Below are 72,089 nucleotides of genomic sequence, written 5' to 3' on the forward strand. Positions count from 1 at the left end.
GCACAGTATTGGGAAAGGAGATGTGAGGTAGTGACATTTGGTATATAGAGATTCAGAGGAAGAGAATAAAATAAAAACAAATAAATCAAAAAATAAAGTGGTTTATATCATTATAACCACATTTGGCATCTTTAAGAAATGGCTTATTGTTCATGGAGGTGTCATTAAAGGGAATAAACAAAATTGGAAAAAATCAGCAATAACATTAGCTGATAGTTTTTGTAGTTTTCCACTTTGCATAAAAATAATTTAGTCACATCAATGGTCTTTCATTTTAATGGTCACTGCAAAATAATGTTAATTACTAACAATAGAGCTCTTAACACATTCTGTTTTGCACTTGTGCAATAAATTCTCCACTGACACCCATTGTTTCAGACTTATTTGAATTTGTTGTATCTTCAGAATAAACAAACGTTGGTGAGCATTGCAGCTGCAATTAGTGCTGGACTGCATAACAATTGGAGTCAGAAGGCAGAATGAGATCTAATGGAGTCACAGTATGGGCAAATTCAGAGCATGTCCAGGAAGATATTTATCATTCAGTCCCACTGACTGAACAGAAATCTGCAGAGCCAATCATGAATCAGCTCTTCCTCCCTTATGATGATCAAGGTAGTGACAGCTTTCAGCCTCCATACCATCAAAAATTCCCAAACAACAGTAAAGCATATCACAAGGCTGAGTTACATGTCCATTTACAGAGGCATAAAACTGGCAACTGATGTACCGTGTTTGTCAACCACCAGAACATCAATTTTCGCATGGAGCTAACCCAAGGGCTGCTTCGATCAACTTTTGACATTTTTCAGGGATCGAGGAGTTTCAGTTGTCATGCATACAAAATGCAAGGATGCCTTGATGTAAGTCCATTCAAAAACATTTTACTCTTTTAATATACAGATTATGTGACCAATAAATTTGAATAATGCAAGATAATGGCAATTAAACACCCTTTGCCAAGTTTGAGCAAACTTTACCAAGGCTTATCAAGAGTTGGGTTCAGCTGTCTGCTGGAGATATGGGCTATTTACTGCAGCTGCAGCAAAGGATGCCTCAGCAACATCTGTGTTGCAAAGCTGAGCTGTAGCATAATGAGGTGTATTCATAGACTGGGGAGGTAATGATGCAGGCCCACCAGTCATTCAGAGTTTTAGGTACCTGGCAGCTGCCTTATTTATGATACAGAGTAGGTCACTGCATGCTGTAAAATATTGTTGTTGGCATTAGCAATTATTCACTGATAATCAGCAGGCTGCAGTCCTAAAAAGAAGGAATTTGCATTTATATGCACACTCAGGCCAGCTTCACAGGCAGTGAAGTGCTTTTGAAGTTCATTACTGCGTTTCAGTTGTAGCAGCCAATCTGCACAGCAAGGTCACCTAAACAGCAATGAGATCAATATCAAGATGATCTGTTTTATTGACTTTGGTTGATGGATAAGTGTTGGCCAGAACATCTCAAGAACTCTTCTGCCCATCTTTGAATCAGATTTGTTTATGGCCTATAGGTGTGTGAATGGTTATTTAATAGTGATGATAATGTGAACAAGTCCAACATAATGCTTGAAAGGGAGAATGTAAAATAACTTCTAAGGTGCAGATTGTTGCTCTGGGGTTGAGTGTACAGGGATTGGAGAATTCCCAGCTCTGTGAACTTGATCTTTAAAAATGGTGATCCACAGTTCAGATTTTCATTCTGGTGTGGTGGGTGAGATTAGAGGTTGGGCCCACCACCTGCAGACTGAGTGCAAAGGCTGCTGTGTTTGAAGGTTAACTTAGTGCCAAGACGTACCAACTCATTCCCTCACTCCTTGCCAATCCACATAATATTCATTGGCAATTCTTTGACAGTTTTGACAGTTCCATAGCAACTATGGCAGTTCTAATAATTTTACACTTTTTACACAATTATGTTTACTTTTGACAATCCTAAAGGATATCTTACCTCTTGAAAAGGTGTCCCAGGACCATATCCAAAGGGGTAGTTTACCCCTCCAAAGGGGTACACTGGCTATACAAATAAATCCACCAAGTTCAGATGTCAACTAGTCTAATCCACACCTTCCAGGTTTTACCCTCCTGGCTTAGGAAAACCCCACTCCATTGAGGCAGCTGGTGATTTAAATAGCCAACTGCCTCCATAAACCACTCATGCATGAACCTTGACCCAACTCCAGCATGAAAATAAGAAATGATGTGTTCAGGTCATGGATTTAGAATTTCCAGCCATTTCAGCTATATTTGCCATGGCAGAGTGTTAAATATCTTGTCCTAAAATTCTAGACTTAAGAAGGGCTGATTTCAGTGGATTTAGACAGAGACTGTTAACTACTTTGATTCTTAAGATGTAGGAGCTGTTTTATGAGAAAAGGTTGAGCAGTTTACAAATTCAAAGACCATTAGAGTGACTAAACAAAGCATCATGAAGCACTAAGTGCAGTTGGACACTCAAAGTACCAAGGTCATTCACCACATCCAGAATTATTTCCAGCCATCTCGGCCTTGTGCTGCCATAGGGTTGAGGGGTGTGTACATGAGAGTGAGGCTGGTACAGCACAATTCTTCCTCACCAGAATCTATTTCATGTAGTAATTCATGACCTCACCCACTAATTCATTCATCATATAGCCTTCAAGTCCTTTGATGCTGGGGAAATGCTGAAGCAGCAGATGAGGATGCATTGGAAGCTTTAATCTTGCTCACAGGTGACTCAGGCCATGGAATCACCTTTCACCAGATTGAAGCAGTCATAGGCTTCAGCATGTCGAAGTGACTGAGCAGCCTTTTTCAGCTCTGCAGTGTTTACCCCCATTGCATTAGGAGGTGTAAGAAAATGTGTCCTAAACATTGTCTGCTTCGCCTTTCCTGACCACTGTATTGTAACAGATGGAGATCTCATTAAAGCGGTCAAACAACAAGTGTAAGGAAGGCAACTTACTATCAGCAAATGGTACATGTAAATACTCATGGGCTATACCAGAGCAGACAGAGCAGAGTAATAAATAACCCTGGTTAGGAGAGAACTTGTCAGATACAACATCCGCATGGCAGCATTGAGTGAGACTTACCTAGCTGATAGAGTTAAATACATAAGATGGAGCCGGATACACCTTCTTTTGGAGTTGTCACAGTAATGATGAGCACCATGAAGCAGGAGAAAGATTTGCTATCAAGTCCAACCTAATCCACAAATTTGACAATCTCCCAACAAACGTAAGTGACTAAGTTGTAACATTATGACTTTTCCCCCAGAGACAAAAATCATATCAGCATTGACACTGCTTATGCATCCATGATGGCAAATCCTGAAGAGGTGAAAGTTAGAGGCCAGCGTTCTCCTGGCCCACTGCACTGCTCGAGCAGACCAGGAGACACCGGCCTTTAGAAAAGCTCCCAAGCCCTTTTTTATCACAATCAACTCCACACCAGAAGTTAGTGCAGAACTGATTACCATTTGGAAATCGAGAGGCCGGTATTCTCCAAGCCTACTAGAGTCTCCCCCTCTCTGCCGGGAGTCGTTCCCTATGCAGGATTTAACAACTGCTCCCTACTAATGGAAACAGGTATCCTGACCCCAATGGTGGGGTCAGAGGCCTTTGAGGCCCCCCCAGGTGGTCAGAGGCATGTGCCAGCTCGCTACCCTGGCATTGGCCAAGGGACAACATGCAACTGCCTGCTGGACACCAGGCAGTGCCAAGGTGGTGGAGCCAGAGGGGATAGGGCATACAAGGGGACGGAGATTACCGGGGTGGGGGGGTATACGGGGCGGGGCCTACCACTCTGCAAGTGGGATTGGGAGGGGTGAAGGGAGGAGGCGAGCGGGGCCAGTGGAGGCTTATCAGGCTTCAGTCATGGCTGACCAGGGGGAGCTAGGCCAAGGAGAGGGGTGGAAATCAGGGCTGATCCAAGAAGGTCTGGAGGCCAGCAATCAGGGGTGTTGGGGGCCTGGCCAACAATCAGGACAGTAATCGGATGGCCGGTGATTGTGGGGCCAATCTGCATGCGCTGATCTCCTCTCTGACAGATCAGCACATGCACAGTGGTCTGCTCAGCTTTATGCTTCTGGCGTCTTGGACGGGAATAGGCCACACCACCTGCGTGAGGAGGGAATCACGCTCAGGCACTCTATAATGCACAGAGTGTTGAAGATTCGTTCTGGCAAGTACACTCAAAAAACGGGTGGGAAATACTCCTGTTCACCTGTTGGGCACTTAGTTTTGTTTTGGGAGAATGTTTGACTGTTTGATTACTGCAATGTCAAGATTGAACACACACATTGGGCATGTTTTTTGGTCCCCTCCCCTCACAATGTGTTTTGTGGTGATGAAAACAGCCTGCCATTATCTGGCAGTAGAATCTATAGGCCCTGCTGTTGTCAATGGGGTTTTCCTTGTTCACACCCTCCATTGCCACGGAACCTATGGTGGTGGTTCACCATTGGCTGGACTAGATGATCCCACCACAAGAAAGGCAGGAAAATCCTGCCCATCATCTTTGGTGATTTCAATGCCAGAGTTGGCACAAACCCTTAGACTTAGGAGGGTATTATAAGGAGAAATGGATTTGGTAACCATATCAGCAATAGCCTTCTTCAGACAAAGATGCATGCAAAGCATTATGTCGTTATTACCACCACTGTATTCCCTCTGCCAAACTGAAATGCAGCATCCGGGATGCACCCTCATTCTAAACACTGGCAGCTAACTGACTACATTGTCAGAAGGAAGGACTTGATGTTAGAATGAGCAAAACCATGGATGGGGTTCTCCAGCCATGCTCGCCCTAAAACCAGAGAATGCAGCCCGAGGTCAACAAAACTTTACATGGTCTGTTCTCTGCCCACTACAAGTCCCATGGTGGGCAGGACAGGAGAACTCCCCCCATACATGGAGCAAATTGTTGAACTGACCACAGACGCTGTCTCCAAGTTCAACATCCACACCTAACTCAAGACAGTCAAGCTGAGAGTCAACATCTCAAGACTCCAAATGGATATTGTAAAGCACCAGGACTGGTTTGCTGATAACACTGATAAGATCCAGATTCTATTAGATAAAAAACATCATCTGCCCAGAGCCTACCAAAACAAAATGCTCATCCGCTGCTAAAGAAAGCCATTTTCAACAACGTCCATAAAATCATCCAATCTAGGCTTAAAGTGATACAGGCTCACTGGCTAAGCTAGAAGAAATTTAATTGTATGCAGAAAGAAACAGCATTAAATGTTTCTAATGATGCTCTGAAGGCAATCGACCATCCACGGGTTTCCAGAAATTTTCTTCTCTCCCCTCAAGTTTAGCAAAGTGTTAGCAACATTTGCTTTCACTATGCTATCATTGGTTATCAGTGTGGTGTATTTCTCATTATATTGCTTAGTTTGTGATCACATATCAATGCAGTTTCTAATCTGGCTCTCACTCTTCAGTTTCAATATCACTTGTATGGATGAGACCCAATGGGTAGCTCTTCCCTACCTTGCTGAATAATGCCAAGGTCAAATAGATGCTGAAATGCCATCTCTATTTCCTTTCAGATACTCAACGGTATTCATTGTTGTTGATGACTGGGGGACACATTTGAGTCTACATGTAGCTTGCACGTAACACTCAGTTTGCCAATATCAGTGACGCAATCGGCATACAATTCAAGAATGCTGTTGTGTGCAGAATCATGTATGTAACTGCAATCATGTGCAGATCTTTTGTTGTGTCAAAACTGATAAGTGTGTCACGACCTCCAAATGTGGCATAGAGTAGCATTTATTCTGGTGTCTTTGAATGAGCAGTTGTTTCTAAAGTCCCGAGAAATTTCAGTGGTTTATCATAAGAGTATTGGGTAATCATGAAGCTTTTTGCCTCCCATTACACTGATAGCTACTCCTCTATCTAGAAGAGCATCTCCAACCAAGCAACCAGCAGTCACTATCACACATGTCCCATTGCCATGTCTGAAAGATAGCAGTAAAATATATTCAGAGTCATCCATTTCTACCTTGGCTAAATTCTCTTGCCGTTTTGTTGTGATACATGTAAGTGGAAACCTACTGGTGGCATTGGCCAGAGTGACTGTTTTTCTGATGATTGAAAACCATGAACAAAGTGGTTGAGATTTTACCACGAGCTTTTCATTGTAGCAGGGCACTCTGTCCAGTGTGGCTAAGTACCACCTCAGTGGAAACATTATTTAGACAATTCACAACTCTGTTTGTGAAACTGCTATTATTGCTTTTCAGATGGTTTCCTGGCATGTGTGTGATCAACAATGTTCGCAGGAGTTAAAATTGGAGTGTGGTAGCTACTGTTAGCAGCCTCAGCTAAATTAGCCTTGGACTCTGTAAGTGATAGTGATCTTTCTAACTCCAGCAGCTCTGACAGGTTTCTGTCTTTCTCGAGTGCTTTTCAGTCTAGTTGACTGGAGAGACGACCTTCGATTAACTACTTGCGTTTTGATTTCCTGCAAAACATATTCATCATCACCAAAGCCACATTTGGTTGCAAGTTGGCTCTGTCGCGTGCTATATTATTAAATAGCCTCCTTTTTTCCTTGTTTATTGCAATTGAAAATTACTGTCTTGCATACCATATTTTACTTGGGCACGAAACAGCTTGTTAGTACATTTTTTCCTGAGTCATAATCGTTTTGCTCATGCATAAATATCTCAAAAATATCTTCCAGTTTACCACCTCCACAGTGGAGAAGGGAGATCTTTTTCTTTTTGTCATCTGCAAAACCTTCCATTATGTCTTTGAAACTTTTCAGCAGCTTTTCCAATATGAGAGTACAGATGATAGAACCAAGTCCATGTCAAATCATGTAAGTTGAGCATAGATAACATCACATTGAACAGCAATGCAGTGATAGTGTATGATCAAGGATCCAGGATCACAGTCCCTCCAAAGAAAAAAAAATGCTCTGCAATGATCTGAGATTCATTTTCTTTTCTACTCTGAAGGTTCATTTTACACGTGCATACTTTACAGGCCTCTCTATTGTTAATCTTAAACTGGATTGCCTCCTGCAGTCTCTAAAATAGCCTCTATTGGTGGGATTTTCTGCCATACTCGTCCCAAGGTCAGAAATTCCCACCCGAGGTCATCGGACCTTTGCATGGTTGTCTTCCACCTGCTGCCCTAGAGATGGTGTCCTGATTGGTGGGAGCTGGAGGGGAGAAGGCCCCAGCCCCAGTAATAGATGTCTGGTTAGTGGGAACCAAGGGAGTGAAGGCCCTGGTTCTGGAGGTACTTTCCTACCAGTTGGGAGTCAGGAGAGTGAAGGCCCCAGCTTCTAAAGCATTTTCCTTGGTGGTGGGAACCTGGGTAGGGGAGGGCCAGGCTCTGGAATAGTAGTGTTGGTCGCAGATCCTACGGGGTCACTGATCCAGGTCATCTTCAGGTCAGGTGTCTTCAGGGTCCTGAGGATCGCCAAATCTGTAAGAGATTGTAATAAAGCATTGTTAAAGAGTTTAAAAGAGTTAGAATAGAGTTTCAGAAGCATAGAATGAGAGTAAAAGAGAGCATTAGAGGGTATGCTGGGCAGAAGTCGCCATGCTCCAGTGCCATTTTGGCTTTTGAATTTTGTTCCAAGATTCTTTCTCCATGCCATTTCTAATCCTAATATCACAATCTTGCCTTGCCAGGACAAGTAAAATGTTCACATTCAATAAATGAGAGAATATTTCACTCACCCACTTGGCATGTTTGATTATTAACTTGTAAAAATCCCTCTGAAAAATATCTGGCACAGTCTCTGCATTTCAGTCCCACCTCGTTTGGCAGTGTGTTAGATTTTCCAAAATCATACTAAGAACTAGAGTGCACAGGATGACCAGGCCCCACTGGGTTTTCCAGCCAGTAATTTTTTTATGGATTGTAAATCCTGTGGGGCTCACCGACCTCTGTATATGAACTCCCAAAATGAAATCTTGGTGCGTGAATTCCATACTATGTGTCAATGCTGAGAAGTCAGCACACTGGGACACTCTTCAAGCATCATTGCTGCCTTTCTCTTATCTTGTTGCTGTTTTCACTCCACTGACCTTTCAGTCTGTGCCAATGAAGTAACTGACACTATTCTAGGTTGCATGAAAGGTTCCATAACTCATATGTCATACCATCGACCATATCTGCATTCCATTTTCCTTGTCATTCTGCTGCATCTTGAGAAAATTCTGACTTTGCACTTGGTCAGTAGAAAGATCCTTAGCCAGCTTTATCTTTCCTCAGAACTGCTGTTAGAACTAGTAAATAGAATCTTAATGAAAGCAATTGACTGCTATCTTTACACCCAAGAGTTATTCCTTCTGCTTGACTGCCAAAGCTGTTTCTCATAGTTTTTCTCTGAAATTTCCCTCCCACCTCTCTTCCTGGTAGTTCTGTTACTTCTTCTAAAAAATACATGGGTTGGGGGTGCATTGAAGGGGAGCATCAAATTTCTCTCCATCTAGGGCTTCTGGATCTCTGAAGCACTGCAGAAACAGCAAACTTTTATTGTAAGGAGCTTATGATCCCAAAAATGTCTGTCCAGTCTTTATAAAGACAAAAGGAAATAAGAAATACAAGCAACATATGTCCCCTTGAGCCGTGTTCCACCATTCAGTTTGATCATGGGTGATCTTCTGCCTCAACTCCTCAACTCTACATTCCTGTACATTCTTGATCCCCTAATTCCCTGAAAGATCAAAAAACTGTCTACCTCAGTCTTGAATATATTTCAATATTGGGACATCCACAAGCCTCTGGCACAGACAATTCCAAAGAGTGAAGAAATTTGTCCCCATTTTATTTGACCTGTAACTGTGCCCCTGTTCTAGATTTCCCAGTCCGGTGATTGTCCCTGTGCTGTAATGACGTGTATCTGCATGCATTATAATGCATAATGCTCAGCAGAGCAAGAACAATGTGGACCGCCCACAGAGTGACACATGTAGTCACATGGTCAGAGTACAGTCTAGGACTGAACTTGGAAAGCAGTATGCGTGCATGGGACAGCTCCATGCAAGATTATATTTGGAACATAGATAAAGCCTACCAATAAAAGTGTTTATGTTTAAGCCTGAAGATCTCATCAATAAGTCATCACCACTGCAACAAAAAAAAATAAATACATAATGGCAAAATTGTGTAAGGGGTCAAATTAGATCCCTGGAATTATTATCTCTGAAACCAGATTCCTGTCATACCAAGTGGATGTGGAGCAATAGATCATTCATTAACATGTGGACCACTTGAGTGGAGAGATGCTCCAGCAATCGGTTTTACCATCAAGAAATATTTTCGAACCCATAAGTGGTGAAGCACCTGGTTGATCTGTTATAGAGTTAGCTGATGTCTCTGTGGAAGCAAGTAGTAAGAACTGCCTGTACCAGAAGGGGTGTCCGTTATTGCAGTTTCTGTTAATGTTAATTCTAAGGAAGCACCTTAGATTGTAGGATTTCACCACTCAACAAGAAAGACTCGATTTATAATTGCCCAATGCATTTATATGTTTAGTTCAAATTTAGAACTGAGTAAATTAGTTACTGAAGATTGTATAAAGGAATTAAAGGGGGAGGGGTGTGGTGATTGTTCCTTCAATTACAACACAGCAGATTAAGGTTCACCTGCATTGGGGGACTCAGTGGGGACTCAGAGTAGGGAACCACCCAGGGATGGAGTCCTCTTAGAAAGGGAGGCAGGTCGGGAGTTAGCTGCAGCCATGAGGCTGTTGAACAATTCTTATTGGTAAATCCTTTTTGTGTTCATTAATGGAGTCTCTGAAAGTATATCTTTACACCCAGCCAGGGGAAAAAAATTCAAGCAGAAGGAATAACTCTTGGGTGTAAAGATAGCAGCCAATTGCTTTCATTGCAGTTGTAAATGCGCCTAGTTTGGGGGCGTTTAAGAGGTCTGTGGACAGGTTTATGGACGAAAAGGGATTGGTTTAGGTTAGTGGGTCATTGTTGTTGTTTTTTTTTTAACTGGTCGGCGCAACATCGTGGGCCGAAGGGCCTGTTCTGCGCTGTAATGTTCTATGTTCTATGTTCTATGTTCATTAAGATTCTATTTACTAGTTCTAACAGCAGTTCTGAGGAAAGATAAAGCTGGCTAGGGATCTTTCTACTGACCAAGTGCAAAGTCAGAATTTTCACAAGATGCAGCAGAATGACAAGGAAAATGGAATGAAGATATAGTCGATGGTATGACATATGAGTTATGGAACCTTTCATGCAACCTAGAATAGTGTCAGTTACTTCATTGGCACAGACTGAAAGGTCAGTGGAGTGAAGACCCTGTGTCTGGAACCATTACTGGTTATAGAAGATATCTGCCAACCCATCAATTAACCAACAGAATTACATCACAAGATTTCACATTTTTCAGCAAAAACCAACGGAATTATTTCAAACGTAATTTGACACTATGGTCCCTATTTTATCATTTTGATTCTAAGTGCTGGACGGACTTAAAACTGGGAGTGTTTCAGATCCGACCTTTAGACCTGTTCTCAGGTGCCCCCATACGCACTCTGCCTGAAAAAATATTAACAGTTCTGAATCACACTGCACAGGCCTGTGGGTGGGGCTTAATGCACCCAAAATCCTATCGCTCCAATTGGCGTCTCCAACTGCGCATGCGCAGAAAAAAAAATAGAATGCGGCTCCCCTGCCACATCGTTCACAGGCTGGATAATGACCCCCCTTGGCTCCCACAGACATTACCCCACCCCTACAATATTACCGACCACTTTATGCTCCCACCCACCGGCCACCCAGATCAATCGTGGCCCTTGCCCTCTTCCCCCTCACTGACCCACAGGCAGAGTGGCAGCAAACCCTCCCCTTCCCCCTCACTGATCTCAGGCAGAGTGGCAGCAAACCCTCCCCTTCCCCCTCACTGATCTCAGGCAGAGTGGCAGCAAACCCTCCCCTTCCCCCTCACTGATCTCAGGCAGAGTGGCAGCAAACCCTCCCCTTCCCCCTCACTGATCTCAGGCAGAGTGGCAGCAAACCCTCCCCTTCCCCCTCACTGATCTCAGGCAGAGTGGCAGCAGATCCCCCCCTTCCCCCTCACTGATCTCAGGCAGAGTGGCAGCGGACCCCCCCTTCCCCCTCACTGATCTCAGGCAGAGTGGCAGCAGATCCCCCCCCTTCCCCCTCACTGATCTCAGGCAGAGTGGCAGCAAACCCTCCCCTTCCCCCTCACTGATCTCAGGCAGAGTGGCAGCAGATCCCCCCCTTCCCCCTCACTGATCTCAGGCAGAGTGGCAGCGGACCCCCCCTTCCCCCTCACTGATCTCAGGCAGAGTGGCAGCAGATCCCCCCCCTTCCCCCTCACTGATCTCAGGCAGAGTGGCAGCAGATCCCCCCTTCCCCCTCACTGATCTCAGGCAGAGTGGCAGCAGATCCCCCCCTTCCCCCTCACTGATCTCAGGCAGAGTGGCAGCGGACCCCCCCTTCCCCCTCACTGATCTCAGGCAGAGTGGCAGCAGATCCCCCCCCTTCCCCCTCACTGATCTCAGGCAGAGTGGCAGCGGACCCCCCCTTCCCCCTCACTGATCTCAGGCAGAGTGGCAGCAAACCCTCCCCTTCCCCCTCACTGATCGCAGGCAGAGTGGCAGCAGATCCCCCCCTTTCCCCCTCACTGATCGCAGGCAGAGTGGCAGCAGATCCCTTCTTCCCCCTCACTGATCACAGGCAGAGTGGCAGCAGACCCCCCCTTCCCCCTCACTGATCACAGGCAGAGTGGCAGCAGATCCCTCCTTCCCCCTCACTGATCTCAGGCAGAGTGGCAGCAGATCCCTCCTTCCCCCTCACTGATCTCAGGCAGAGTGGCAGCAGATCCCCCCTTCCCCCTCACTGATCTCAGGCAGAGTGGCAGCAGATCCCTCCTTCCCCCTCACTGATCTCAGGCAGAGTGGCAGCAGATCCCTCCTTCCCCCTCACTGATCTCAGGCAGAGTGGCAGCAGATCCCCCCCCTTCCCCCTCACTGATCACAGGCAGAGTGGCAGCAGATCCCTTCTTCCCCCTCACTGATCTCAGGCAGAGTGGCAGCAGATCCCTCCTTCCCCCTCACTGATCTCAGGCAGAGTGGCAGCAGATCCCTCCTTTCCCCTCACTGATCTCAGGCAGAGTGGCAGCAGATCCCTCCTTTCCCCCTCACTGATCACAGGCAGAGTGGCAGCGGACCCCCTTTCCCCCTCACTGATCACAGGCAGAGTGGCAGTGGACCCCTTTTCCCCCTCTCCTACACCGATCTCAAGCAGAGAGCTGTCAGGCCCCAACAACCACCCCCCCCAAATGTTCCTTTATCTTATTTGATTTGATTTATTATTATCACATGTATTAACATGCAGTGAAAAGTATTGTTTCTTGCATGCTTTTTGGACAGACCACACTGATCATGGAGAAGAAAATGAGAGTGCAGAATGTAGTGTTACAGTCATAGCTAGGGTGTAGAGAAAGATCAACTTAGTGCAAGGTAGGTCTATTCAAAAGTCTGATAGCAGCAGGGAATAAGCTGTTCTTGAGTCGATTGGTATATGACCTCAACTTTTTCCCAAGAGGAGAAGATGGAAAAAAAAAATCCAGGGTCGTGGGATCCTTAATTATGCTGGCTGCTTTGCCAAGACAGTGGGAAGTGTAGACAGAGTCAATGGATGGGAGACTGGTTTACGTGATGGATTGGGCTACATTCACAACATTTTGTAGTTTCTTGCAGTCCTGGACAGAGCAAGAGCCATACCAAGCTGTGATACAACCAGAAAGAATGCTTTCTATGGTGCATCTGCAAAAGTTGGTGAGAGTCATAGCTGACATGCCAAATTTCCTTAGTCTTCTGAGAAAGTAGAGGCGTTGGTGGGCTTTCTTAACTATAGTGTCAGCATGGGGGACCAGGACAGGTTGCTGGTGATCTGGACACCTAAAAACTTGAAGCTCCCAACCCTTTCTACTTTGCCCCCATTGATGTAGACAGGGGTATGTTCTCCTCAACACTTCCTGAAGTCAATGACAACCTCCTTCATCTTGTTGACATTGAGGGAGAGATTATTGTCGCCAGTTCAGTTCACCACATTCTCTATCTCATTCCTGTACTCTGTCTCATCATTGTTTGAGATCTGACCCATTACGGTGGTTTCGTCAGCAAACTTGAAAATCGAGTTGAAGGGGAATTTGGCCGCACAGTCATAGGTGTATAAGGAGTAAAGTGGGGAGCTCAGAATACAGCCTTGTGGGGCACTGGTGTTGACAGTGGTCGTGGAGAAGCTGTTGCCTGTCCTGACTGATTGTGGTTTTTGGGTTACGAAGTTCACAATCCAGTCACAGAGGGAGTAGCCAAGGTCCAGACCATGGAGCTTGGAGATGAGTTTCATAGGGATAATGGTGTTGAAGGCTGAGCTGTAGTCAATAAATAGGAGCCTGACATAGGTGTCTTTGTTACCTGGGTGTTCCAGGGTTGAGTGCAGGACCCAGGAGATGGCTGTGAGCCTGTTGTGGCAGTAGGCAAACTGTAATGGATCCAGGCAGGATGAAATCTTTATGGTTCATTCACTTTTCCTCAAATGTATATCCCTGTTCTTTGGAATCCACTCTGGTTTCTCTACATTGTTCCAACAATTTGCCAAGGTACATGATTTCCTCGGGATCTTCCTGTTAGCTATTACTCGGCAAGCCTATTCTTTACAGACCTCATGACGGAATTCCGCAGCTTAAATGTGGGCTTTCAAATGATTCCTGCACGGCGTCTAAAAGCATCAGGAAACACCTTTTGTTTCCAATAGATTGCTGCTCTGGTTTCAAAACGTAATGAAGCTGAATGTAACGGCCTTTTACTGAGGATTACTGTAGATTGCTTCCCTTAGCTTCCAATTAAACAAATCTTCTAGTCGTTTTCCCCATGTCCAACTTTGTAAACTGGACATCAGCTCCCACTTACAAGCTGCATCATGGATCTATCATTTACACTACGTTAGGTGTGAGCCTGATCTTATTTTCAACTTCCAAGGAAATACATAAGACCAAAAGTTAATGTAATCTCTTTGCTGTTTTTCTCAACCAGTTTTGCCTCCTGATGATACTATAATTGCATTCACAGGATAACCTAAATAGAAACCTTACCAAACTCCACATACCTCCATGGTAATGTCACACATACGCCTGTTCTCAGGTGGATGTGCAAATCGTTATCTTTTAACTACAAACCTTTCCTTAATTCTGTGAAACCAGATGAGCAACTTATTGTACTTTTTATTAAAATAACTGCAAACATCATGGGCGGGATTTTACAGCCTCGCTCATCCCGAAACCATAAAATCCCGCCCAAGGTCAATGGCCCTTCCCATTGACCACCCCTCACTCATTCTGATTCCCATGGCAGGCGGGGCAGTAAAATTCTGGTGAATGTTTTCAGTTCTTTACTTCAGCTCATCTGCCATTTTTTAAAAAAATCAATGGTGGGTCATGGGCATCACTGGCTGGCCAGCATTTATTGCCCATCCCTCGCTGCCTGAGGGTATATTAGTCGACCACATTTCTATGGCTTTGGAGTCATGTATAGGTCAAACTAGGTAAGGATGGCAAGTTTCCTTCCCTAAAGCACATTCATGAACCAGATGGGTTTTTCCAACAATTGACAATCATTTCATCAGTAGATTCTTAACTCCAGATTTTTATTGAATTCAAATTCCACCATCTGCTGTGTCGGGATTTGAACCCAGGTCCCCAAATATTAGCTGAGTTTCTGGATTAATAGTCTAGCAGTAATACCACAAGGCCATCGCTTCCCCTAACCATATCTTTCCAAGACTTTATTTTATAACCATACCTTTCTAACACTGTTAAGTCAACATGACATTCCTAATTGATCCAAGTGTGTTTGAATTGCATTCACCCCAGGATTGCTAATCAGTTTACCAACCAGATACCCCCATTTTTCACAGTTAGTTCCTAAAATGATAAGTTATATTCTAAAATATTTGACACATGACTGGGTATGGTGACCTAAGTGTGAAATGTAAAAGTAAGCTGGCCAGAATTGTCAATACTGCAAGTAAAATCATTCATTGACAGCAGGCACAGCTCAATAATCTATTTAACAACATAGTGAAGAGGAAATCTTAGGCTATCTCCAGTGATCCCTCTCACTTTTTATATCCTCAATTTGAAAGGCTTCCTTTAGGTCAACACTTTAGAATGCCTATTGCCAGGAAAAATCTGTTCAAGTGGTCTTTTGTTCCCAGTGCTATATGCTTTCTAACTAACATAATGTTGGCCAAATTTACAGGCTGTTCACGCCAGTGGGATTTCCCAGCTATCTGGCTTGTCGCCAAATATTCCGTCTTCGCTGCAGTGGAAGCGTGGCGTGACTGGTGGTACGATCACATTATACCCACTGTTTTTTTTATTTTATTTATCCAACTGCAGTAAGTGCTTCAATGGCAGACTGCAATGTATTATGTTTGTATGGTATGGAAGTATGTTATATATGCACAGATGAATGAATGTAGGCATACATGCAACTAATGACTGTAGGATTATATGTTATACTGGAGGTGAAGCCAAAGACAAATTCCCATTTTCATGTAGATAATAAAGTTCTGTTCCTCGCTTTCACTTCACAATTTATTCCAAATCAGGGTCACGGGAGTTGGAACCTGTTCAACTGACACTGGACATTAAACAGTGAATGGAACACCAATCCATCACAGAGCACATACATACACTCATCGAGGCCAATCCACTTAACATATACATCATTGGACTGTGGATGGAAACCAGAGTGCCCAACAAAAATCCACACAATCACAGAGAGAATGTGAAAAACTCCACGCACACAGACACCTGAGGCCAGAATCCAACCCAAGTTCCTGGAACTATAAGGCAGCAGCATTCATCACTGCACCACACTGCCAGCCTTCTATTCTATTCTATTCAATTCTATACTATTCTATTCTGTATGTAGCAATGTAGCACCTGTCAAATTCCTTCAGAATCTTGTATGCTTCAATGAGATCACTTCTCATTCATCTACATTTGACAGAATATAGACCAACTCAGCCTTAGTCTCTCATCACAACTCTTTCATCCCAGGCACGTTAGCCCCATGTCATGACAACGCTTCCGTATTTTACGAGTGGCAGGAAAGATGGAGGGAAGAATTCCCAATATGGTGGAGCAGGACATCAATTGTGGTACTTTAGAAAGCAATTAAATTTATGGGCAATTTACTGGAATTTTGTGCTCCATTTTGTATTTTATGAACAGTGCAATGGGATTTATGGGCCTTCAGAGACCCTTGGTTGTTTTACTTTAACTAGGTGTATGATGGAGGGATTAAGCCATTCAGCTGAAACAAAATGCTGTGGGATTGTTTTGAATTATGTTTTATTGGCAGCTTCATTTTAAGTTTATTAAAATCTGTTATAATTTTGATATACATTTCTCAGCCATCTTTACACCAATTGGAAAGTAGTTTAGAAGCCTTTAGCGAAAGATAGTCAAGCCAGGTAGTTTCCATTGATGGTAAGACATAGAAAGAAACCATTATGTATGAATATTGATTATATTATAGTTTAATGCAGTAATGTTAAACTAATTCTGTTTTCTGTTAAGGGAGTTAAGCTCAGTAACTGCTAAAAAAAATGTTGAATTACTGCTTGCTACTATTCACTTGCTGTTTTATTGTTTAATAAATTGATTTACCAGTTAAAGGCTTAGGCAAAGTCTAGCTTAGTGCTCAAATAAAAGCAAAATACTGTGGATGCTGAAAATCTGAAACAAGAACAGAAAATGCTGGATAAACTCAGCAGGTCTGGTAGCATCTGTGGAGAGGAACAGAGTTAACATTTTTGGATCTAAGTAATCATTCTACAGAACTGTCCCAGTTTAGTGCTATTCCATGCCTTAATGAGATGAAGTGCATTTGAGAAAAAAAAACTGACATAAAATTAGGTTTCTGTTTCATTCCTAGAATTTGAACAAATTAAAACAGCATCTGATACATAAGGAGCAATGGCTGCTCTGCAAGACTGATTGAGATGCTTCTAAAGAAATATATATTATGATTCATTGGGCATTTAGTTACTTTGATGTTGCAATTATTAAGACGGCACAGTAGCACAGTGGTTAGCACTTCTGCCTCACAGCTCCAGGGAGCCATGTTCAATTCCGACCTCCAGTCACTGTCTGTGTGGAGTTTGCACATTCCCTCGTGTTCTCATGGGCTTTCCCCAGGTGATTAGGTGTCCTCTCACACTCCAAAGATGTGCAGGTTAGATTGATTGGCCATGCTAAATTTCCCCTTAGTGTCAAGGGATCAGTAGGGTAAATATCTTGGGTTCCAGGGGTGGTATGGCCTGTTGTCGGTGCAGGCTCGATGGGCTGAATGGTTCCCTTCTGCACTGAAGGGATTCTATGATACTATAATCATATCTGCAACCTCAGCTTTCGTTGGGAAGAGGAACCTCACTGGCTAATCGTTTGCTACAACATGGCAGACTGACCTCTGCAAATACGAGTTTGGGCAGTCAGATCTCTCATGCAGTGTAACAGTCTGGCATGCCTCCTGAAATGCTCCTCTGTTTAACACAGCAATTAGAGGATTGCTATTGATAAATGCATTTTTGTTGGCGAGGGCAAAAAATAATTGAGGTGAACAATATTCTCAAAGACTTCAATTAATATAAATATTAGTAGAGAGTATAGAACAACAACAAAAATCAAGAACAACTTTAAAACATTACTGACTCTTTTCAAAACCTTTTGCCAATGGCTCAGGGCATACATGCTGCAGGGAGATGATCAAAGTTTAATATCCTGCACATTAGGGCAGTGAGAAAAGCTACATTGGATAGACATGACCGTGTTATCATTGAAATGAATCACCCACTCTCTTCAGATGCACTCACTGCCTTAAGTTTTGGCCAGTGGAAACTACATAAGATTGGCCGTGTTGTTGTGTAGCAGAGCTTCCATCTAGTTTTCACTTCTGGCTCCCCAATTATTGTACCAAAATCAGGTAGATAATGACAGAAAATCTGTGATCCAGTCTCATGCGTTGTATAAGGGATGTGCTCCATTTGAAGAAAGCTAAATACACTTCATTCTCACAGCTTGGTATGATTTCTGCTCTGCCCAAGACCACAAGGAACTACAAAAGGTCATGAATGTAGCCCAATCCATCACACAAACCAGCCTCCCATCCATTGACTCTGTCCGCACTTGCCGCTGCCTTGACAAAGCAGTCAACATAATTAACGATCCCATGCACCTAGAACACTCTCTCTTCCACCTTCTTCGGTCAGGAAAAAGATACAAAAATGTAAGGTCACGTACTAACCAACTCAAGAACAGATTCTTCCCTACTGCTGTCAGACTTTTGAACGGATCTACCTTGCATTAAGTTGATCTTTCGCTACACCCTAGCTACGACTGTAACACTACATCTGCACTTTGGTATGAACGGCATGCAAGAAACAATACTTTTCATTGTATGTTAATACACGTGACAATAATAAATCAAATCAAAAAGCTGTTAGGGCAAATATGTGGTATCACTAGGATTGTAATCTTCACCTACAGAGTGCCTGTGTCTGGATGTGGATCACATTTCAGGTAATGCCTGTCAGCTTTGAAACATATTGTATCCGAATGAGATTTCTCTCACTCAGCAGCCATGCACAATGAGTCAAATGGGTAATTTCCTGGTTTCTGGCAGCGACTGTGATGCTTTCATTCCCTGATAATCCATTGTACCTTCTGCAATTGAGTGACCAGGTCAAGCTAAAGGGAGGTTCTGGGTGGCAAGTTCTGCTATCTAAACTGTTCCAGAGAAACCCATGCAGGACTGAGCACAACGGGTGTATGGTGGTCTACTGCCTGCTGCACCTCACCAACATGTTGGCATGGTCCTTATGGTGAGTAGCTGAGAAATAGGAGGAGGTGCAGGAGGAGGAGGATGAGGAAGAATGGGGGCAGGCAACATGAAAGCCCCTTTCCGGTCAGGCTATTCTTGGGGGAGTTGAAGCCACAATCAGATCAGCCATGATCTTATTGAATGGTGGAGCAGGCCTGAGGGGCCTAATAACCTACCCCTGCTCCTAATTCATATGTTTGTATGAATAATTTATCTGGCTCAGATACCAATAAATGCAACTCCAATTCTCCGTTCATCCACTGACCGACATTTACCTTCCCACATTTACCACACAGTAATGGACGCAGCCTCGCAAATTGGTGACTGAAATCTGGGATCTCCAGGGCCAGCCAGGCAGGCCTGGTAAGTTGGGGAGGCGGGGATGTTGCGGGGAGTGGGGTGGTGTGTGTGGGGGGTGTGGATGGTCAAGGTAAGGAGGACATTGTTATGGACACTGCCATTAATATTGTTGGGGCTGGGGGGCGGGGCTCTGTGTGGAAAATTTTGTGTGCAATTAGGAGAACCCTCACCAAGCACATAAGAAGACTGCCAAGGTTCACCAGCTGTCTTCCCACCTGGTAAATGCCAACTGTGATGAGAAGAGATCCTTAATTAATCACTTAAATGGTTCAGATGGCCTCTGGATAGAAGGGCCACCTTCTAGCTTTCCTGCTGCTAGTACAGCAATTCTGGAGGGAAGTGAATGGACATTCCACCTTGTCTCACTTTGCCTCGACAATTTATGGAAAACCACTGCACCCATCCCCAGCCCATAAAAAAAAGCCTCTCAACTGTCCGTAGAAGAATGGGGTAATCCAGCCAAGCATTTTGTTGTGCCTATCCATCAGCTTTCTTCTTAAGCCTTATGCAGCAGAATTTGTGTGTGTCTTTGCTCTCCAGCGAGCTGGGCTAACCAACCATGCCCCTATCCCTGGCTGCAGGCTATTTGTAACCAGTGACTAACTGCATGCATATCTGAATTCTAAGCTATCCTCTAAAGAACACAGAGACAGTGGCCAGAACTCTCCAGCCATTCATGCCCTGTCATTGCTACCAGCAAGAATGGAAAATATGGCACTCAGTCAAATCGCTGTTCACAGCAGCAGAACAGGACAATCGCAACTGCAGGCGAAGTTGAGAAATCCCCCCCAGTATCTGAGATGGTGAGAACAAGTGTGTTAGGTATGTTGGAGCATGCCCCTGTAAGAGAATGAGTCAGGTACCTGGGACTCAAGCTCCATCTTGAGTGGACCTTGCCTGGCAGCTGACTGTGTGAGGAGACAGACATGTAATGTTCCTATCACTGACCTCATGAGTCTTTATTTGTCTTCAATATCAGACCTCGATATAATAGAGTCAGGGCATCATAGAATACTACAGTGCTGAAGAGGCCCTTCTGCCCATTGAGTCTGCACCAAAGCATGAAATGCCCTGACCTGCCCACCTAATCCCACTTGCCAGCACTTGGCCCATAGCCTTGAATGTGATGGCATGCCAAGTACTCACCAGGTACTTTTTAAAGGATGTGGGGCATCTCGCCTCCACCACCCTCCCAGAAAGTGCATTCCAGACCATCACCACCTTCTGAGTAAAAAAGTTTTTTCTCTAATCTCTCTAAACCTCCCACCCCACACTTTTCACTTGTGTCCCCTCGTAACTGACCCTTCAACTAAGGGGACAACTGCTCCCTATGCACCCTGTCTGTGCCCCTTATAATCTTGAATACCTCAATCAGGTAACCCTTCAGTCTTCTCTGCTCCAACAAAAACAACCCAAGCCCATCCAACCTCTCTGCATAGCTTAAATGTTTCATCCCAGACAGCATCCTGGTGAATCTCCTCTGCACCCACTCCAGTGCATTCATGTCCTTTGCACACAGTACTCCAGCTGTGGCCTCACCAAAGTTCTATACAACTCCATTGTGACCTCTCTGCTTTTGTAACCTACACCCCAACTGATAAAGGCAAGTGTGCCATATGCCTTTTTCACCACCCTATTTACCTGCTTTTCCTCATTCAGAGGTCTATGGACAAACACACCAATGTCCATTTGTTCTTCTGACCTTCACAATATCAGACCTTTCTTGTCAAATTACTCCTTCCAAAGTGCATCACCTCATATTTTTCAGGGTTAAATTCCATCTGCCACTTACCCATTCATCTATATCTTCTTGTAGCCTCAGCTATTTACCATTTATATAGATGATCTGGCGGAGGGAGCCGAGTGTAAGGTGTCGAAATTTGCTGATGACACAAAGATAAGTGGAAAAGCAAATTGTGCGGAGGGTGTGGAAAGTCTGCAGAGGGATCTAGATAGGCTGAGCAAGTGGGCGAGAACCTGGCAGATGGAATACAATGTTGGCAAGTGTGAGGTTATCCACTTTGGTAGGAATAATGGTAGGAAGGACTATTACTTACGGGGCGAAAAACTGCAGCAGGCGACGGTGCAGAGGGACCTCGGGGTCCTTGTGCATGAGTCGCAAAAACCCAGCTTGCAGGTGCAGCAGGTGGTCAGGAAGGCGAATGGGATGCTGGCCTTCATCGCGAGGGGGATTGAATATAAAAGTAGGGAGGTCTTGCTGCAGCTGTATAGGGCATTGGTGAGGCTGCAGCTGGAGTACTGTGTGCAGTTTTGGGTGCCGCACCTGAGCAAAGATATTTTGGCCTTGGAGGGAGTGCAGAGGAGGTTTACTAGGCTGATACCAGAGTTGAGGGGGTTGAGCTATGAGGAGAGGCTGAATAAGCTAGGCTTGTACTCGTTAGAGTTTAGAAGAATGAGGGGAGATCTCATTGAGATGTATAAGATGATGAATGGGATGGATAGGATAGAGGTGGAGAGACTCTTCCCACTCAAAAAAGACAGTAGGACTAGGGGGCACAGCCTCAAGATAAAAGGGGGGCGGTTTAGAACGGAGTTGAGGAGGAACTTCTTCACTCAAAGGGTGGTGAATCTCTGGAATTCTCTGCCCGTTGAAGTGGTGGAGGCTGCCTCGCTCAATATTTTTAAGACGCGGGTTGATGGGTTTTTGATAAGAAAGGGGATTAAGGGTTATGGGGAGAGGGCGGGAATGTGGAACTGAGCCGCGACAGATCAGCCATGATCTTATTGAATGGCGGGGCAGGCTCGAAGGGCTGGATGGCCTACTCCTGCTCCTATTTCTTATGTTCTTATGTTCTTATGTACTCGTTGGAGTTTAGAAGGATGAGGGGAGATCTCATTGAGACGTATAAGATGATGAAAGGGATGGATAGGGTAGAGGTGGAGAGGCTCTTCCCGCTCAGGAAGGACAGCAGGACTAGAGGGCACAGCCTCAAGATAAGGGGAAGGCAGTTTAGAACAGAGTTGAGGAGGAACTTCTTCATTCAAAGGATGTGAATCTCTGGAATTCTCTGCCCGTTGAAGTGGTGGAGGCTGCCTCGCTAAATATATTTAAGACGCGGGTAGATAGGTTTTTGGTAGGCAAGGGAATTAAGGGTTATGAGGAGAAAGTGGGAATGTGGAACTGAGCCACTTCAGATCAGCCATGATCTTATTGAATGGCGGGGCAGGCTCGAGGGGCTGGATGGCCTACTCCTACTCCTATTTCTTATGTTCTTATGTAATCCAAGACAGTCAACCTCACTGTTAACCACCCAGCCAATTTTTGTGTCATTGGCAAACTTAGCAATCCTAACCCCCCCGCCCCCCTCCCCGCACATAGTCATCAAACTAAAGGTGTTTTTTCATTATCATAACTTCCTGCTCTTCTCTCTGTTGTTCTTCCACCCCAGCCTGACCAGGCAGCAGTTCTCAGATATCTGAAAGGAGAAATGCAGAAGTGTAGGATTGAGGTGAGGGACAAAGGGAAAGCAGGAGGAGTATACTTGTACCATCCATGGCCTGTAGGTGAGAAGAGTATTGGGAATGAGTGGGAGGAGATATGTAAGAGGAGGATTTAGCATGAGGATACTGTCAGCTTCTATCTTTTCACTTCACCACAGGTCACGGCTTCAGCAATAGCTGCTGTAATGATATTAAGTACCATCTACTACGTGGGTATGAAGACACGCACCCTTTCCTAACATTCACTGGTTACCACCTGCTGCCTCCTGTTGTGCATGAACTTGTCCTGCAAGAAAGAGAGGTGAATGTGCTGCAATCTGTGAGTCAGCTGTGGCTGTTATGCTTGCATAGCTGGCATTGTGTGCAACCTATGCAATATGTGTGAGCCAGGACTATGTTTGTGGGGGGTGAGGTGAAGCTATGAGTATTGGTTGCAAGTCCTGATTGATAGAAATTGCTGGTAGGTGATTGACAATGTTGTGGTGATTTGAGGTTTCTGGTTCAGTATTTGATATTACATTTCACTGATCTTGCGCATTTGAGTAGGGTTACTGATTTTTTTGTAGCACTTTATCCAGATCCTTAGGGCTTGACGCCTCGCCTTAATCTTCAAGACCATCTAGTCCCACTAGCAACTGAGAGCTTATCTGGAGGATATCGAGGACTAGGATGTCCTCCAGATAAGAGTTGTGAATAGATCACAACTCTTCTCCTCTGTGCATCTTCTCAATCAAGATGCAATGCAGCATCAAAAAATGTTGGGAGCCTGTATTTCCCATGTTGTGCCATTGTTGCATCCTTTTTCGGATCAGGATCAGTTCTAGAATTATTTCCAGCACTTGGTCCAGCCACAATATACCTCCACTTTAAAAGGTTCAGACTAGCTTTAACCCAGCTTTAACTGGTGCTGGGCTCTCACAAGTTTGAGCCTCTTGTCAAGATATGCAACCATTCAAATGGATAATACTCTATCTGGATCCCTTCATCCACTTTCAGAGATTATCCAAATCAGCCCCTGTAATATTACTGCTCTTTAATTATCAACTTCTGGTACAGTGGCACAATGCTTAACACTGTTGCCTCACGGCACCAGCGACCCAGGTTCAATTTCTGGCTTGGATCACTGTCTGTGCAGAGTTTGCACATTCTCCCCATATCTGTATGGATTTCCTCCAGGTACTCTGGTTTCCTCCCACAATCTGAAAGACATGCAGGTTAGGTGCATTGGCCATGCTAAATTCTCCCTCAATATACCTGAACAAATGCTGGAGTGTGGTGACTAGCGGATTTTTACAGTAACTTCATTGCAGTGTTAATATAAGACCTCTCGTGATACTAATAAATTTTAAACTTGTTTTCATTGAATCCCTACAGTGCAGAAGGAGGCCACTTGGCCCATCGAGTCTACACTGACTAAAATCCCATTCATATTCCCATAACCCCACATATTTACCCTGCTACCCTCCTGTGATGAGGGTCAATTTAGCATGGTCAATCAGCCTAAGCAGCACATCTTTGGACTGTGGGGAGAAACTGGAGCACTTGGAGGAAACCCACGCAGACACGGAGAGAATGTGCAAACTCCACACAGACAGTGACCTGAGGCCGGAATTGAACCTGGGTGCCTGGCACTGAGGTAGCAGTGCTAACCACTGTGCCACCATGCTGCTCAATTTGATCCCTTAGTTGCTTTCACACTATCTTCATTTGCCTTTTGTTGCTCATGTGAACAAACAAAGAATAAGGAAAATTACTGTGCTGAAACAGGCCCTTCGGTCCTCCAAGCATGCACCAATCATGTTACACGATTTAACTAAAACCCATTACTCTTCCAGAGATCATATCCCTCTATTCCCATCCTATTCATGTATTTGTCAAGACTCTTTAAAAGTCACTACTGTATCGGCTTCCACGACTTCCCCCGGCAACGAGTTCCAGGCACCCACCATCCTTTGTATAAAAAATCTGCCTAGTACATCTCCTTTAAGCCTTGCCCTTTGCACTTTAAACCTGTGCCCCCTTAGTAATTGTCTCTTCCACCCTGGGAAAAAGCTTCTGACTATCCACTCTGTCCTTGCCTCTCATAATTTTGTAACCTTCTATCAGGTCGTCCCTCAACCTCCATCATTCCAGTGAGAACAAACCAAGTTTCTCCAACCTCTCCTCATAGCTAATACCTTCCATACCAGGCAACATCCTGGTAAATCTTTACTGTACCCTCTCCAAATCCTCCACACCCTTTTGGTAGTGTGCGACCAGAATTGAACACAACATTCCAAGTGTGGTCTAACTAAAGTTCTATAAAGCTGCAACATGACTTGCTAATTTTTAAACTCAATGCCCCGGCTGATGAAGGCAAGCATCCAAATGCCTTCTCCACCTGCATTGCCACTTTCAGTGACCTGTGTACCTGTACACCCAGGTCCCTTTGCCTATCAATACTCGTAAGGATTCTGCCATTTACTGTACATGCTTATGGATACTTTAACAATTTCTTTATACATTTTTTGACATTTTCATTTTGTGTTTGCTCTTTGCTTTCCTAATTAACTTTTTTTTTCCTAAACTCATCATTTTCCTACCAATTTCTGTTAATTATCTCTGTTACACAACGTTAGCACTCCAATCTGAATGATTCCAATGATTTATCTGCCATTACCTTGCACACTTACAAAGCACTTGGCAGAGTCTGGTGCAATGCATTGCTAAGCAAGTTGCCAACATATGTGGTTTCCCTCCAAAGCTATATTTATGGCTGCCTAGTTTCATCTCAGATTGCTTTTTCATACTGTAATCTTATCCTCTGACATGTAAACCAGACTGGGTAAGGGCAGCGGGCTCCTTTCCCTGAAGAACATAAGTGAAACAGTTGGGTTTTAGAGTAAAATTACAAGCTTTCTTCTTTTTTCCTGATGCCAGCTAGAAATTACTAGATTTAGTGAAATTAGTTTGATATCTTGCCCATAGCAAGATTTGAATTCACTATTGCTTTCGGTCTAGGCCTATGATGACGACTGGACCAGTCCTCTTGCACCACAATTATATCTTGACCTTCACCATAACCTCAAATAAAAATGTTGCTTCTAACGAATCTTCAAAGGCACATATTTTTAATGTCTCTCACAAATCCAACCAACAGCTACCACCATCTTTGATAACAGTATCATAAACCTGGAAAAGGAGCTGCAAATGTTGGAAATTTCCACAGGCTTACATTGTTTAGCTAAAATTCAAGACTTTGACTCTCCAGGAGCCACTTCTGTTTTGTGGAAACTAACCCCAAAAACATTCAGTAAAACCATGTATAAGGGTCATAAACTGAGTAAACAAACTATGCTCACTGGTGGGGATATTTACTGCTTCTCACTGCTGCCCCTGGTGTATCCTTGAAGTCTCTAGTCTCCTTCGGTGCATTTCAAAAACATGCAACTGTTAGACAGAATTTCAAAATAAGTAAAAAAGAAATCTTCGACAGAAGTGGGTGACTCTTCAGAAGGAAAATATCTTCGAATGAGGAGATGACATGCATAATTTTATTGCATTTAAATGTTCTGTGTAGTTTTTAGAGGCATTATAAAAAGGCAGTCTCTTTCAGCATTAATGCAATCTTCTTTGATTTACTGTAATTTATACCATATGATATTTATGTGAAGGTTGGAATATGTAAAGCAGGATCTTGTGTAGGTTTGATTTTTGATAGTCCTTTAAATTCAGCCTATTTATGCCTGCTGAACATTTCTTGAAGCACTTAAATCTGCACAATCAGTGCATTGTTTAAATAGCAGCTGCACAAATTCATTTCACGACGGCCAGGCATTAGCAGTGTTTTGCGATGTAAGAAGTTATAAAACTAGACTATGAATAGAATATTATTAATTATCAAAAGTAGGAAGGATGGCTTGGGTTCTGATAAAAATTGCTTAAGATTTGATTTAATGGAGGCGCATCAGTTGCTCAAAATAGAATGGGCATATTTATTACAAAGCAGAACAATATTATGCAAACAGAGCAATGTTTGGTGAATATGTTCAGGTAATTGTCCAGTTATACATTTATGATTTTCATTTTGATCTTTAGCTGCACGGCACATATTAACATTCAGTTGAATTATGTGTAATGTCCTTCTGAATGTTGAGCAGCTGTACCTTTGAATTCATAGATAAATCAGAATGAAGTAGCAATCACTGACTAAATAAACTGTGTGGTAAAGAAAGCATTGTGACAGGAAACAAAATTAAAATATACAAACACCTAGCTAAACATTCCTTTTTGAATGAATCAGGTTAATTCTTAAGCAAGCACTAAAAATGATTGTAAGAAATATTAACTTGCTGTCCATCTCAGAGGAAATAAGTTTGTCTGAGAATCTTTGTGTACTTTACTGTAAATATTATATTTTTGTCCACTTAAATATGACACCACTTTCGCAGGAGAAATGAAGTGCTGAATGTAATGTGCTTGTGTGTGTGAGAGAGAGCAAGAGAGAAACAGATTGAGGGAGAGTAAAATAGGAAACTTTATTTGTTTAAACAGACATATATCATCCTGCATTCTACTTCACAAATAGCCAAAAGACACTATTTCCTTAATGGTCCACACTTTGGTACATCTTATAAGTATCCCCTCTTAAACACTAATTTTGCATTCTTTAATAATTGCCAGTTCTTTTTGAAACTTATGATTGTTTTACGTTCCACTGCATGAGGGTGACAATAAATTGTATCTCGGAACCGATTTCACCAGGAACTCTCAAACGTAATGGAAAAAAGTAAATGGATTTTTGGGAACAAGAAGTACTTGTGAAGGCAAAGAAGCAACTTTAAAATAAAAAGAAATTCTTGCTTGACAACCAAGTGCCTGAAAGTGCTTTACAGCCAATGAGGTACTTTTGAAGGCAGTTACTTTTCTAATATAGGAATCATAGCACCCAATTTGTGCACAGCAAGCTTCAACAAACAGTAGTGTGATAGCAATCAGAAAAACTGTGGTTGTGTCATTGATTGAGGGATCAATATTGGCTGGGACAGCAGGAATATTTTCTCTACTCTTTTGAGTTGATTTGATTTATTATTGTCACATGTATTGGTATACACTGAAAAGTATTGTTTCTTGCATGTCTTTTATAGAGTACATAGGGGAGAAGGAAAGGAGAGAGTGCATCTACGTTTTAAAGTTCCTGTTGAAATCAGTCCTGAAATACAATTTATTGTCACCTTCATGCAGTGGAACATAAAACAATCATAAGTTTCAAAAAGAACTGGCAATTGTTAAAGAAGGCAATGTAAGTGTTTAAGAGGGGATACTTATAAGATGTACTAAAGTGTAGGTCATCAAGGGAATAGTGTCGTTTGGCTATTTGTGAGGTAGAATGCAGGATGATATATGTCTGCTTAGACAAGTAAATGTTTCCTATATTGCTCTCCCTCCATCTGTCTCTCTCTTGCTCTCTCACACACACACACAAGCACAATACATTCAGCACTTCACTTCTCCTGCGAAAGTGGTGTCATATTTAAGTCGTAGCTAGGCTATAGAAAAAGATCAACATAATATAAGGTAGGTTCATTCAAAAGTCTGATGCAGCAGGAAAGAAGCTGTTTTTGAGTCAGTTGGTACACGGTTTCAGACTTTTGGATCTTTTTGCCGACGGAAGAAGATGAAAGAGAATATGGCTGGTTATGTTGGGTCCTTGATTATGCTGGCTGCTTTTCCGAGGCAGTGGAAAGTGTAGACAGTCAATGGATGGGAGGCTGCTTTGTGTGATGGACTGAGCTATGTTCATGATCATTTGTAGTTTCTTCTGGCCTTGGTCAGAGAAGGAGCCCTTACCAAGTTGCGATATGTCTGGAAAGGATGTTTTCTATGGTTCATCTGTAAGAAATTGATGCCCTTCTTCAAAGTAGTGTTATAAGATCTTTTATATCCACCTGACTGGTCAGGTAAGCCTAGGTTTAGAACATAGAACATTACAGCGCAGTACAGGCCCTTCGGCCCTCGATGTTGCGCCGACCAGTGGAATGAATTTAATGACCCTCTAACCTAAACTATTCCAATATTATCTATATGCCTATCCAATGACCATTTGAATGCCCTTAAAGTTGGCGAGTCCACAACTGCTGCAGGCAGGGCATTCCACGCCCTTACTATCCTCTGAGTAAAGAACCTACCTCTGACATCCATCCTATAATTACCACCCCTTAATTTAAAGCTATGTCCCCTAGTGTTAGCCATCATCATCTGAGAAAAAAAGCTCTCACTGTCCACCCTATCTAATCCCCTGATCATCTTGTATGCCTCAATTAGGTCACCTCTTAACCTTCTTTTCTCTAACGAAAACAACCTCAAGTCCCTCAGCCTTTCCTCATAAGACCTTCCCACCATACCAGGCAACATCCTGGTAAACCTCCTCTGCACCCTTTCCAATGCTTCCACATCTTTCTTATAATGCGGCAACCAGAACTGTACGCAATACTCCAAGTGCGGCCACACCCAAATTTTGTACAGTTGCAACATGATCTCACGGCTCCAAAATTCAATCCCTCACACTGTACACCTTCTTAACAACCTTATCAACCCGGGTGCCAACTTTCAGAGATCTATGCACATGTACACCGAGATGTCTCTGCCCGTCAACACTACTAAGAGTCCTTCCATTAGCCCTATATTCTGTAATCCCGTTACTCTTACCAAAGTGAATCTCCTCACACTTATCCGCATTAAACTCCATTTGCCACCTCTCAGCCCAGCTCTGCAGCTTATCTATGTCCCTCTGCAAACTGTAACATCCATCCTCACTGTCTACAACTCCTCCGACTTTAGTGTCGTCCACAAATTTACTAACCCATCCTTCTACACCCTCATCTATATCATTTATAAAAATGACAAACAGCAGTGGCCCCAAAACAGATCCCTGCGGTACACCACTAGTAACTGAACTCCAGGTTGAATATTTCCCATGAACCACCACCCTCTGTCTTCTATCAGCTAGCCAATTCCTGATCCAAGCTGCTATATCACCCTCAATCCCATGCATCCGTATTTTCTGCAGTAGCTTACCATGGGGAACCTTATCAAATGCTTTGCTGTAATCCATATATACCACATCAACTGCTTTACCCTTATCCACCTCTTTGGTCACCTTCTCAAAGTGTCTGACCCAAAAGATGGTCTCTCCCAGATTGTAGCACTCCCACAATATTACTTCCATTTCTGGTCATTTATAATGGCTTCAGAATATATTTTTAGCAAATGGCATTGAAGTGTTGCTGGGTTAGAAATATACCATGCATATAATCATGATCAAATCCATGTAACAGGCATTTGTTATTCCCAGACTAGTGCAAACAAAACCATGCCCGATCTGACTGGCTGAATGTTGTGTTCAGCTTATTATCTAGCACTGTATGTTTAGCGAATGTTTCAATGTGTAAATGGGGTATGGTGTAGAAGTGCAGCTGTTAACACTTCAGAGCATCATCAAAATAAAGAGAAAAAATACACACTCAAAACATTAAACTCTATTGACTGATTTCACAGGTGAGGTCTAATTGACCTTCACCAATGCTACCCTTTTAATAAATTAACAATAAAGATAATTTGTCTTTCCTAATAGCTCCAGTTATCATTATTTGATGCTCCATTATGTGCACCACAACGTCTACAGAAAATGCTGCTTCATTGTATGAATTATTGACAACTATTATTGGCCACAATTAAGATTAGAAAACCACTTATTTTGTTTTTTTTCTCTTTTTTAACTTTGATTGTGTTATCATCTACAACAAGCTGGGAACCACATCTTGTAGTTTATGACTATATTGGAACTGGTTGATGGGAGTGACGTTTTATGGTAGCCACGTGATTCAATTTATGATGCTGGAAAATAAAACGGTTTTCCTGGAGCATAAAGAATACCTCTAGGTAATCTTTCAGCTAAATACGCAGCCTCACAGGCTATCTGCCCTATTAAATTTAAGTTTAATTATTAGTGTTACAAGTAGACTTACATTAACACTGCAATGAAGTTACTGTGAAAATCCCCTAGCTGCCACACTCTAGCGCCTGTTTGGGTACATTGAGGGTAAATTTAGCATGGCCAACACACCTAAACAATATGTCTTTCAGATTTGTGAGAGGAAGCTAGGGCACCTGGAGGAAACACACACAGACATTGGGAGAATGTGAGATTCCACACAGACAGTGGCCCAAGGCTGGAAGTGAACCTAGGTCCCTGGCGCCGTGAGGCAACAGTGCTAACCACTGTGCCATCATGCCGCCCCAATATTATCCTGGTAATACAAACATTGCAGCCCAGTCTCAAAACTTTCTTCTCCTATCCATCTTACCCAGCCACATTTTTTTTATTCTCAGTTTGTACAGCATTAAGGAAATCAATACATTGTAATAATAAACCTTTTCATAACTTCCCAAAATAATTAAAAGAATGTGTCTTTAAAATTCCACTTTCACTGCTGTATAATACATATTTATATGAAGGCTTAGTGAAGAAAATCACATTGACACATCATGCTTCTGCATTGGTGCTCCATAGTTTTCTGCGTGCAAGGGAATTTGGAGAAAAATAGATTATTCCCTTCAGCATTTTGTTCTTTTTTTGTCCTGTCCTCTTATTGTTGGCACTAACTCATGGTAGTGTGAGCCATAACAGTGTTGCAGGCTATTAGCCTGTAGAGACATCATCACTAAAATCTGAGTTTGTCCTCCCCCAAAGCTCCGTGCACATTTACTTTCTATTGGCGTCCATTGAATAAACTAGGCAAAACCAACTGAACTCAGGGACATTAAGGCTATATTATTGTATTGCCACCGCCACACCACACATGCCAGGCTTGGAATCGCAGACCTACCTGGTATACATGGCACAATACCACAATGGACAGCTAACTTATCAGCTAAGCCACCAAAGAAATCTTTTGTACATTCCAAGGTAAAACATTAATGATTTGTATTTGTTGAAAAAAAAATTCCAACAGTGTGGGTAGTTTTATAGTCAATAGTTGGGTTGTAATGGTTTTTTTCTGTGAAAATGCACAGGAAAACCAGTTATAACAAATGCATCAGTGTTCCAATGGCCTCTGTCCAAGCCAGATGCCTCTTGATCCATTAAGAATGCAAGAACATAGACAGACTTTCACATACAGTAATCATTTACATGGATGTTGGGCTTTAAAAGCCATAGAGTGGAAACACACAGTAATGTGACTTTTACTGTATAATTGCCAGGAGGCTTTATGATCACAAGATAGATATTTACAAAATTTAAGACTCCAAATGTTGGCCAGTTTGGATGGGTGGGTGGGGGAGGAGGGAAGTTAAAATATTGCAAACTAAAGAAGATGCTACACAGACAATATTGTACCTAGATGGGTGTAACGACATACATACACTGCATGCAAATAAGTTTTCTTCTCCAATTAAAGGCAGCAAATCAAGCTCATGGCAACAGCTTGTTTACTTTGAACAAAAGACCCCACTCTTAAAATAACGTATAGAGGGAGGGATGTTTTTTGCTTGTACATTTTTTGTTCAAAGTCATCTGTTTTGGAGCTTGATACTGTGGTTCCCCCAACCCAGTGCTATTTCTGCAGGTAATCCCTGATCACTCAATGCTCCATTCATTTAGTTTCAGTTCTCACCTCTGAATCAGATAGCTAGTTGCAGCTTTAAGCTCCATTCAAACACAAAATCTAGGCTGCCACATTATTGCACATAAGCATACAGAAAAGGAGCAGAAGTAGGCCATTTGGCCCCTCAAGCCTGCTCCACTATTCAGTAAGATAGTGGCTGATTTGCTTGTGTTTTAAGTTCTAAATTCCCATCTACCCCCGATAACCTTTGATTCCCTTGTCTAACAAGAATCTATCTGACCCTGCCTTAAAAATATTCAAAGATCCTGTCTCCAACATCTTCAGAGGTGGAGAGTTCCAAAGTTGCACAGCTCTCTGAGAGAAAAAGAAAAATCCTAATCTCTGCTCTAATTTTGAACCAGTGCTTTCTAATTCTGAACTCAATCACAAGAAGAAACATCCCTTCCATGTCCATCTTGTCAAGATGCTTCAGGATCTCATATACTTCAATCAAGTCACCGGTCACTGTTCTAAACTCCAGTGGAAACAAGTCTTGTCCAGTTCCTCATAAGACAATCAGCACATTCCAGGTATTAATCTAGTAAATCTCCTCTGAACTGCCTCCCATGCGTTTATATCCTTTATTAAATTAGGAGACCAAACTCCCATACAACATTTGAGATCTAGGCCAAAGTTTTCCAGCAGGTCCCACCCTTTCTGTTCCACTGATGGCAAACGTCACCACAGGTTCCCTGGTGGCAGCGGGTGCAAACTACAGAGAAATCCAGTGACCGCATTGGGACTGGAAAATCCTGCCACCGGCCAATGGCAGGCCACCTCCACCACCAGAAAATACCCTGCGGGAGATTGGAAGTTCCCACCCCAAGTCTCATCAATGCCCTGTAAACTGAGGCAGAACATCCTTATTTTTATGACCAATTCCTCTCAGAATAAAGGATGCATTCCATTAGCTTTCCTAATTACTTGCTGTACCTGCATACTAACCTCTTGTGACTCATGCAGTAGAACACCTAGATCCCTCTGCACCTCAGAATTCTGCAGCATTGAAGGCATTGGTGAGATGTAAAAGCAGATGAGAATTTAAGCCAAAGCCTTTTCTGCTTGTTCCAAGGCTTTAGATAAGTGTCAAGGATATCTCAATCACTATTGAAGTAAAGCAGTAAGCACTCCTTATGGCCTGCTCGTTAACCAATTCAACCAAGCGCATCAACTTGCCCTTCACCTCTTTGCTGTTGATGTAACTTAATTAACCAAAAAATGGCTGATATATAGCCAGTTTCAAAATGGAAGCATTTTTAAAGAAAAAATGAACTGTTTCAGCTTTTATAAGTTGATTCATGGTGAATTAAAGGCTGATATCCTATGCACTAAGAGCAAAGCTTTAATTTCTGATCTGCCATGAAGGAGTTGCTAATTTAAAACAAAACATTTTCGCCATTTTGTTGGAGAAAAACTCCTCCCCTAATTTAAACAAAGAAAATCAAAATTGCAATCACATACCTTATTTATCGTTGAGGAATTTTTGATAAATTATAAAATGTGGTGAGATGCTGTATGCTTGTTTCCTGTTTTCCATCCAAGGTAACAACTCATATTCCTGGTGAAAAACAAAGTAAACCGTGGTACATTTTTATTTGTTTATTTCAATCCATTAAAGGAAAAACAGCAATGTAACCTTCAGGGCTTGAATTCAATCTTACTTATTAATATAACAGCCCATTCAGCCAATGTTACTTCATCCATAAAGAAAAATGCTGAAATCTTCCGACAGTATTGTCCAATTGTTTCTTAAATGATACCAAGGTTTTCATCTTCGCTACTCTGCCTGGAAGTTTATTATATCTATTGATTATTCTTTGTATTCTAAGTTTGTCTTTAATTAGTTTGAACCTGTGTTTCATTGTGTACTCTCATATTTTAATTGAAAGTAATATTCTGGATTTACTTTCTCATTTAATTAACTAGTTTAAATACATCTCTGATGTATATTTTCTAGATTAAAAATCCAAATTTCTTTACTCTTTCTTCATTATTTACACATTAGGCAAGAGGGTCTAATATTGTGGTTCTTGTCTTCACTTCCTCAAGTACTTAAAGGTCTCCTTGGCAACATGCAAAAATTCAAGTGCAGTCAATTTCACCAAAGCAGTAAAAAAATTAATCACCACTTTCTCTGACTTTTTTGAATGTTATATTGAATTTGTTGATCGATTCTATCTACCAGTTGGACATATTTAGCAGCAAGCCTAAGAAACTCTTAGACACCAAATTGGATCATGTCTGAATTGGAACCTGCTGCAGCTGATGCAGCACATGCAGCAAACACACCTCCTGACATACCACCATGTCGAATTGGTCCGCCAACATTTTATTATGCCTTTCAAACATATACATAGAACAGTACAGCACAGTACAGGCCCTTCAGCCCTCAATGTTGTGCTGAGCTATGTCCAAACCCAAGATCAAGCTATCCCACTCCCTATAATTCTGGTGTGCTCCATGTGCCTATCCAATAACCGCCGACTCCACTATCACAGCAGGCAGTGTATTCCACACCCCAACCATTCTGTGAGTGAAGAATCTACCTCGGACATCCCTCCTATATCTCCCACCATGAACTTTATAGTTATGCCTCCTAGTAACAGCTACATCCACCCAAGAAAATAGTCTTTGTCAGTATGCAGTATGATCTAAATTCAACCTTATTCAGTTCAATATAATTTAAGTGTGTCATTTATTTTTCCTGCCTACAGGTAGCATTTTCCATTTGTTTGTAATGCATTGCAATTGATATTCTCCAGCTAACTGCTGTCCATTAGCAGCAAGACCTGGACAATATCCAGTGGCAAGTAATACTTGCAGCACACAAGTGGCAGGAAATGACTATGTCCAACAAGATAGAATCTAACCATCTTCCCTTGACATTCAGTGACATTACCATCATTGAATCACCGACTATCAACATCCTGGGAGTTACCATTGACCAGAAACTGAACTGGACTAGCCATATAATTACTGAGCAGGTCACAGGCTGGGAATTCTGCAGATTAATTCACCCTCAGACTTCCCAAAGCCTGACCACCATCTATATAACACGTCAGGAATTTGGTGGAATGCTCTCCACTTTCTTGGATGAGTGTAGCTTCAATAATGCTAAAGAAGCTTGACAGCATTCAAGACAAAATAGCCTGCTTGACTGGCACCCCATCCACCATCTTAAATATTCACTCCTTCCATTACCAATGCACAGTAACAGCAATGTATACCATCTCCAAGATGTACTATGCAACTCACCAAGGCTCCTATGACAGCACCTTCCAGATCAGTGACTTTTACCACCTAGAAGGATAAGGGTGGTAGATATATGGGAACACCACCACCTGCAAGTTCCCCTCCAAGCCTGACTTGGAAAAATATCGCTGTTCCTTCATTGTTGCTGGGTCAATTTCCTGGAATTCCCTCCCAAACAACACTGTACGGTTTTAAAAAGGCAACCCACCACTACCTTTTCAAGAGCAATTTAAGACAGACATATAAAAGACTGGTCGGCCTGTAATGCCAACATCCTATGAATGACTAAATAAAATAAAACATTTTTGTTATATTCCAGTGACCCACGTGTATAGTAAGCTTTGATATTCTCCCGAAGCCATGTAACAATTGCCCAGACTGAGGCAGAGAATGACCATGCTAAATCATCAATATCTTGAACTTTTCTTATGGAAATGACCATTGTTGCTGAGACTGAGAACATATCTATTCTATAAACCCCAAAATATTGACAGCCATTGATATACACATTGTTTATATGCTAGCACACAGGAAAAAAAATCTTCAGTACATACCACCTGTATATTCTTATCAAATGCATTTGACCAATCTATTTGTCAGATCAATCATAGAATCATCGAACCCCTGCAGTACAGAAGAGACCATTCAGCCCATTGAGTCTGCACTGACTCTGACAGAGCACCTTAACCATGATCTCTCCCCCACTCTATCCTTGTAACCCTACGTATTTACCCCTCAAATCCCCCTAACCTACACATCTTGGAACATGAAGGGGCAATTTAGCATGGTCATCCACCCTAACATCTTTGGACTGTGGGGGGAAACAAGAGCACCCGGAGGAAAACCACACAGACCTGCACTTTTGTTTCTTTTTCAACACATTCCAGAATATTTTTGCCACTTGGAAGTGGAAGAATTCTGAATTCCAGTCCTGGTAAATAGGGTAATAAAAGATGCCATTCAGAGGCATCTTCCTTATCTATACTGCGAGCTTTGCAATCATGAGAGTGCATTGTTAAGAGTGCAGTTAAAGATAAGGAGAGAAGAATCAAAAGGAAGGGTTTAGTGCAATTAATTATAAAATAAGAAAAATATCACATTTTTAATTTGAAAAAAATACCTGTCAAGAAATATGTTACAAGTTCATGAGAGTTTGAAAAGTGTTGGAAGATTGAAATGATTGTCAACTTTTCCCCTTACCTACCTCTGGTTTATGGCATGAAAATGTCCTCTCTGCCAGCTGTAAAGATTCACAAGAAATGAATATGGCCCAGCTGACTCCTTTGTCAAAAGCAGCAGCATACAGAACAAAACAAACCATCGGCCAGCACAAATTGGCAATCCTAGCTGAAGGACCATAAAAGAAGATGATGTGCGTGGCAGGTGAAAAGATTTATACTGCTCCAGTAAGGGAGCCTTTCTAAAGCTGAAGTGAAGACATAGCTTGGAAGTAACATAAAGAAATCTTTACTCTGAACCTGCCTTTTTCCTTGCGAGTGTATGAGTAACATCGTTATGATCAAAAGTTTCACAAAAACCTGCAAATGTAAAAATGTTTCCAAACTCACAAAATATTTATATTTTGTAACACAAGGGTGGTGCTTCCAATATAACGCACCCAAACAGAAACTAACTGGATCAGGTCAGATCAGATGTCCATTGAAATCAATGGAAAATAAAATGGGACAGTGTAAAACAGGTCAATTAGCCATTCACACCAATTTTCTGATGGCAGCCAAGGTTAAAATTGCACTTCACAATCCAGAATATCACATTTAGCTGAGCACTGCATGTGCATTGACTTTTGCTTATGTTATCGTACCTTAAAATAGCATCTGTGTTAATACAACATTACAGTACAGAAGGAAGCCATTTGGTCCATTGCGTCTGCACCAAAAACAGTTCCACCTAGGTTCTATCCCCATGTTAATTAGATAATGTTAATTAGAAAAACCTTTAAAATAAATGAATAGAGAGGCCATCTGTTGGTCTTGTTTTGGTTTGTTTGATTTGTCTCATTGATGTTAATATTTGCACATTGTGTTTGCTAACTGCATGGTATGGTGTTCAGGCCTGTGCTAACCATAAGAAAAACAGTAGCCAATCTGTACATGGTGAGGTCCCAAAAACAACAATGAGTTTAATGAACAGTTAATGTATTTTAGTTGTGCTTATTGGGGAATTAATGCTGGCACAGACCACTCTCATGCACTCCATTAAGTGGTGACATGGGATCTTTTACAATTCAGTTAAACATTATATCTGAATCATCTGACTGCCACGTTCCCTCAATAATGTGCTCAAATGTTTGCTTAAAGCACCTACTCAAGTTTCTGGAGTTTGGTTTGACTCCACAATTTTCTGATTTCAAAGTAAGTAATTTCACTAAGCCAAGGCTCACATCTAAATGAAAGATATTACTGTTCCAAAGTATCGGATGATGCATTTAATCGTCTTGTGCTTGTCTACCAGTTTTTGGCTATCTAAGGAAGAAATGCAAGAAGCAATGTGCTTTCTCAAAAGGAGATTGAACCAGAATGCGAAAGATTGAAGGAGGTTTTAACCTTTTCACCTGCCAACATCTGGGGACCCAGTAGCAGCAGAAAAACTGAGATTTGCGGTTTCCCCATATACTGTATCACATTTTAACTCGACAGAATTGTATGGCATCATTGATAGGTTCTTGACCCAGAAGCCAACCTGATTGGCAGGCTTAGCTTCTAGTCAGATGGGGAATGGTGGGGAAGTGAATGCACAATCCAGAGGTAGGTCTGAATCGCGACCCTGGTGCAATTTTTGAGAGGTGTAGGGGTTCATTCCCTCATCCTTGCATTGAAAAGCCAACCTAGGTTGTGTGTTTAAGTGTCTGAAGTGAACCACAAAACCATAATCTGCTAATTCTGAGGCAAGGCTGAAGCCCAAATGATGAGATGAGTCTTTCAATACCCCAGAAGAAGGACAGAAAGGGAATCAATGATCAAAACAATCCCAAAATAAAAGCAAGATGCTGGAAATCTGAAATAAAACAAAAAAATGCAATGACTCTTCTTTGGAAGCTCTGAAGAAGAGTCACACGGACGTATAAACCAATCTTTACTGATTTCATATTCCCTCAATCAATTGAAGGTGCGCATTGGCTGGGCCTCTACCCAACAGGCAGGGAATGCTTCCTAGGTTGGGAAGATACAATTGGATCAGAGAAAATAACGTACAGATTGGTGAGAAATAAATAACATTTAACGCTATAAGACATTTTAATGGAATCAAAAGGAAAACATGAAAGGAATGCCGAGGCAAACTAAATAATCATTAGAACCAAATGTGAAACCAGAGAGAGAAAGCAAGCAGACAAACGGGGGAATTGGAATAAAAAGGTAAAAGGGATAAGAAACAGAAGGTTAAAAAAATGACATGAAGTAAGGAATGTGAAAGCAAAATATTAAAAATCATTGGAATGAATATCACTAAAAGAGAAAGAAAGCAATAGCTGGAGTATTTTTTTAGTTGCAGCTGTTCCCTGATCCTCCCTCTGGAATTCTCTGCAGTTTATCCATTGGAAACCAGTCCAATGTCTCCAGTAGCAGATTGATGTCATATGTCCTTGGTCGGAGACCTGGATGAGTGCCAGAGGCTGATACATAAACAAAGTTCCACTCAAACATTCAAGGCCAATCCAACAAGCTGCGACAGCTGGGCTTAGAACCCTCTCTCACAATACAATGGAGCTTTGCTGTGGAGGACAATATTAGGTCAAAACTTCTGGTGACTTACATTCTTCACCAGCCTATTGAAACAATCTAGAACTTGAATGGTCCATTTGTTCAACGTGTGCCTGCCTGCGCTACCTTGATAAGAATGTCTGTGCAGGAAGTACTTGTTTTTCCTTCTTGATAGAGATGTTTTGGTGCTCTATAATTTCAAATATTTAAAGATTGTAACGTAAGGGCATAAACCACGCAAGCCAAATTCAACACTGATGCTGTTTTCAGGCTCAGCATTTTTACAAAATAGGAGTCGAATATAACCTGGTGCCAGGAAGACATAACTGTACAGTCAAAGCTGGAGCTTTCTTGAGTTACTGTGTGACTGTAGTAATCTATAAGATGAATAATCAAACATTATCCATGTTAGATTATCAGTTTCTGTGGTTCATAATATCTGAAAGATAGAGGCCCGTGTGAATTTTAAGCTTTGTGGGTGCAATAGCTTCACAAAAAACAGAATAAAATATTCAAATTTTCCTATTTTTCACAGAAATCACCCTAAATCACAGAATGTCCAAAACTGCCCAAATGTAGATAGAAATCCATGAAGGTTATTCTTTTTGCCTTACAACCGTTCCTCCTTTAGGTGCCTCAGGTATTGTGTCCCATATTTATGCTTATTTCTTCAGCTACAAGGATAGATCATTCGATCTGGACTGTGGCCCTCTGTGTATCTAACATAAATGTTGCTCCATTATTAGCTGGTAAAAAGTAAGAACTTATCTTGCTTTTTTTCCTTATCTTAGAAGTAAGTTGGACATTTATTGTTTTCCCTAACTGGGGAGCACAGGGAAATGGATTGTGTGAGAGACGAAAACAGCATATTGTGTTCCATATAAATAATCCAGCGAATGGTTTAAAACTACCTGTTTTGACAAAGAACTTTTTTAGTTTCCTTTCAGCAAAGAGCAGAGAATTTACATGGCAGTATGTAATATATTTCTGGAGCAAGTACAAGGGGTAAAACTACCATAGTCACAGATTACCAACAGTGATTTAACCTGAGGATCACTACACCTCAAGCGAGGGACAAGGTTGAGAATGTGGGCCTTCATGAATAACCTCAACCAGTACGGAAATTTAACCCAAGCTATCAGTGTCACTTTTCATCACCAACCAGTTGTCCAACCAACCAAGCTAAACTGGCCCCCGACCATAGCAAGTACACATTACTGTTTGTATCCTTGCATCACACTATTGTTTAGCTACATATTGTGCAAAGGAAGAACCCTGGGGGTGATAATGCATATGCAATCCTCTTATGGGGTGTTCATTAGCATTAAGCCAGTCAGAATATCTAGCAGGAAGTTCAGAAACTGGAGCAGACAGCACAAATGAAATTAGCTGAATTCCATGTTTAACCCTTTCTTTACATATTTCCAATTTTCTGATGTTGTGGTTCTGGCGGGGTCTCTCCCACCAAAATTACACACTAGAAATTCTGCCATACTGTGTGCTCAGAAAACCATGCATGCCAATTATCAAGATTTCTAATATCCATTTTCAACAAACAGGGTTCCACAAAGGGAGTATACTATCCCCCATGTAAGCATTACACAATCATTTGGATCCAAAGGTGGAAAATTAGGTTATCCAGAAATTATGCGATTATCTTCATTGAAAAGCTAATGGTGCAGAAATGAGAAAAGCATAACACAAATCATTTAATTTATCTTTAAATTAATTTATCATCTAAATCATACTTCAGATCCTGATTTGATCTTATTTATCTTATATGTTTACCTTAGACATTAAACAATACTTAAGCACCACCTCAATTTTAAAATTCTCATCCTTGTTTTCAAATCCTGTTTTAGCCTTGTGCCCCCTCCCCCCCACCCCCACCACCACCCCCCACCATCGCTCTGATCTCCTCCATCCCCACAACAATCCAATAATTCTCCAGTGGCCTTGACCTTAGCTGTCCAAGCCCAACCTCTGGAATTCTAGAATTCACGCTAGAATTTTCCATCTCTCTATCTCTCTTTCTTTCTTTAAAATGCACCTTAAAACCTACCTCTCTGGCCAAACTTTCGATCATCTTTTTTGATATATGACTTATGCCAAAATTTTACTAGCATTCCCGCCCCGATTCTGGGAAGGGCAAGGCTCACAGAACAGCATTCCCTGTTGGCCTTGGGTGGGCTCTTACAAGCCTCGGGCAGGTGAGGCGGTAAAATTCCAGTATTAGTGTCAAACTTAGTTTTATAATGCTTCTGTGAAATGGATTAAGGTTTTTTATGATGTCTAAGTTGCCACATAAATACAATTTAAATTTGTAATAAGACTTGCTTTTAATAGACCATTGATGATTTAGAATTTTCATTTTTGTTCTTACCAAATTCGTTGTTATATTAATTTCCCACAAATTAATAGGCTTATTATAGTTCTCATGATTACATTACTGGTCTTTGAATATTTTAGAAAGATGACTATTTTCAAATCAAAGTATATTAACCCTTTGTTACGTAAATATGGACAAGATCAACCATAAGAACATAAGAAATAGGAGCAGGAGTAGGCCATCTAGCCCTTCGAGCCTGCCCCACCATTCAATAAGATCATGGCTGATCTGTCGTGGCTCAGTTCCACATTCCCACCCTCTCCCCATAACCCTTAATCCCCTCGCTTATCAAAAACCCATCAACCCACGTCTTAAAAATATTTAGCGAGGCAGCCTCCACCACTTCAACGGGCAGAGAATTCCAGAGATTCACCACCCTTTGAATGAAGAAGTTCCTCCTCAACTCCATTCTAAACCGCCCCCCCCTTTATCTTGAGGCTATGCCCCCTAGTCCTACTGTCGTTTCTGAGCGGGAAGAGTCTCTCCACCTCTATCCTATCCATCCCATTCATCATCTTATATGTCTCAATGAGATCTCCCCTCATTCTTCTAAACCCTAACAAGTACAAGCCTAGTTTATTCAGCTTCTCCTCATAGCTCAACCCCCTCAACTCCGGTATCAGCCTAGTAAACCTCCTCTGCACTCCCTCCAAGGCCAAAATATCCTTGCGTAAGTGCGGCGACCAAAACTGCACACAGTACTCCAGCTGCGGCCTCACCAGTGCCCTACACACCTGCAGCAAGACTTCCCTACTTTTATAGTCAATCCCCCTCGCTATGAAGGCCAGCATCCCAGTAGCCTTCCTGACCACCTGCTGCACCTGCAGGCTGGGTTTTTGCGACTCATGCACAAGGACCCTGAGGTCCCTCTGCACCGTCGCCTGCTGCAGTTTTTCACCACGTAAGTAATAGTCCTTCCTACCATTATTCCTACCAAAGTGGACCACCTCGCACTTGCCAACATTAAATTCCATTTGCCAGTTCCTGGCCCATTCGCCCAGCCTATCTAGATCCTTCTGCAGACTCTCCACACCCTCCGCGCAATTTGCCGTTCCACCAATCTTGGTGTCATCAGCAAATTTCGACACCATACACTCGGTTCCCTCCTCCAGATCATCTATATAAATGGTAAATAGCTGAGGCCCCAGAACCGACCCCTGGGGCACTCCACTAGTCACCAACCGCCAATCCAAATAGCATCCATTGACCCCCACTCTCTGCCTCCTATTTGACAGACAATCCTCTATCCACACTAACACCCTACCCCCAACTCCATGCCCCCTTACCTTCTGCAATAACCTCTTGTGAGGTACCTTGTCAAACGCCTTCTGAAAATCAAGAAAGACCACATCCACTGGCTCTCCTCTATCCACCGCCCTGGGCACATCCTCATAGAACTCCAATAAATTTGTCAGACACGACTTCCCCTTAACGAAACCGTGCCATCCCTTCTCCCAATTCTATTCTTGTCGATGTATATTTTTTGATCATTGGTCATCATGTCTATTCATATGATCTAGTTTCTAATGACAATTTGTGAATGTTTTTTTTCTCTGACGAATCACCTATTGTACCAACCACGAGAAAAAACATTTTATCATTCTATTGTTTCCTGTTGTGGTATATTGAAAAATATAATTGCTACATCTTTACCTGCTTTTTTATATTTTCTCCCTACATCGTATTGGAAAAGTGCAATTGGTTGATTGCGACTTAGAGTCGCAGAACAGAAAAAAATTGATTCATCATACCTGGACCACCTCTTTGAAGGTGCTGTCCATTTTGGTCTCAGCCTTTTCCTCATAATGCTGCAAATTAGTTCTCTTTAAACTCATGTCCAACTGACTTCAGTTTTTGTATTTGATTCCACCACCCCTTCATGTGCTGTGTTCCAAGTCCCAACAGTCCTCTGTGTGAAATAATTTATCCTCATTTCCCCTTCAGTTATTTTGCCAATTATTTTAAATTTATAAAATCTGGTTGCCCACTGTTAGAGGAAACATATCTCCCTACTTAAAAAATCTTTCATTATTTTTAATATCTCTATTAAATCTCCCCTTAGCCTTTCCTCGGGGGCAACTATTCCAGCTTCTCCAATTTTTCCACTTAACTGAAGTTTCTCATTCTGTTATCACCCAGTTATATATCCTCCATCCCCTCTCTCAGGCCTTGAAATTCTTCCCAAAGTGTGATGTCCTGAATTGGACACAATACTGCAGCCTAATCAGTCATTTGGAAAGACATTGCTTGATTTCTGTACTTTTGTATTCAATGTCCTATTTAGCTGTAAACTGCAGGAAGATATCAACAAACTGGAATAATGGATGGAACAATGACAAATGGTGTTCAGTCGAGAGAAGTGTGAAGTAATGCAAGACCAGAGAATACACTATTAATGGTGGGATTTTGAGAAATATAGAGGAATGGAGGGAAATACATCAACACAGACCCCCTGAATGTAGTTGGTCAAGAAAGTACAGAGGATACTTGCCTTTATTAGTTGAAACATATAAGACCTGGAAGGGTATGCTCAAATTATATAAAACACTAGTTAGACCACATCTAGAGGACTGTATGCAATTCTAGCCACTGCATTATAGGAAAGATGTGAATACAAAGAGGGATAAGGACAGCAAACACATGGGAACACCATCACCTGCAAGTTCCCCTCCAGGCCAGACACCAACCTGACTTCAGACTATACCATCGTATCTATGGGCTGTGTCAAAATCCTGGAACTCCATCTTTAACAGTGCAGTGGGTGTTTCTACACCACATGGACTGCAGTGGTTCAAGAAGGCAGCTCACCACTACCTTCTCAAAGGCAGTTGGGGATGGACAGTACAGCAATGCTAATAACCTGTGAATTAATTTTTTTAATATGTTATATATAATCATCTATAGGTTATTAATTAATTGATTAGCCTCAGGTTCTGTGCACAGATTGAATAATCTTGGCAAAAGTATAAAGTCTTGCCATTCACCTCTCTTGACCTGTACCATATCTGATTGTACCTCTTCTAGCTTAATACTCACTATTTGGTCCCGCTATAGCTCTGGACATATCTCACATCTTTACCGACAATGTCACATTTCAGTAGCAATCTCTTAACATGATCAAATGCAAATATGAATGCTCTTGCTTACTTTTAGATATTTATTGATGATTATTCTTAGGCTAAATACTTCCTGTCTTGATTCTACATCAGGCTTAAATCAAGATTGTATTTCAGCAATTTCTACTTAAAATGTGTAATTACATCTTTCCATTATGATTTTCAAGATCACTTTAATGAGGTAATTCATTGAGTTTATTGTTCTAAAATGACTGCATTCCAATGAATTGTAGAATCAGACAGTGCAGAAGAGGTCCTTTGACACATTGAGTCCACACTGACACATTAGAAATACCTGAACTCCCATCTAATCCCATCTACGGACCAGCACTTGGCTCACAGCCCTGAATGTTATGAAATGCCAGGTGCTCACCCAGGTACCTTTTAAATGATGTGAGGCAACCTGTCTCGACCACCCTCCCAGGCAGTGCGTTCCAGACTCACCACCCTCTGAGTAAAAAGGTTTTTCCTCACAACCCCCCTAAACCTCCTGCCCCTCACCTTGAACCTATGTCCCCTCCTGAATGACCTTTCAACTAAGAGAACAGCTGCTCCTTATCCACTCTGTCCATGTCTCACATAATCTTGTACACGTCGATCAGGTTGCCCCTCCTCTGCTCCACCGAAAACAAGTCTATCCAATCTCTCATCATAAATGTTCCACCCCCAGCAGCATCCTGGTGAATCTCCATTGCATCCCCTCCAGTGCAATCGTATCATTCTGATAATGTACAAATTTCTTAGGTAACATAGTAAGTAACAAATGCCACTTGGAATGCATTCTTTGTTATAAACTTCATCACAAATTTCAGGTATCACTTCAAATATTGTTTTCTCAAGGGTTTTAGATGTTCAGTTGTTACTGCATCTATATCTAGAGCTTCTTGTGTACTCATCAGTTTCAAAGCATTCTTCACCTCCTATCAGAATGTTTACACCATCACTCGCCCCAATGTCTTGAGGTCTCCCTTGATTTGGATCATCATATAATTCACTTGTTTTTCCAGTCCATCTTTTTGTTACTGTATCCCTTTCAAACAATATTCCCCCTTTTTTCTTTTATGCATTGACTATCTGCTGTTATCTCTTTCTTTCTATTTATCAAAGACTTCACCTTCAGCTGCATAGCTCTCATTGTGTGATTTCTTTCCAGCTCCAGTACTTCATCACACATCTCATTATACCATTTCTCTTTCGCCTGCCTACATGCATTCTTTATTTCATTTTCAATTAAATCATACTCAGATGTGTTTACCTTCATTCCTCTTTCTATCATCATTGCTAAAACTTCATTTGTCATCCATTTTTCTTTTACAGCGTGTTGAATCCTCACTTCATGTTTCTCCATTTGCTCTCTACTTCTTCAATCCTCAATCTTGAGATGAACTAGCTATTTAATTTACCGCTATCCATGAAACCTGTGTGAAAATTGGTTGCTACAGATGCCAAACACAAGTGCCCAAACTTTTGAAGGTATGTATGTATATATAAAATATATGTATATAAATGGAAGGTGTTATATGCCACTCTACACAATGAAAAGCGTTCTCACTGTGAAAAGGAGAAATTATATTCATAAGGGCTGTAGAATGGTTACTTTGAGCAATGTTTTTGTGGGCAGAAGCATTTGTAGTATGTATGTCAATAAGAACAATGTCTTGTATGTCCTTCTTTTGATTGTTTTACTATCTGGCACTTTGTTCAATGTGGCAGCTATGTCCTTCAAGCGTCTGCAAACTTATAGTATTGAAGAATCAATGTTGCTTAGTTTGTCATCTTACATGTAGAGTGCATTCCCACTCCATCCCCTCTCAGTTTTTACTCCAGTTGATGTTCATCAGTGAGAAGTTTGGATCCACAAATTGAGAGGAGACAGTGGTTATCACTTCAAGGTTTCCTTGGTCTCCTTTCATCCCAGGCTATTACATTCCACAAGGTTTTAAGTCAGTGATGATTACTTCCACAATCACTCCTAACTAACCATATACTATGGTGCATTCACTTCTAATGAGTTAATCCTGCCAATAGGATAGTACATACCTATGGATAGTTATTGAAGAGTCTGAGCGGCTGGTTTATAAATACGTTTCCACGGGTATTACCGTATTAGGTTTTTGCTTCTGTGGGACAATCTCCCAGCTTGGGAACCAGTATCAAAATGTTGGCAAAGAGGACATTACAAGGTCACAAGGTGATTGTATGTCTTAACAACATAAGAAATAGGAGCAGGAGTAAATAATTCAGCATCTTGATCCAGGTCCACCTCTCAATAAAATCATGGCTGATTGAGAAGTTAACTCCACTTTCCTGCCTACTTCCCTTAACTAACTTTTTATAGAAAATAAAATCTGTTGAACTTGTTTGTTTCATATCTTCACACATTGTTTATCCCCTGGAGGAATAGTGGAGAAGTGTGGGCAGGATTAGTAAGCTGATTATCAAACTGTTTAAACCGTGCCATGAACATTCCTTTCATTGCCAACATATCCTGGGGTGAGTTTGAACCTGGAACTCTGACTCAGAGGCAGGGGCACTACATACTGAGCCACAAGACCTCCAATTACCTATCTCACTCAGCCTTCAATATATTCAATAACTCTGCTTCCCTTCCCTATCCCTCCAACGAGACACTACCATCATCATCACTGCCACCGCTCCATAACCCCCGCCCCCATTCCTCCAAGGCCTGACAGACCCAATCCAAACCCCAAACTCTGAAAGACATGCAGTTTAAAGAACTAGGAACAAAGAAAATTACAGCACAGGAACAGGCCCTAGGGCCCTCCAAGCCTGCACGCACCATGCTACCCAACTTAACTAAAACCCCTTACTCTTCCAGGGACCATATCCTTCTAATCCCATCTTTTCATGTATTTGTCAAGACGCCCCTTAAAAGTCACTACCGCATCCGCTTCCACTACCTCCCCCGGCAACAAGTTCCAGGCTTCCATCACTCTCTGTGTAAAGGATTTGTCTCATACATTTCCTTTAAGCCTTGCCCCTCCCACCTTAAACCTGTTTCCTCTAGTAATTCCACTCTGGAAAAAGCTTGTGACTATCCACTCTGTCCTTGCCTCTCATAACTTTGTAGACTTCTATCAGGTTGCCCCTCAACCTTCTTCGTTCCAGTGAGAACAAACCAAGCTTCTCCAACCTCTCCTCATAACTAATGCCCTCCATACCAGGCAACATCCTGGTAAATCTTTTCTGTACCCTCTCCAAAGCCTCCACATCTTTCTGCTAATGTGGCGACCAGAATTGAACATTATATTCCAAATGCGGCCTAACAAATGTTCTATAAAGCTGCAACATGACTTGCCAATTTTTAAACTCAATGTCCTGGCCAATGAAGGCTAGCATGCTGTATGCCTTCTTGACTACTTTATCCACCTGCATTGCCACTTTCAGTGACCTATGTATCTGTACACCCAGATCCCTTTGCCTATCAATACTCTTAAGGGTTCTGCCACATGCTATATATTTCCTAACTGTATTAGACCTTCCAAAATGCATTACCTCACATTTGTCTGGATTAAACTCCATCTGCCATCTCTCCGCCCAAGTCTCCAACTGATCTATATCCTGCTGTATCCTTTGATGGTCCTCATCGCTGTCGGCAAACCCATCAACATTTGTGTCACCCGCAAAGTTATTAATCAAGCCAGTTACATTTTCCTCCAAATCATTTATATATATTACAAACAGCAAAAGTCCCAGCACTGATCCCCAAGGAATGCCACTTGTCACAGCCCTCCATTCAAAAATGTACCTTTCTACTGCTACCTTCTGTCTTTTTTGACCAAGCCACCTTGCCAGTTCACCTCTGATCCCATGCAACTTCACCTTCTGCACCAGTCAGGCACATTGGCCATGATAAATTCTCCCTCAGTGTACCCAAATAGGCGCCCAAGTGTGGCAACTAGGGGATTTTCACAGTAACTGTTGATGTAAGCCTATTTGTGACACTAATAAATAAACTTAAAATGAATCCCCCCTCCTCCCAAGGCCTGATTGACCTGACCAAACCTCATCTTGAAGTAGCACTCTAATCACCCCTCCTCCCAAGGCCTTACTCCCTACTGACCCCATCCAAACCCCACCTCAAAGCCCTCCCTAACTACAACTTCACCCAACCTCAACCTGAGCCAAAAGGTTAAATGTGATAGGATTTTGGGTAAGAAAAAAGGAACAGAGTGACAATCTGAAGATAATTGCCATTCCGAAGAAGTTCTGGCATGGAATATTTTTTCTCCAAAAATATATTTTATTCTTAAAATTTGTCAAAATGCATTCCAAAACTTTTCAAAGTATTACAGAAAGTGCAATACAATTTAACTTCTCTCCAAATAACATATTTCCTTCTGAGGTGCCTCAATACAATTGCAATACTCTCAATATTTACAATATGTGTTCCATGTCAAAACTAAATGTTGCAGAAAGTGCAATAGAATTCAAAGTTTTTCCATACAACATGTTCCACTCTGAGATGACTCAGTACTATTCCCTTCCTACGGGCAGTGTAGGGGGGTGTTGGCTCTGATTAAGTCAGTCATATAGCTGAAGGAGAAGGAGTTCTACAGTTTCCAACCCCCTCAATGTCCTAAAGACAAAAGGCCTTTTGACAGTGGCCTTCCCCTATTGCACTTCTGTGGCAACTGTCCCAAGCTTTAATATATCCCTCAGCATGTATTCCTGGGCCTTGTAACATACCAGTCTGCATCACTCAGTTGAGGACAACTCTGTGCAATGGAAGGCCATCAAGTTTCAGGCAAACCAAAGAACATCTTTCACAACCACTAATGTAAAACAACAAAAGCTGAAATGAAGCTGTCAAGAGGAAGAATTTAACTCAGGTATTTTGAGATGGGTACATACCTTATAATGCATTATAGTCAGGAGTTAATTCTTAAAAGTTATACAAGTTTTCAGTTTGTACCATTTTTGTTACTTTTCCCACAGGGCTACCATGGTTGAGAATAATGGACAATAATGGAATTATATTGTGCTGTGTGATTTGAACAGCTTTGATATCTGTATAATGCAGCAGAATATAAGGATATATGCTATTAACCTGCTTGGTGGCCGGTGCAATTTTATAAATTCATGGTTGTTGGAGCAATGGGATTCATAATTTATGTTAAGATTTAGCACTGTTTTAGGGGTGTTAAATATGTATGTTCACGTTACAGAGAACTTGGCAATTGTGGCTGGATATTCATATTTGACCTCAAGGATTTTTGAAGACAACAATTTTAAAATTACATTGACAAATTCTAAATTAATACACTCACTAACAAAATAATTTTCAGCATGTGAGATAAAATTATTTCTTATTTTGATAACCATTAACCTCTTACTTTTTCATCATTAATTCTATCATCACTCATACATAGATATATTGATTTTGTTTTTGCCAAACTGATTTTTCTTTTTAAAAGCTGTTGAAGACTATAAAGAAAAGTGCAATAAGAACCTATCTTCATTATCCTTGTTGTGCAAATTAACTGGAAATATCTAAATGTATCACACAGTGAGATTGTCTGCAGAATTTTGCAGTACTCAAAGTAGAATTGACATTTCATTACAATCCTCATCACAGCATTCCCATGACACATGTTATGCCTGTTATATTATAAGGCTGTTATCAACATCGGTAACATGCAGAATGTATAACCTAGTCACTGGTCTACAAGACCTGTGTGTGGTCCTGTTGTACCGCTCAACTATTGGCCTGCCATATTCAGTGTGACAGCTGCTCCTGATTGCAAAGCCTCCTGACTGTGTCACTATCACTAAACTACACTGAAGGGACAAGATGGCAAGTGACTCCTGCATTATCTCTATCATTTCAGATACAACGTGCAAAGATGTGTGTAATTGCAAACAGGAAGATAATGCCAATGTTAAATAAAAAGCAAAAAATGGCAAATGCTGGAAATCTGAGAACTATTCTGAAATTGTTAAATTGCTTTTCACTGTTCCTTTTTTTTAATTCAGACTTATTTCTCTGTGTATGTGTTTGTCAAGGTGAGGCATGCCACTGCTGGAAATGAAACCTTTTCTAACTTTAACACCTCCATCAATATCAAGCACTACAGGGGCCAGAGGAAAATTAAAGTTCCCTCTTTTCTGTCCCAGTAATATTCATTAACCCAAGCCACAGTTGAGTACTCCTAGCTGTACTTAGGGCAATTCGAGGTAAGATTACCAATTTAATGCTAATTAATGGGAAGTTTTGTGCTATTGACTACGTCCAACCATGCATTAGTATTAATGAGAGATGACAAACTCATCTTGAATCATTACAACCACAAGAGAGAATTGGGACTTTCATTCCAACATTCTAGATTGAATTCAAAGACTAGTTAACCCAATGTGCCATCCAGTTTCTATTATGCCTATGTTTATTTTTGGCGGCCAAACTAACTAATAAGGTACCATTTTACTTTTTAAGTTTAACAATGTTTTCACCCTTTCTACAATATTTGCACTGGAAATAATTGAGATCATATTTTAATTTAATTTGATCTTCCGTTGCATCTCGGTCATGAATTTTGTTTGATAATGCTCTGTGAGGCACCTTGGGACATTTTATTACATTAAAGGTACTATATGAATATAAGTTGTTGTTGATACCCTATACAACACATTGATTATTAGAATTAGGTTTGAGTATTACATTCTATGAAAAAGGGTGAAAGTTCATCTGTCTTGAACATTTTTTCAGCAGTTTGTTTCTAAATATTTTAACATTCTGGAATTTAATCCAGGCCACAGGAGTCACACCCACCAACTGGGGAGCTGGTGAAGGGCCCACATTACCTCCTTTCAGGAAGGCCCTCCATATTAAGTGCTTCTTAAACATTTAACAGCAAGTGGCAGGCCTTTCCCAGGATCAAGGACTCCAACCACCCTTTGAAAGCTGCTGGCGGCACTTCATTGCCATTAGTACTACCAGGGGAGCGAAGATGGCTATGCACCCACCAGGGTTCCAGGATCAGGGAGATCCAAGCCAGAGGTGAGTGAAGCCATGATGGGAGATGCAAGAAGCTGGCTAGGTGGGGTAGCGGAAGAATGGGCAGGAGATGGTTTTCAATGATCCTGCTTCCTAATTTTGGGTCGTGACAATGAATGACACATCCAGGAAGTCGCAAGCTATTCGAGCTTTCTGTATGTTGGCTGCCCAACCCAACAGCAGTGGTGGGATGATGTTTTTAAATGGGCCACAATTGACATTGGAGTGAGAAGGTCATTGGTGAGTCATTTTGCTGCAGGCTTAGCAGGAACAGAGGCCAAAAGGTGATAGAATTCCCACTCCTAGCTCCCCCCCACCCAGTCATGCTTGCCAGCTCACATCACGGAGGGCATTAAATTACACCTTATGTTTTGCCAATTACTTCCTTTTCTTCATATTTGCTAAGGTCAGTTTAAATGTTGGAGCTGTATTCATGGAATCATTACCTGCTCTAGAATGCAACTTTGTGAAATGAAGTTTTCCCAAGTACAATATTGTGCCTGCTGACCAACTCTTATTTTTATTATTTCATGGGATGCAGGTGTTGCTGTCTGGGTCAACATATAATCTGACCCCTAATTGCACTTGAGAAGGTGTTTCCATCTTGAACCACTGAGGTACAGGCATTGTAGGCAAACCCACATTGCTGTTAGGGGGGCAGTTCCAGGATTAAGACCCAGTGACAGTGAAGGAACAGTGATATATTTCCAAGTTAGGAAGGTGTGTGGCTTGGAGTGAAACCTCCAAGGGGTGGTTTCCCATGGATCTTGTTTGTAGTTGTCCTTTTTGGGGCAGCACTGTGGCATAGTGGTTAGCACTGTTGCCTCACAGTGCCAGGGACCCGGGTTCAATTCTAGCCTCGAATGACTGTCTGTGTAGAGTTTGCACAAAGAACAAAGAACAGTACAGCACAGGAACAGGCCCTTTGGCCCTCCAAACCTGCGCCGATAACGTTTACCTATCTAACCAACCGTTTAGATCCCTTTACTCCCCGTTTGTTCATATGGCTATCAAGATAAACCTTAAGTGTGGCTAAATGAGTGCATGTTCAATCCATGTCTGCATGGGTTTCCTCCAGGTGCTCCGGTTTCCTTCTACACCCCAAAGATATGTGGGTTAGGTAGATTGGCCATGGTAAATAATCCCTTAGTGTCAGGAGGACAAGCAAGGTAAAATATTTGGGGTAAGGGATAGGGCCTGGATGGGTTTGTAGTTGGTGCAGACTCGATGGGCCAAATGGCCTCCTTCTGAGCTGTAGAGATTCTAGATAGACTGAGTTCTTAACATCGATATCTAATTCAAAATGCTGAGCACTGGACAATTCTGCACTGTTCGTGTGAATAAACATGTTGGGAATTTTGCTTCCTAGTTAAGCTCTGAGATGTAACAACAGTTCACTGTTTCTGGCTGTTCAAGAACAATAGCAATAAAAAGTAATCTAAAAAAAGCCCAAAAACTGATGAAGGTAAACTTTTATCATCAGCTGAGAAAGATGTATTGAACTGTTTACTAATGTGGGAGTGCCCAATTTAACCATACTACTTTCCAAGCCTCACATTACAATGGAAATATGTGTATATCAGCATCATTGGCAACACTATTGTTCTTCTCACCAACAATCATCACATCATTTGTCTGCATTTCCCTTTGCCATGTTCAAGGGCAAAACAAGAACAAATCCAATTCAGCTCTGTCCATACATGCAAACTTGCTTTTCTTGCCCTGCTGTGGTAGAACAAATGCACATTCAAAGAAAATCTTGTAAGTGAATTGTGTATTTTCAGGGACTATGTGCTGATCTTTTTACATTGCAGATAGGGTCAGCAAGCACAAAGGCCTATGCTAATATTATCCCTTCTTCCTTTTATTTTAAACTCAGTGAAATTCTGGACAGCTTCTTTTTCCCAATGAGTTTTACCTGCAATGAAAACCAAGGATGATGATTGCAAACAGGGAAGTATTGCCCTTGTTTCATGAGCCACTTGCCTCCCAGTCACATACCCTTTGCTATTAGAAATGTGGAAAAGAAAGGGAGAATATCACCCTGGATGAACACAAAATTATTCGTTGATGTACCTTTGTTCATTACAGCTGGTCAATTCACAGTTTGCAATGGTTTGAAATAATGGCTGTAATTTTCTTCAGCACAATAAAGCTACAGGATTAGAAATGGCTGGGGCGGCATAGTAGCACAGTGGTTAGCATAGTGCCGAGACCCAGGTTCAATTCCAGTCTTGGTCACTATCTGTGTGGAATTTGCCATTTCTCCCCGCGTCGATGTGGTTTCCTTCGGGTGCTCCAGTTTCTTCCCACAGTCCAAAAATGTGCGGGTTAGTTTGACTGGCCATGCTAAATTGAGTCTAGTGTCAGGAGGATTAACAGGTTATTAAGGGAACAGAGCCTGGGTGGGATTGTGGTCAGCACAGACGTGATGGGCCGAAGGGCCTCCTTCTGCACTGTGGGATCCTATGAAAAGGGTAAAATGCACCAGTATTCCCACTTCTGACTGTAAGCTGTGAGTCCTGTTGGAAAAAGACAGGTGTGAAAATCATAAAATAAATACAAATGAGTGAGGTCATAAGTTCATCCATTCACAAAGACTGTTATTTGCTCACTTGAATATTCAAGAGTTTCTCAGATAACTCCAGGATTCTACCTCGAAACTTCGACTTAAAGTCTATTTGAATTGGAATATTCTTAGTTTGTCTTATACTCCCTTGTGTCATTATTGTCTTGCCCAATATATCTTAATTTATTGTAAATTTCTGCTCTAACTTTAAAGCTTTACCTTGCACATGCCTCGTTCTGAGGCTGAAGAGCCCAAATTTCTTCAATTTGTCATTTTGCCTTAATCTTTAGAGTAGGGACCAGTCTTGTGATTCATCTCTGATCTGCCTCCAGGGTTTAAGCTGAATTTCAACTATTCTCTCAGCTCTGCTCAGGTAGATGGAGATGCTAAGACTCAGGGGGCATTAACAGCTAGAATGATTATCAAGCTCCAGTGGAAAACATGTAAGGTTTTGTCAGCCTTTCCATTGAAATTTTTTGCATAAGTATCATGATTTGTCAGTGTTGAAGTCTTCCATAGAAAGGGTGGGAAGCATCAGAGGCAGGAGACAACCAAGTGCATATTGGTCCTTTTCCATAGCCTGTGACCCTAAGCAAGATTGAGAATATATTGCTTTGATGATTAGTGCCTCACTGAAGTGCAGTAAAGTGCTCATGAGCTCTTGGTTAGGAGAGAAGTGCAGGTGGGTAGTGAGAGGGAAAATGGATGAAGGGCATTTGGAAGTGGACCTTTAAAATATTTCCACTCTGAACTCTTCACGCAGTCTACAAACATAAACCCAACCTGCTGGTTGCTTGCTATTTTAACTCAGCATCTTGCTCTGATGCCCATCTGACCCTTTGGCCGACTGCAATTTTACAGTGAAGCCTGGCGCAAGCTGGAGGAACGGCATCTCACCTTCTGGTTAGGCACATTATAGCCCTCAGGGCCCAACACTGAGTTTAACAATTTAGACTGTAACTTTTCTTAGCCATCTTGACCCCTTTTTAAGCAATGTTTTTTAACTCAATCCAATTATTCACCCCTCTCTCCACCCTCCTCCGCCATCCAGACCCTCCACTGGGTTATCTGTCTTAGGTTTTGCTTTCACTGAGCACTGACTTCTGTTCTCCTATTAAATATTCTGCTACCTTACCTTTATGCTACTATCAGCACTTTCTATTGTCCTTCACACTACCATAGAATCACAGTGCAGAAGGAGGCCATTCAGCCCATTGGGTCTGCACTGACAACAATCCCACCCAGGCCCTAACCCCATCACCCCACACGTTTAACCCGCTTATCCCAGGACACTAAGGGGCAATTTAGCATGGCCAATTAACCTAACCTGCACATCTTTGGACTGTGCGGGGAAACCGGAGCACCCGGAGGAAAGCCACGCAGACACGGAGAGAACATGCAAACTCCGCACAGACAGTGACCTGAGGCCGAGAATCAAACCCGGGTCCCTGGAACTGTCAGAAAGTACTGCTAACCACTGTACCACTGTGCTGCCCAAAGTTTACAACAAATCAGCCAGGAGTCGAATCTGGAATCTTCTGATCTGTAGTCAGACAAGTTATCCATTGCACCACTGGCCCACATTAACATTTTCTCTGTCTTGTGCCCTAAGCAACTTTGTTGCAATCTCTCTTAGCTCCCACCTCTTCTACTTTGCTCCAACCACTCTAACCCTTCTTATACAGTACATCCATCACACTTCTCTCTCTCTTTAATTCTGAAGAAGAGTCATACGGACTTGAAATGTTAACTCTATTTCTCTCTCAACTGACCTGCTGGGTGTTTCCAACATTTTCTGGGTATATATTATTATTATTTTTAAAGGAGCTGCATAAGTCTGTCATAAGTCTTGCATGTTTAACATAGTGTTAAAGTGTCACATTTCTGTTTAATGTTTTTCAGCCATACACGATTTCAACCCCATCATCCTCATTTCCAATTTTTGTCGGCATCTGCCATGTGACCTTCTGTCTGTGAAGAATGGTGTGACAGGAGCTGAATACTAGCAGTGGGTGTCTGTGAGAGAAATGAATTGTTGCTTATGGGTTTGCTTTAGTGTGGGGAATTAGATGACTGCATTGCCTCAGATTGACTGAACAATGCATGTATGAGTCTGCCCTAATCATCCCTAGCAGATAAGTACACAATTACAGGTGCCCTCACCACATAAAGTTCAATGCCCTTCTTTTCCTCTTGTTGCTCTCCCCCCGACTCCTCCTCAGAAGATCAGTTTGATTGGAGATAAGAAATAGTAAGGAGCAGAAAATATTGATGGGAGTTATTCATCGACCTCCGAACAGCAGCTGTGGTATAGGTCAGGGTGTAAATCAAGAAATTAGAGGTGTACCCAGCAAAAGTACAAAAATAATGCAAAACTTTAATCATCACTTAGACTACAGAAACAAATTTTCAATATTGGTGAGGAAGACAAGTTCATGAAATGTATACAAGGTAGTTTTCTAGATAAGTGTGTTCAGGAACCTACTGGGGAACAGGTTGTTTTGAGTCTTGTATGTTGCATAAAGGTTTAATTAATAAACTAGTCACAAAAGAGCCACAAGGCAAGGATGAGCGTAACGTGATAATATTTGATTTTAACTTGTAAACTGTCTAGTTAAATCCAAAACTAGGCTCTTAAATCTAAACAAGATAAAATACAGTAGTATAAGGGCAGGTTTAGCTCAGTTAAACTGGGAAAGAATATCAAAAGATATGACAGTAAACAAGCTATGGCTAGCAAATAAAGAATAAATATATAATACAATATGCAACAAATACATAGTCCTTTAAGGCACAAAAAACCTGACAGAAAAATGGTCCAACCATGCCTAAAGAAAAATAAAAATAGTATTAGATTAAAGGAAGAAGCTTATGATGTTGCCAAAATGGATAGTAAGGATTTGGAATACTTTGTCAACTAGCAATGTCACAAAATTGGATTATAAATGTTTCTGTACTTATGTAGATTGGAAAAGATGTGTGAATGTAAACATGGGCCCATTAGAGACAGAGATCAGTAAAATTATAAATGAGAATAAGAAGTGGTTTGGACAGCAAAAGAATACTTTGGCCTAAATTTTGGTAGAGATGTGGAGATTCTACAGACCTGGATCTGGCAGTTTCAGTACCAATTCCAACAGATCCTTGCCAGCTGGGGAAAGTGGAGGAATGGGGGGAGGGGTAGTTCAATGCTGAGTTCAAATAGTCCCTATTTTCAGTGTAGCAAAGGCCTTAACCGACAGTATGGGAGTTACAATTTTTCAGAATAGTAGCAAAAGCTCTTGAAAGGTGGATGTAGTCTATAGAACTTTCAAACTGTGAAATTATTTAAACTCCGAGCACTTTAAATATTGAAAAAAGAAACTGCTTACCATGTCACTGCGATGAAAAATCTCAATCTGTTAAAATACTTCAATCGTCAGTTTTTAAAAAAAAGCAAAATAAGCTGTCTGTGCCAGTGAGAGTTGACAAAAACATCTGGTAACAGCAGCTATTTGTTTGAAATTACTCCAGGTGCTGTCATTGTGTTATTGCTTTCACTTGGCTGCTTTGTACAACCTATCAATATCTCAGCACAGGATCTTAGGTTCAGAATTTGATTGACAGGTGAACGAGGTCTTAGCTGTCTTTGATGTGGAGCCATGAATATAAGTCTGCTTGTTTTTATAAGGGATTAAGAATGTGAGGGGATTTCATGTTTTGAGTAGGCTTTCACCAATATGTGTGGGTTTTTAAAATGTAATAAATTCTGTGATAGATATTTAGACTTTTATTTTATTTCATTTCAACATGGTTCCTAAAGTGAACATGGAGTGAATTGGCGTGAAAGGTGTAAAGGCAATGAATTGTTGGTGGGGGCGTGGATTGGCATGGGAGTGAGAGGGAGGAGAAGGGGTATAACAGATGAGGACTAGAGAAGCAAAAATTTAACAAAATCAAAACAGGCTTTTCGGCACTAGGCAGACCCTATGATCTCCTTTCATCCTCCACTCACATGCCCAACCCAAACAAATACTCTGCCATTTGGGTGAGTTCCTTCCTAGGTGTCCATGGAGTGCTGGGAAATTTATCAACTCATGTTACCTCAGAAACAAAGATCCAGACCTTAGTATCTATCTTCATTCCAGAAATAATGGAGAAACAAGAATATAACTAGAGTGAGAAATTTATAGAAATCAGTACAATAAATAGTGCTGGAAAAATTATTGGGAGTAAGTGGCAACAAATCCTCTGGACCTTGTGACCCACATCGTAAACTTTTGTCAAAGGTACATAAGAACATAAGAACATAAGAAATAGGAGCAGGAGTAGGCCATCTGGCCCTCCGAGCCTGCCCCGCCATTCAATAAGATCATGGCTGATCTGTCGTGGCTCAGTTCCACATTCCCGCCCTCTCCCCATAACCCTTAATCCCCTCTCTTATCAAAAACCCATCAACCCGCGTCTTAAAAATATTTAGCGAGGTAGCCTCCACCACTTCAACAGGCAGAGAATTCCAGAGATTCACCATCCTTTGAGTGAAGAAATTCTTCCTCAACTCCGTTCTAAATCGCCCCCCCTTTATCTTGAGGCTGTGCCCCCTAGTACTACTGTCCTTTCTGAGCGGGAAGAGTCTCTCCACCTCTATCCTATCCATCCCATTCATCATCTTATACGTCTCAATGAGATCTCCCCTCATTCTTCTAAACTCTAACGAGTACAAGCCTAGTTTATTCAGCCTCTCCTCATAGCTCAACCCCCTCAACTCCGGCATCAGTCTAGTAAACCTCCTCTGCACTCCCTCCAAGGCCAAAATATCCTTGCGTAAGTACGGCGCCCAAAACTGCACACAGTACTCCAGCTGCGGCCTCACCAATGCCCTATATAGCCGCAGCAAGACCTCCCTACTTTTATATTCAATCCCCCTCGCTATGAAGCGATGGGGAATAATAGAATTATTGGTTTTGATCTTCCAGAATCCCCCAGATTCAGAATATTTCCCAAGAATTGGAAGAAAGGAAACATAACCATGCTATTTAAGAAAAGAGAAAGAGAGAAAATGTAGAAATATAGGCCAGTTAGTTGAACATCATAATAGGCAATGCTACGGTCTATTATTGAGGATGTTGTAGCCTGGTACTTGAAAGATTATAATGTGATCAAGTAGAGTGAACATTGATTTACAAATGGAAAATTTTGTTTGACAAATCTTTTGGAGTTTTTGAAGGATGTAGCTAATAGGATAGATGAGGACCTAATGGATGTAGAGTGTTTGGGTTTTCGAAAAGCATTTGATGAGGTGCCACTCAAGAGGTTATTACACAAAAGTGGATTTATGGAATTAGGGTATGCGTATAGATTGAGGTACGATTAATGAATAGAAAGCAGAAGGTTGGAATAAATGGGACTCTTTTGGACTGGCAGGCGATAATCACAAGGTATCACAAGAACCAGGACTAAGGTTTCCGCTATTGACAACCTGTTTTTGTTACTTTGATGAAAGGACTGAGTGTAGCATATCCAAGTTTGCTGGCAATACAATGTTACATGGGAAAGTAAGCTGTGAAGAGGATTGAAAGAATTTGCATGAGAGACAGACAGGTTGGATGATTTTTTTCATGATCATGGAAGACTCTACAATGTGGCAAAATGTGAAATTATGCACTTTGGTTGAAAAAAATAAGAACAAAGAGGGGTGATTTTCGGCTTCTGTTTTTGGAGGTGGTGAGACAAGATTAACAGCCAAAATGGGAAATTCTGCAGGAGTTCTAAAACTCAGTCTATTCCAGCGAGATTTACCTTTCCAATTGCCCACGCTCCCCTCCCTCCCACATCCCGTCACATCCACTAATGACGTAACTAGAATCCCAACGTTCAACATCAGGATCCCCACTTCAAAACCTTTAATACATTTATGTCTGACAATGCCCACCCAGTAGACTGCCCATTCATGTCAGCATGAGGGAATGCAAAGGGGAGGAGAACCTGCCAGAAGAGTTCCAGCGAGTGTATTACTCAGGGGGGGTGAGGTGAGTGGTGTTAGTGATGTTGTTTGGTGGAGGGAGGGGGATTCTATTTTTATTCCTTTGCATTGGGGCTATCTTTAAGAATCTAAGTTGCTGCAGGGATGGCCTCTGAATGAGCCTAACAATTATCAATGCTCTATGTACCTAACAATGCTATGGAGGAAGCCACGGCTGGGGTCAAGAACTTTCACATCACTTTGCCCGCCTGCTGCAACACTCTGAAATAATATTCTGCTTAATACCTTTTGAATGGTAGAGACTGGGAAATGAATGCACTTAGAGAGACATGGATGTCCTTGTACAATACATGAATCACAGAAAGTTAATTTGCAGTTACAGCAAGCAATTAGGAAGGTAAATTGTAAGTTAGCTTTGTACAAAGCAATTAGAATATAAGAGAAAAGAAGCCTTAGTACAATTATACAGGGCACGATGAGGACATACCTGGAGTTCTGTGTGCATTTGGAGTATTGTGACCTATTCTTTAGATCTCCTTACCTAACAAAGGATATACCCATTCTAGATGGAGTGCAACAAAGGTTCATTAGATGATTACTGGGATGTGGGGACTAGCTTATGAGAAGAGAGTGAGTACAGTACTGGGTAGAATTTTGGTCTCCTTATCTAAGGAAGGACATGCTTGTCCTAGACAGAATGCAACAAAGATTCAATAGATTGGTTCCTGGGATGAGTGATTTGGTCTATGGGGTGAGATTGAATAGACTAGCTTATATTTCCTGTGATTTAGAAGAATGAGAGATGATCCAAGTGAAACATATAAAATTCATAAGCTGATAGACAGGGTAAATGTTGAGAAAATGCTTCTTTATGGCCAGGAAATTCAGAACACCGGGTCACAGACTCAGAATAAGAGAGTGACCATTTTGGACTGAGATGAGTAGAAATTCATTCACCCAAACGGTTGTGAATCTAATTAAATATTCTGCCTCAGGGGACTGTGGATGGACATCTGTTGAATATATTCAAGTTAGAAGTCGACAGCAATGGTGAAATTCTATAGATGCCACCAGCAAATCCTTAGAAGGAGACAAAGGTAAATGAATTAAGTATTGTGGTGAATTTAAGTCTACTATGTTGCAATGCCAATGCATGTCCGTCTACTTTGAGTCTAGTATGTTGCCACTAGCAGTGCATGTCCACCTACTTATACTGAGAGGGCTGCTGCTCCTGCAGGTAATGCTGCTGCTGATGTTGTTGTTGTTGCTGGTGCTGTTCCTTTTGTTCCACATTAGTAATCCAAAGTAGTGAACTGCCGAAGTGTTTGCTTTCAAAGCTGAGAAGTGCAGATGCAAAGCAAAAAATTGTGGGTAGCAGAAACAATTCCCAAAATATTAAAAATTACCTCCAAATCAATGGAAACATATTCTCACAACAGAAAGTTTATCTTGCCTGATAAATGGAACCCCACTGATGTCTTGTCTAGATTTATCCGACGAGGATTGAACACAGAATTCAGGTTGGTCTGACCAGAACAAACCGTATTTTAATCATAAGTACCCTTGGTTGTATTCTACTGTTTTGGGTACAGAATTCAGCACTGGTGTTTTTGTCCCTAGATCTCTGAAGATGGAAGGGCATGTTAGTAGGATCGTAAAAAAGAAATATGGGACACTTGCCTTTATCAATCGCGGCATAGATTACAAAAGCAGGGAAGCCATTTTGGAGTTGTGTAGAACTTTGGTGAGGTCACAGCTAGAGTACTAGTGCAGTTCTGGTCACGACATTGTAGAAAGATTGTGATTGCACTGCAGGGGGTGCAGAGGAGATTCACCAGGACATTGTCAGGGATGAAACATTGAACTTATGAAGAGAGGTTGGATACGCTTTTTGTTGGAGCAGAGAAGACTGTGGGGTGACCAAATTGAGGAGTATATGATTATGAGGGGCATGGACAGAGTGGATAAGCAGCAGCTGCTCCCCTTGGCTGAAGGCTCAGTGACAAGATAGGTTTAAGGTGAGGTGCAGGAGGTTCAGGGGGCATTTGAGGAAAAGTTTTCTTACTCAAAGGATGGTGATGGCCTGGAATGTGCTGCCTGGGAGGTGATGAAGGCAAAAATATATGGATGAGTATTTGACGTGCCATAACATTCAAGGCTATGGGCAAAGTGTAGTCCCACCTACAGGATTTGTCCTGCTCAATTTCTATTCCTTGATTTGATTAGAATCAAGTACCCTAATTATCAGCAAACTTAATCAGTTGGTATTGAAATTCAAAATTAAATCACAGGTATCATTTAGAAGCAGTTCTGGTCATGAGAACAAACCATGAGGTACCCGATTAAATGCTTCCCCTTATCCCAAAATAATTATTTGGACTCACTGAAGTTATCCTTCAATCAATTTCTTATCAAGTACCAAGATTTATTCTGAATTCCCATAGCATAAAGCATTGCAATTAACCTTTCTTGTAGAATTTTGTCAGATGTTTTTCAGAAGTCCAGGTACACCATGTTGGAGACCATTTCACAGCCCACTTGGGGAAGTAATCAAGAAAGCTGCTCAGGCAGAAAATCCCCTCTCTGAATCTATGGGTGGAATTCACCACTCCTATCAGCAATGGGAAACATGGCAGGCAGGGGCACTAAATTTGAAAGAAATTAGAAAGTCAGTTTCTTGCCACCAGAAAATTAGTTTGGAATTTTATTTTCCCAATTTTGAAGGTTGTGAAAGGCCCAGAGTTTCCCATTGAGTTACGTCAAGAATGCCACTAGCTTACAGAGCTCTGCTCCTTCATCAGGTGACTTGACAAAGGAGCAGCGTTCCGAAAGCTAGTGGCATTTTGTTACCAAATAAACCTGTTGGGCTTTGACCTGGTGTTGTGAGACTTCTTACTTTGGACCCCAGTCCAAAGCCGGCATCTCCACATTATGTCAGGGACCACAGAGGTGATTTTCCCATTCCGCTCTGCTGCTTTTGTAATGCAGTGGGGAGGGAGACTCTAGTGAAAGTCATTTTGCAGGCTTCCCACCTCCAACAGTTGGATTTCTGGCGCTGTCAGCTCTGAGCCAAAAATCGGCATGGAGCTACATACGTTATGTAAGTTCTAATTGTAATGCATTTTAAATACCATGAGTAGGCACAAGACTGAAATCTCCGGGCCTGCTAGCATCTCCCCCCTGCCCCCAGCCAGGAGTACTTCATTCCAGCGAGGTTTAGGATAGCTCGCCACTTGCGGGGAGCTAGCAACCCAACACCTTTGGAGTGAAGGGGTGGCAATCGATGCCCCACAGAGTTTCAGGCCTGCCAGGCTGGGGCACCTAGGCACTGCTCATCTGGCATCGGGCAGTGCCAAGGAGGTCGAACCTAATGGAGGCAGGGTCTGATGGAGCACGGTCTCTGGGGCGGGGGGGAATCATGGAGGGTGGGGCTTCTGCTGCCACTGCATTTGGAATGACTACAAAGGGAGGGAGGCCAGCAACTGGGGCTAATCATTGGGGTGGAGAGGGATGTTCAGCCTGTTGGGGGAGTCGGGGCCACGGAGGGGGGCAAGGGTCAGGGGGGGAATGGGGATATCAGGTCTCCAGGGGTGGGGGAGAACATCCAGGTGGGCTGGGGCAGGGGGTATTGAGGCTGGCCCGGGCAGGTTTGGGGGACCAGAAACTGGGCTGTGGGGAGGTCAGAGGGCCACTTTGAGGGGGTCGTGGGGCTGGCCAATGATTGGGAGGCCAGCAGATAGGGGCCATTGCGCATGCGCCGATCTCTGCACTGACAGACTGGCACATTCACAGTGGTCCACTCAGCACAATGCTGCCGGCCTCTCCAGTGGGAATAAGCCCCACCCACAGCTCTTTTGGACTGATTCATGCTAGGGCATTCTGCAGTGCACAGAATGGGAGAGATTCATTTTGGAACCCCGCTGAAAAAAAACAATGTGATTTATTCCAGTTTTTATGCAAATTTGACACTTAGAATTTTCTTGGGAGAATCGCCACCACCCCCCCGCATTTGCATTCATTTGTATTTCATGAATGCTCACACTTAACATTTTTGCAAGCAGACCCTTTCATTGCTCTACTGGAACCTTTTTGGAATCTCACAATTAGTGACGTATAAATGCATAAGGGAGGTGATAGATGCCCTTCTCTAAAGCTCATCATTACATGCAGCTCCACAAGCAGGCCACCAAAGCTGTGCGATTCACTGTTTCCCACAAGTGCAGGATGCCATCAACTGCACGCATGTGGCCTTGTAAGCTCCCTGGCATTGGCTTGTGAGATCCGTCAATAGAAAATCCAAATGCTTCTTCAAAACATTTAAGAAGCGTTTAGCTGAGCACTTGAAATGACATGGCACAACAAGGCTACAGATTAAGTGCTAAAAAACGGGATTCGAATAAAAAGGTCTTGATGGTCAGCGCAGATAGAATGGCCAAAGAGCCTGTTGCTCTGCTGTAAAACTCTATGGCTGTATGGAAAGGATTTCACTTTCTGAATGCCTAGATGATTGTGATCACAGAAAATAGATCCAATATGTTTGTGCCAGGCACCCAAGGAATTGTCACATTCTTGTATCTTGAATCACTCTCGAATCTTTGAGGGACCTTAGTTCTTAGTGTTTTGGTCTTAGAGACCAGGGTATCCCCAGAAGACATTGCTCATTCATTGAGGGTGGAGAGGGGGAGGGCACACCCAACACCTCACCCTTTGCCCATGACACCTTCCCATGAAATTGTAAAAGGTGCAACACCTGCCCCTCTACCTCCTCCCTGCTCATTGTCCAAGGTCCTAAATACCCCTTTCAGGTGAAGCAGCACTTCACCTGCACCTCCTTCAATCTGGTCTATTGCACTCACTGCTCCCAATGTGGTCTACACTATATCGGAGAAAATAAACACACACCTTCGGTCTGTCCACAAGCAGGACCCAGACCTTCCTGTGACTTGCCACTATGCACACACCTCTGACATCACACACTCATATCTGGCTTACAGACACATGAAACATTCCTGATTGATCCTTACTTCCCTTGTTCAGCATTATGCATGGGGAGAATGGGAACGAAGAATGGAATGACGTTCAAGCTTAAACACAAGCTGCAGAGAGGCATGTAAGGCAATAGGGTTCAACGTTTGGTACTACTATTTCCAAATACTCACTTTCATAAAGTAAATGCCATTGCAAAGCATACATTGAGAATCAAATATGGCATGAGTTGTGATAAATAATTATGCCATCCACAAACTACAGACATCAGTGTGACAGCCTCATGATAACCACTAACCTTGATGAGCAATTCTCCAGAGCCCGAATAATGTCTGTCTGAGGTTTAAGGGTGAAAAGGGGTGGAATGGTGGTAAAGTGGTTAACACTACTGTCTCATAGCATCAGGGACCTGAGTTCAATTCTGGCATCTGTCCTTGTGCAGTTTGCATATTCTCCCTGTGTCTGCATGGGTTTCCTTCGGGTGCTCCAGTTTCCTCCCACAGTCCAAGTTAAGTGGATTATTGCCCCTTAGTGTCACGGGGTCTAGCTAGAGTAAATGCATGGGATTATGGGGGTAAAGCCTGGGTGGGATAGTGGTCGGTGTAAATTCAATGGACTGAATGGTCTCATTCAGCACCGTAGGATTCTATGATTCTAAGTGTATTGGCCAGCCACCATTGTCACATATGACATGCCTTTGCTGTTATCAAAGATGCGTGCTGGGATTTTACTGCCTCACCCATCTGAGGCGCATAAGATCCCACCTGAGGCCAATGGTGAATGCTGTTCTACAAGCCTCACCCACCCCAGTTTCAGGGCGGGTATGCTGGTAAAATTCCGGCAGTGGGAATAAAGATGACTCACTGTGGTGAGGTTATGTGAGAATTAATGCAACTGAGGATCCACATGGGAGTTATAGAGGGAGGTACATGATTGACACTTGAATGAACATGAGACATTGCAGACCCACCAAATCCACGAGATTTGGAGAAGGATTAATGTAAAAAGTTTTTGCAGTAATGAAAAGTATATGCAATGTGTAAATGCCTGTGCCACCTGTATCCATTCAATACTTCTTCATTTTTCTTACTCCACCACTACATTTGCTGAACCGGTCCTCATGGAGGACATCACCTTTCCATGGAGTTTTCATCACAGTTCCATGCCAGAACCACAACATCAGACAGAATATGGATAGATTATTCACTGGTTTCAGTCTGCTAATGGTCTCTGAGAATTCTGCCTGATGTTCCTTGTCTGTCTCTGCATCTCCAACATTTCCCCTGGGACTGGTTCCAGAGGCTGGTCATTGGACTCAGACTCAGCAAGTGCCTGGTCTCCAGCAGTTGTCTGAGTGTCAGCGACCTGGGTTGCCACTGCCTCCATCAGCTATGGACCTGTGTCTGTGAAGCGATCACAAGATTGCAAACCTGAACCAATCCTAGGTGGAGCTGGTGGAGGATGCAGGTAAACGCAGTGATGATGTTTTCAATGTAAACTCTCTGTACACTTACTGGCTTGTTGAGGGAGGCTGATCTCACCTTCTTTGCAGGAATAATCCCTATCCTCAACAGCCAGATCTGCAGCCTGTTCTTCCAGAGCACTGCGGATTGAGAGCTTCCTTGTCCCATCCTGGCTCTTTCCCTTTTGTTGTGGGAGATCCTGTCCTGCATCAAGGCAGATGGACTGACAGTGATTATAAAAGATAAAATAGCAGTTCAGAAGCATGAATGCCTGTTGTGTCTGCTGGGATGAGTTTAAATGGCCAGCAGCACTGGCAGCACAGTGGTTAGCACTGCTGCCTCATGCGCCAGGGACCCAGGTTCAATTCCTGGCTTGGGTCACTGCCAGTGTGGAGTTGACACGTTTTCCCTGTGTCTGCATGAGTTTTCTCCGGGTGCTCCAGTTTCCTCCCACACTCCAAAAGACGTGCTGGTTAGATGCATTGGCCATGCTAGATTCTCCCTCAGTGTACCCAAACAGATGCCCGAGTGTGGCGACTAGGTGATTTTCACAGTAACTTCATTGCAGTGTTAATGTGAACTTACTTATGACTGTGACACTAAATAAATAAACTTTAAACTTTAGGAATTCAGTCGTGGTTACTGCTGGGACTGCAGCCAGTTTCAATAACAGCCTGGAGTGAGGCAAGTCCGAGATATTGTGTAGGGAGAGTTTGCTCAGCTTAGCAGGGGAACAAGATGGGGCAAAGGGTTTGGAAAGCAGATGGGTAGAAAGGAAGGGGGTACTATCTTAAGGGGCTTCTCCAATGAGCAAAGAGCACCCTTTCCACCCTTTTAAAATCTACTTTTACAAAATGGGCCACCCACTCTCACCCGCTACCCACAGATACCATGTTATGTTGTAGGCAGTGTAATATCAAGATAAATTTAACTTGGTAGCAAGCTCAATTGGCCCTTAATTATTGGGCGGTCTGCCTATTTTGACGCCTGTCCACCTATGGGGGTGAGCTCAGGAGTGGATGGGAAGGGATGGGCACTTGACCTATTTTACGTGCCTCTTCGCAGGAAACACACCAAGTGGAAGAATGCAAAATCCAGCCTCTTATATCAGTGGAGCTTTTGTGAGTGATGATGTTTTATTTTCAACATCATTTTACCATTTAATTGGTCAACTAAGGAAGTACTTCTGAATGATGAACACTTTCTGATCTCCATTATTTTTAACTTTGTGCTGTTTATTGTCTTGGGTGCATTTTGTTTCTGTAAAGGAAATCCTTTAGGTCTTAAGGTGAGTAGAGATCTATCAGTTAACATTAGGTGCTTCCAATGTAATCTTCAGAAAACAATAATGTGCTGCTAAAGCATCTCATCTAACCCAGAAACACTTTGCAGCAAAAAAACTTACAAAGGAACAATTGAATCTTAATACTGACTGACCTTGTTCTTCCTTTGCTGTTCTTTAACACTGAATTCATGAACTCCTTCTCATCTCTAGTTATCCTGACTGAAAATTAAATTGGCGACACCTTGAACACTTTTTGAGAGACGACTTTCAAGTAAGTCTGTGCTGCCAGCAAATGGAATCTGGAAAATAGAGGAACACTAATTGTTCCGAAGTAAAGGAAATGTGTGCCATAATTAGAAGTGATAATGAAACTTTCACTGGTGAAAGTAGACTTTAGTAAGTGGCCTGCATGGTGATAATAGAAGTTTGCTAATTACGAGGAGAAAAAGAAAGGTTCATTAAAACCCTGAGTGTTTGACTCTTTTCACATTTTTCACATGCTACTTAAAATTTATCAATATCACATACAGGTAAGACTGTATCTAACACTTTAATTTAACAGCCTGATAAAAACATAATCAGACAATTTACAACATGATCTTATGCTGTCTTACAGAATTCATTATTTTCTACAACACCTATAGGTCAATGCTCTCACAGTCACAGGTGATATGGAGCAATTTTCCATACTTATACATAATTGTTACTTTTTAATAAAACAATAATTTATTACCAAGAAAAATAATTCACATCTGAGTGAAATATGAATAAATTATAAAATCAATTATTTTCCTGTTTAAATTTGTATCACTTATTTCAGAAATCTCTGCGGTTCATTGTGTTAGGGGGCATATTTTAATTCATTCAAAGCTGGTTAAGGTGGTTCTTATCCTCCTTGTGAACACAAGCTATTTCATCTTAAATCATTTAAAATATTTTCAAAGTAGTAAGAATGTTAAAAAAATATGTAAAATATTAGAATTTACAGAATTTCTTTGACGGTGGTCATAAGTTGTGTTTATCCTGTTTTTAACAACAAAAACAATTTAACTCATACTTTTAATAAAACAGATCAACACACTTTACAGGAGCATTATAAAACAAAATATGACATCAAAAGCCACAAGGAGATATCAGCACAGATGACAAATAGCTTGGTCAAACAGGTCAATTTTAAGGGCTGCCTTAAAGAAGGAAAGCTGTGTAGAGAGATGGAATAGATTAGGGAGAATATTTCAGAGTTTAGGACTTAGGTTACTGAGGGCACAGCCAACAATGGAGGACTGATTAAAATCAGAGATGCTCAAGAGGTCAGAATTAAATCACTGCAAATATTTCTGAAGGTTTTTGAGATTTTCTTTTATTCATTCATGGGCCATGGGCGTCACTGGTTGGCCAGCATTTATTGCCCATTCCTAGTTGCCCTTGAGAAGGTGGTGGTGAGCTGCCTTCTTGAATCACTGCAGTCTATGTTCTGTGGGTTGACCCATAATGCCATTAGGGAGGGAATTCCAGGATTTTGACTGTGAAGGAACAGTGATATATTTCCAAGTCAGGATGGTGAATGGCTTGGAGGGAAACTTGAAGGTGGTGGTGTTCCCATTTGTCTGCTGCCCTTGTCCTTCTAGATGGAAATGGTCGTGGATTTGGAAGGTGCTGTTTAAGGATCTTTGGTGAATTGCTGCAGTGCATCTTGTAGATAGTACACACTGCTGCTACTGAGTGTTGGTGGTGAAAGGACTGAATGTTTGTAGCCATGGTGCCAATCAAGTGGGTTGCTTTGTCCTGGATGGTGTTAAGCTTCTTGAGTGTTGTAAGAGCTGCATTCATCCAAACAAGTGGGGAGTGTTCCATCACCCTCCTGACTTGTGCCTTGTAGATGGTGAATAGGCTCTGGGGAGTCAGGAGCTGAGTTACTTGCCGCAGTATTCCTAGCCTCTGACCTGCTCTTGTAGCCACTGTGTTTATGTGGTGAGTCCAGTTGAATTTCTGATCAATTATAACCCCAAGGATGTTGATAGTGAGGGATTCAGTAACACCATTGAATGTCAAGGAGCCGTGATTAGATTGTTTCTGATTGGTGATGGTCATTGCCTGGCATTTATGTGGCGCAAATGTTACTTGCCACTTGTCAGCCCAAACGTGGATACTGTCCAGACCTTGCTGCATTTGAACATGGACTGCTTCAATATCTGAGGAGTCACGCATGGTGCCGAACATTGTGTAATCATTGGCGATCATCCCGCTTCTCACCTTATGCCGGACGAAAGGTCAATGAAGGAGGCTACAGGACCATGTAGGTCAGTGAGTACAGGAGTGATAGGTGAATGGGACTTGATGCACGTTAGAACACAGGCAGCAAAGATTTGGATGACCTCAAGTTTATAGAGGGTAGAATACGGGAGACCACCGAGGAGTGCATCCCATTAAACAATCTAAAAGTAGCAAAGGCATGAATGAGAGTTTCAGCAGAAGACGAGCTGAGCCAAGGATGAATCATGCAATGCTACAGAGGTGAAGATAGGTGATTTTAGTGCCAATATATGGTCGGAAGCTCATCCTGGGGTCAATGTGATGCCAAGGTTGCAAACAGGCTGATCTAAGCTCAAGGTGGTTGCCAAAGAGTGATGGAGTTGGTAGCTAGGGTATTTGAAGTGGGGACCAAAACAAAATGGCTTCTGTCTTCTCAATACTTAATTGGATTTTTTTCATTTATCAAGTATTGGATATCAGATAAACAGTCTGACAATTTAGCAACAGTGAAGGAAAAACCACAGGTGATGGTGAGTTAAAGCTGAGTGTATTCAGCGTAGACACTTAGGACTAGAGGGCACAGCCTCAAGATAAAGGGGGGGCGGTTTAGAACGGAGTTGAGGAGGAACTTCTTCACTCAAAGGGTGGTGAATCTCTGGAATTCTCTGCCCGTTGAAGTGGTGGAGGCTGCCTCGCTCAATATTTTTAAGACGCGGGTTGATAGGTTTTTGATAAGAGAGGGGATTAAGGGTTATGGGGAGAGGGCGGGAATGTGGAATTGAGCCACGACAGATCAGCCATGATCTTATTGAATGGCGGGGCAGGCTCGAAGGGCTAGATGGCCTACTCCTGCTCCTATTTCTTATGTTCTTATGTAGACATGAAAACTAATACTATGCTTTTGGATAATGGTAACATTGGGCCGAATAACCATTTATAACCCCTCTCTCTGAGACTTAGAGTCAAAGACTGAGATTTTCATCATGATTGAGCGGCTCTGTCATGTCAAAAATAGCAGAAGTGGCCAAAAATCCTAAGATTTGCCCCCGAATATGGAATTTTCCATTTGCTCAGGCATGGGATTGGAGTAAGCCAGTGTTTGCCATTTGCATTTTATGGAGGCAGCGGGCCATTTACATCATCATCTTCCTCCACTATGTGGTATTTTGGTAAGCCAGGACTTGAGCCCCAATGTGTACAGATTAGACCAGCTGAGAGCTGGACTGAACTTGGTGGATTTGTTCAGAGAGCCAAGGTATGCAGCCCTTTGGAGAGGTCAGGTAACCCTTTGGATATGGTCTCAGAACATATTTGGGAGGGGGTAAAATACCTTTTGGGAGAGCTAAGGCATTCTTTGGAGCAGTAAGAAGTCTCACAACACCAGATTAAAGTCCAACAGGTTTATTTGGTATCACAAGCTTTCGGAGCACTGCTCCTTCATCAGGTGAGTGGGGTAGTGCCCACCCCAGTCCAATGCCAGCATCTCCACACTCTTTGGGAGATGTAAGGTGCCCTTTGGGAAAGGTAAGGCACCTTTTAGGAATGTTAAAAATAAATATGATTGTGCATAAATTCATTGGAACTATCAAAGCTGTTGAATAACTGTCAAGCTATCAAAGAACTACCAAAGCTGTCAAACAACTGTCAAAATTCATTGAAACTGCCAAATCTGTCAATGGATTTAACTCAGTTGGGCTTTAAATTAAAATGTACTCCAGAGT

This window comes from Carcharhinus amblyrhynchos, chromosome 5 (genome assembly GCF_965287045.1).
Source record: "Carcharhinus amblyrhynchos chromosome 5, sCarAmb.v2.hapA, whole genome shotgun sequence".
In the NCBI taxonomy this organism is placed as follows: Eukaryota; Metazoa; Chordata; class Chondrichthyes; order Carcharhiniformes; family Carcharhinidae; genus Carcharhinus; species Carcharhinus amblyrhynchos.